The sequence below is a fragment of the Larus michahellis genome, chromosome 21 (assembly GCF_964199755.1).
Source record: "Larus michahellis chromosome 21, bLarMic1.1, whole genome shotgun sequence".
Lineage (NCBI taxonomy): Eukaryota > Metazoa > Chordata > Aves > Charadriiformes > Laridae > Larus > Larus michahellis.
In genome coordinates, this window is record NC_133916.1 from 1,325,576 (window position 1) to 1,392,833 (window position 67,258).

Sequence of the window (67,258 nt, forward strand, 5' to 3'; positions counted from 1 at the left end):
GCCTGCCGCTGGCAGGACCACTCCATGCTCCTATGGAAACTGCCTGATTGAGGCTATCAGCCATTTAGGTTTTTAAAACATACCTTTTATTTTCCTTACAATAATTTTACTGAGGCATATTTGGAGAGTTTTCTGCATTTGTCTAGGGTTCCTGCACATCTGACTAAGCTTCTGGATTCCGAGAAGTCCTGCACAACCGCATCTCATGAGAACTGGCTGTAAATCACACAAGCAGTGATCCCAAAACTCCTGGCATAGGTACCGTTCCTTCTGGGATGCAGAGCTGCTCTGCACGTGCAGAGGTTCCCATGCGTCCCCAGCCTGCGGCATTCCCTCTGCACGCCGGTGGGTCAGTGCTGTCCCTTCCTAGAAACATCGGCTGGCGTGTGCTTTCTGCAAGCTGCCTCCACTCTGGAGCGACCACAGGCAGAAGGGTGGCAGCCCTATTCCAGATCTGACTTCTCTTGAACATGGAATATATCCCCAGACAAAAAAACGCTTGGCTGGAAGAGGAGACTGTTGTCTGTGACTACGAGCCTCTTGCCATCCTTCCATCATCTCAGGCGCCCCGGATCCCTGACACGTGTGACTACAGCCCCACCTCTGCTTCCCTATGATCTAGTCCTTCGATTCAGCCCAGCTCTGGCCTTCCTCCTATTTCAGCAGTGAGTTTCTGAACAAAAATTCATTATTCCAGGTCTGCACCTGGGATGATCAACATGAGAAGCATGGCTCAGCAATGCATCTCCCAGATCCTGAGCAAAAACCATGTCTGTGCTCCGAGGGGCTGATATAGTCAAGTACCAGCTTCCTTCTTTTCAGTGTCTCTCTGATTTTCCTTTAACTGCTCTATTACAAATAACTGCTTTATTTATAAAATAAAATAACTTTCTGGAATGGTCTAGATTTGTTCTTGCTCACCTCTGCCAGCAGCCTGTTTGTCTGGAATTTAAAAAAAAATAATTCCTTGGTCCCTTTATGTTCACTGAAAAATAATTTCACACCACCAGCCGTGAGAGTCGCGGTCAATCCATGCAGGAATTGGAGAGCTTGTGAACTCCGCTCTCTTTGAACTTTTTCGTTGCCCTGACATTATCCTGTGAATACTACTGCTTTGGTTTGAAGCTCTTAACAGCGGTTTTGATGCCTTGATTGCTTTTGGTCGCTCCTTTAGGCACCTCTGCTCCCATTCCCCTGGCCCAGGACGCTGACTTGGTCCCCTGGTGTGACTGTTCCCAAATGCGCAGCCGTGCGAGGCCCTGGCACGTTTGAATGGCGCCCTTGTGTGCAGATCACGTTGTGTGAAGCCGAGCTTGAGTCTTTTTTTTGAAAATCAAACCGGAGGGGGTAAAATTCCCGGTCAGAGATTGCAGACTGGGCTGGCTTGGCAGTCTCAGCCTTTCCCACTCCACGTCCCACTACAACACTAGATGGCGTGGGGACCCACGGCACCGCCCGGCTCCGGCACAGCGGGGCTGCGGGCAGAGCAGGACCTGGAGTGACAGCTTCTGGTCTCCTGCGTCCCCTGGGTCTGCTGGGGACCCGCTGGGTCGGTGGGGAGGCTGCAGCAAGCAAAAGGGAAAGGAGAGCCAAAGCCGGCCCTGTGGTGTGCAGTCTGAAAGACACGTCTGGTGGGTTGGGAAGACATTGGGAGGTGAGATGTGACCAACTCCGGACTCTCTGCCCCCCCAGAAAGGCTAGGAGTGTCCCTCTGTCAGACAGCAAGGTATCCCGCCGTCCGTGCTGGGGAGGGGACAGGCCTGGACCACTCTCACTCTGCAGATAGGCTTCTGGACTTCACCAGCCTGGTCTCCTCCTCCAGCCCCCTCTGGGGCAAACAGCCTCAAAGGAAAGACCAGAGCCGGGGTTTGCAGCAGTGGACCCTGAATTTTGGGATGCGGGGGCCCTTTCTGAAGCTGACAGCCAGCTTTTAATACATCCACTGCACCTCCTCTGGAGGAAAGAAATAGGGGTACATGAACCTTGGAAACCTGGTGGCCCCTGCTGTCACTGGTGGGAAGCAACTGGAGGGGACAGGTCTGTCCAAGTCTGCTGGAGGCTGGCATCTGCAGCACCATCTCAAGCACCGTGTGTTAGGCACATCCTCTGAGTCACCTGGCAGAGGTTTCCCAACCTCCAGGGGAAAGGATGCTCATCCCCATGTGCTGTGGCGACATCAGCTCTGGGGTACGTCTCTCACTCTCTGCAAGGCCTCGGGGAACCCTGTGGAAGGTCTGTGGCCATCACGACCAGGTGCAGTGAGTGATGGCAAGGTGCTCGTGTCACCGTCCTCAGAGTGTGCCAATGTGCACTGTGGCAACTGGTAATGCCCCACTCAGTAATATGGCCGCTTAACTAAGACCCACACACTCCCTTCAGTGGGGCCCTGAACACACAGTTAATACGTTCCTAATGCTACCTGTTCCTAATGTCCCCAGCTGATCATAGAATCATAGAATCATAGGGTGGGAAGGGACCTCTGGAGATCATCTAGTCCAACCCCTCTGCCAGAGCAGGGTCACCCACAGCAGGTGGCACAGGAACGCGTCCAGGCGGGTTTGGGATGTCTCCAGAGACGGAGACTCCCCCACCTCTCTGGGCAGCCTGTGCCAGGGCTCTGCCACCCTCACAGCAAAGACGTTCCTCCTCATGTTTAGGTGGAACTTCCTATGGTCAAGTTTGTGCCCATTACCTCTTGTCCTGTCCCCGGGCACCACTGAGAAGAGCCTGGCCCCATCCTCCTGACACCCCCCCTTTCAGTATTTATCAGCGTTGATAAGATCCTCCCCTCAGTCATCTTTTTTTCCCGACTGAAGAGACCCAAATCCCTCAGCCTTTCTTCATCAGAGAGATGTACCAGTCCCCTCAGCATCTTGGTGGCCCTTTGCTGTCCCCTCTCTAGCAGTTCCCTGTCCCTCTTGAACTGAGGAGCCCAGAACTGGCCCCAGTGCTCCAGCTGTGGCCTCCCCAGGGCAGAGCCGAGGGGGAGGATGAAGCTCCCTCCACCTGCTGGCCACACTCTTCTTGATGGACCCCAGGATGCCATTGGCCTTTTGGCCACCAGGGCACATTGCTGGCTCATGGGCACCCTGTTGTCCACCAGGACTCCCAGGTCTCCCTCCACCGAGCTGCTCTCCAGCAGGTCTCCCCAAACCTGTCTTGGTGCAGGGGGTTATTCCTCCCCAGGTGCAGTACCCTACGCTTGCCCTTGTTGAATTTCATAAGGTTCCTCTTTGCCCAACTCTCCAGCCTGGCCAGGTCTCTCTGGATGGCGGCACAGCCTTCCGATGCGTCAGCCACCCCCCCCAGCTTTGTGTCATCAGTGAACTTGCTGAGAGTGCACTCCATCCCCTCATCCAGGTCATTGATGAATATATTGAACAGGACTGGACCCAGTACTGGCCCCTGGGGAACACCACTCCTCACTGACCTCCAACTAGACTCTGTGCCCCTAATCACTACGCTCTGAGCTCTGTCTTTCAACCAGTTACCTATCCACCTTACTGTCCATTCATCAAGCCCACTCTTCCTAAGCTTCCCTATGAGGATGCTGTGGGAGACTGTGTCGAACGCCTTGCTTAAGTCAAGGTAGACCACATCTACCGCCCTCCCCTCATCTATCCATCCAGTCACGCCATCATAGAAAGCTATCAGATTAGTCAGACATTATTTCCCCTTGGTGAATCCATGTTGAGTACTTCTGATAGCTTTCTTTTCCTCCATATGCCTTGAGATGACACCCAGAACGAGCTGTTCCATCATCTTTCCAGGGATGGAGGTGAGGTTGACCGGCCTGTAGTTCCCCGGCTCCTCCTTCTTGCCCTTTTTGAAGACTGGAGTGACATTGGCTTTCCTCCAGTCCTCAGGCACCTCGCCTGTTCTCCAGGACCTTTCAAAGATGATGGAACGCGGCCCAGCAATGACTTCCGCCAGCTCCCTCAGCACTCTCGGGTGCATCCCATCGGGGTCCATGGACTTGTGAATGTCTAATTGATCTAATTGATCCCTCACTCGATCCTCCTCAACCCAAGGGAAGTCTTCTTCTTTCCCCGTTACTTCCCCCAATGCCTAGGACTCCTGAGGGCTGGGCCGAGCAGTAAAGACCGAAGTAAAGAAAGATGATGAAGTGACCTTGCTGTGCTCTGAGCTGTTGGATGGGCCATGCCCAGCAAGACTGGGTCCTCCAGGTCACCTCTGCTCTGCCTGTCCGTGCTTGGTCAGGGGCTGGGTGGGCGATGCCCGCCTGGCACGGCAGCACGGCTCCTCTCCCACTTGCAAGAAAAAGGCATCCTGGTCCTCGGTGACAAAAGCCTTCCCTGCACACAGGACGCGAGCAGCACATTCTCCTAGTGATCCTCATCCCCTTCCTGTGTTCCAGGCCTTGGTTCAGGACCAGGAATTTTTTACCCAGAGTTCAGGGCAAAATTACTGTTGAATCTAATGCCAAAGTTTTCCAGGTCCAAAGGAAGCACCTCCCTGCTGCTGCCCTCCCAGCCCTCCTCCCTTCCTCCCAATTCCAGTAATGTGCTCCCAGCAGCCAGGGCAGCCTGGGCTCCTCAGCCGTCGTGCAGATGGGCTGCCTGCCCTCGGCCAGCGCTGGGGCTCCGGAGAGGAGAACAAGTGGGAAGGGTCCCATGAACCCCAGAGAGCAGCAGACAGCCTCGTCATGCCAGCGGCCTTTTTCCTTTAATGCTGACTTAGATTTTTTGAGTAGAAAAAGGCCAGCCCAGGCAAGAGAAATTAAATAGGAGCTTTTGCTCACTGCCTGGCTTGACAATCCTGTCCATGGCCACAGCAGTTAGGAAGAGCTGAGCAGCCTGGTCTAGTGGGAGGTGTCTCTGACCATGGCAGGGGCTTGGGACTAGATGATCTTTAAGGTCCCTTCCAACCCAAACCATTCTGTGACTCTATGATTCTGTGAACTTGGAGCACTGGAACATCCAGCTTCTCTCCATCCTCACCTACTACAGGGGCTGGAAGATCCTCATGGAGCACAGAGGCTCAGGGTGGGAAGCAGCTACAGACACCAGCAGAGCTGTTCCCTTTTCCTGGCTCCCCCTCCTGGAGCTCCCTGTGGAGCTGTTCCTGGAAGGGGCTGCCTTTTGCTGGCCTCCAAGTCCAGGTGATGGAGCACTGATGAACTGAATCTTCTTTCAATCTTCCAGGACACCAAAAATGCCTAAGAAAGGGAAAATCCTTTCTCTGCCTAGTGCCACCTGGTTCCCGTCCCTGTGTGGGGTTCGCTGGGGACTGGGGACGATGTCCCGCTCCCCTCCCTGCCCTCTTGTTGCAGCCAGCTTCCATGGTCCGAACGGGGGTGTTGGTGGGGGCCAGATCCAGGGGGACGATTGCCAGGGGGATGGAGAGTGGGAGTTTGTACCCCACCACGCTGAGAACCCGGCAGGGATGAACGCACAAGGGAACACCCAAAGGCAAACTGGGATTGCGGGGTCCTGACGGGGGGGCCTGAGCACACAGCGGCAACCCGTGTCTGACAGGCAGCTTGGTGCTGGGTCACGCTGCGGGGCTTGCACGTGGCCTGCCCTCAGCTTCTCACGGTGGAAACAGCGTTACCTGGAGCCATAGTGTGTTTTTCACAAGGTCCTGAGCCTTCCTGGGCTCCCGGGTTGCCGTGGCGTAGAAACACATGGGAAAAAATGGAAATAGCAGCTTTGTAGCCCAGCAGTCACACTTTCTGTAGGCTGCTCCCGGGATGTTTTGGCATGGAGGGCACTAACGCGTGGTGTGAGGTACGGCAGGGTCTGCGCGACATCAGGGAGGTGGAGGCAGCATCTGCTCCTGCAGGCACCGAGGTTGCCCACAGTGCACCGCTCCGAGCCCTCTCTTCGCAGCTCCGTGCCCTGCCATCCAGCTGTGCTGGAACTGTTTTCCCAATGCCCCTGTGGCAGCAGCCTTTCCCTTGCAGTTTCATGGTGTGCTTATCTCTTACCCCGCGTCCCCATGCCCCTGCACCCACTGTAGGGTTGTTGTTGTGGGTTCTGTTGCCATTCCGGGTGGGAGGCTCTTGCCAAAGGGACTCGCTGTTATTCCCCTGCTCTCTACGCCTTCTCTTGCAATTTTTATTTTAGAGGAAAACTTTGAGCATAACAAAATACTGACCAAAATATCTGATGGGTGTTATCGGTGGCACATACACTTGGCAACCCGCCTGCGGGTTTCAGGGAGCCGCCGCAGCTGGCCCCAAATGGTTCACACACACACCCCAACCCCCCCGGCCCCGTAGGAGTGAGATGTGATGGGGTGGGATCCCCAGGGAGTAGGATGCGGTGGGATGGGGTGGGATCCCCAGGGAGTGGGATGCTGTGGGATCCTCAGCAGTGGTGGGGCGCTGCTGGGGCCCGGGGGTGGGGGGCTCCCCGGTGGTGTGGGGTGGGTGGGGGTGGCAGTGGGACAGTGCCAGGCCCCAGGGCTCCCCAGTGGTGGAGTAGGTGAGGGGGGTGGTGGGGCAGTGCTGGGGGCTCCCCGCTGTCGGTAGGGCAGTGCCGGGTCCCGGGGCTCCGCAGTGGCAGTGGGGCAGTGGCAGTGGGGCAGTGCCAGGGCCCGCCGGTCCCCGGTGCCCTGGGGTGGCTGGGGGTGGCGGTGGGGCTGTGCCGGGGCTCCCCGGCGGCGGGCGGGCGGCGGGGCCTGCCCGGTGCCCTCCTCCGCCGGGAGCCCGGGGCGGCGGCCGCCGTGACATCAGTCCGGGCTCGCGCCTCTCGCCGCCGCCCCGCGACCCGCCTTCTCCCGCCGCCAACAAAAGCCCCCGGCGCCGCCGCCGGCCCCAGCCCCGCTCCCGGCACCGACCCGGCCCAGCCCAGCCCAGCCCAGCCGCAGGTAGGTGCGGGGCGGCGGGGAGCTCCCCCGCCCCGGCTTCCCCCGCCGGCCGCCCCGGGCCCTGCTGCGGAGCCGCCGCCGCTCCCGAGCCGGGGCGGGCAGGTCTCCAGCCCCCCGCGCTGCCGCATCCCCTCTGGCCCGCCATGCCCATCCCTCCCCCGCAAAGCCCAGCCCCTCCGTCGCCCCCCCGCCCCCGCCCCAGGCACCTCACCTGGGGTGGGATGCGGGGCTGGGGGCCGGAGCGGGGGCACAGACCCCGCCGTGCGCCCGTGGGGTGGGTGCGAGCGCGGTGGGGCCCACCGAGGCAGGGAACGGCGGGAGCATCCGTGCACATGTCGGCAGATGCGGAAGCCGAAGCTCTTGCATCAGATCGGGTGATCTTCCCTGGCCCGGCGGAGAGCGGGCATCGGCGCAGCGTGGTCACTTCCCACCGCGACGCCAAACTTTCTGCTGGCGTTAAGGCTCCGCTCAGCCTTCCTCTTCCCTTTTCCAAAGGGAAACCTCGGGGTTGTGGTCTCGGGCTGGGCTGTGAGTGGAGTCCTTGCGTCCCGTCCCCTCCCCAAAACGCGGGCTCTGCTGTCGCTTCGCTTTGGAGCCTGAACAAAGCTTACACCCGGGGAGACTGAGCCAGCTCCGTCCTCTCCGCTGGCGTGGACTGATGTCGCTTTACAGAGGGGATTTACATGGAAGCTGGCCGGGCACAGGCTCGAGCACAACTTCAGGTGCCGCTTTCCAAACCTCAGAGCCGGCAGCTGGGCCGCCACGTAGGAGGGGGTGTTAATTAGCACTTGGCAAAAATACCGGATGCTGCCAAGTCGCAGTATTAGATATAGGGAGGGATGGACGGGAGGAGAAGGTGCAAGTGCTAAAACAGTATTAGGTGCGAGATTGGCTTTGGATGCTGCATGTCCTGGCTCTTTTTAGCCCTGGGGAGGACTCGCTGCTTAACAAGTAGCTCAGTGGTTGCTGCTGCGGCTGCTGGCCTGCGCGGTGCCTTCCCTGCTCCCACGGGTTGGTGGGCACCCTCTGCCCAGCCTCGGGCTCGCAGCCGGCTGCTCCTCTCTCCTGGATCAGGGCCCCTCCGGCCAGGATGGCAGTGCCTGAACCCAGCCCCTGGAGCGGCTGAGCTCGGCACTCGGCTCCTGGGAGGCAGCACAGAACGAGAAGGACGCGACCGATTTGGCTTTGCCAAAGCTAAATAAAGTGAGCTTGGTCAGGTCATGGATTTTCATTCTGCAGGAGCCAGTAGTTTTTCTGAGCGTACCTGAAAATGCTTTTGGCTTTTGTTCTGGATAAGATTGGGATTTTCTTTGAGGAACCCAGTGGTGATAGGAAGCTTTCCAGTCGCCTTTGTAGCCAAAGCCTGGAGCAGTGTGGCCAGTGGGCAATGGTGTGTTGGTCCGTGGGCACGTGGTGGCCAGTGGGCACTTGGCCGATAGCCGTGTCTGGCAGGCGGCTCAGCGCGGTGCTGGCCTCACGCAGGCCCCTTCCCTGGCACGGCGAACCCAAAGGCTGCCGTAGCGGAGGCAGCAGAAGTGATGCCTGGCGGTGTGGCTTTGGGAACTGTTAAGTAGATGAGCCGTGGGTGAGGATCACTCTGGACCTTGGACCCTCCTGACTTCCTCCCCTCCTCTCATGGCGAAGCCCTCAGAGATGTCTGATCTGGTACAGCTGCGTCTCCTGGGTCATTCTGTGATTTCTCCGAGGTGATGCCTGGTGTTTTGCCGTTCCCCAGTGCTCACCAGCTTCTGGACCCCATTCTCCTCTTGCTCACCTGTTCGACATCCCGGTATCTCGAATGACCTTCATTTATCCTCTTTTACGCTGTTGGCAGCCCAGAGTCTCCTCACGCCACTGCTCCACCCTGCTGACTACATGGCAGCAGGACAGGGGGGACAGTTCTAACTTGCCTCTTGTAGGGTAATTTCCACTTGTGCCCAGGTGACCTGAAAGCTGCTCCGTGACAGATGCCGTTCCTCTGGGGCAGAGTCCCATGGCCCCGGTTGCGGTTATGGGTGCTGAACCCCTGATGCTCCATCCCGGCGATTCCCCACGGGGTGTTAGGTGTATCCCCATGAGCCGGTTCCTTTCTGCTCTGCCCACACACCTCTTCTGTCTAGGTGTCTCCTCCTCCGGATTTCTGCTCATCTCATGGCGGTGCCAGCTGCTTTAAACCGAGAGGCAATAATCAGACCCCAGGGCTCGGGGCTCCTACTGTGGTTTCCTCCCCTTTGCCTTGTCCCTTTGCCAGGCCATGTAATAATCCTGCGTGGCCAGCTGTGAACATCGTTCAGAGTGAGTTTTGTGCAGCCCTGACAGTACTTTACTGCCGTCCGTTGGCATTGCATTAACGCTCCCATTGCAAAGAAAAAAAAAAGAACCTTTTCCACGGGCCAGCGTGAGTCCTGCTCCTCAGCGATCTCCTCCGAGCACAGAGGGATTGCTCTGCCATTAATCACCGTAGGATTTTAGTAGAACGTCTGGCTGCATACGTGGGCTTTCCAGCTGTTGCAGAAGCTCAAGCGGTTGAGCTGACGCCCTGGTGGCTGCAGGTAAAGTCCATCAGAGGGTGCAGCGGGGAACCTGCGCTGCTCTGGGTGCCCCCGGAGGGGCGAAGCTGCGGTCGCTGGGCAGCGGGGGCTGCTTTGGCTCCGTCGGCCTCAAACCAGCTGCTCTCGGGCAGGTAAGAGGGTGGTTGTCAGCTTTGGCGTGAGGGCTCCAAGCACACGGATCTCTCAATCCACACTAAGAAGAGGGTGACTGTGTGTTCCTACTGCCCGACGGCTTGGCTTCACCTGCTCCCCGCTTCCCCTCACAGCCCAGGTTTAGATGACATCCCAAAGCACCACGACATCTGGTTCCATACTGGTTTGTGCCTGGTTTAGCGTAGCTTAGACTGCCCCCCAGACTGGTGCAACGTGAGCCCATCTGAAATGTGGGTGAGTCCGTGGCTTGCACTTGACCAGGTGAACTGTACGGCTGCGGAGTCAGACATCGGACACTGCGATGAGAGTTAATCTCCAAAAAGTGTCAGACTTGTGTGGTTCTGCACAAGCCTCACTGGTGCCTGTGCCGCCCAGCAACACGGCTGCTGCTCAAAGGGTGGCGTCTTGCGTTTTGAGGCCCCTCGCCTTCTCCAGAGCGGCTGATGGACCGGCGGCGGGGCTGAGCCACGCTTGGCACGCAGGGTGCTGGCTGTCGGGCCCTGGTTACCTTTGCTGCTCCACACGGGATGCGGAGCTGCAGGAGGGAGGAAAATAATCTTGTTTTTTGGCAGCCCTGGGTGCCTTTCTTGCCGGTGCTCAGTGAGGCCTTTGGCTGCACGACACTCCCCTCCTGTTCCTCATTCTGCATGGGTCTAATAGGGATTTGGAGAAGTGCAACTGCGGTCAGTAAATGTTGCAATTGGACAGAATATGGTGCTCATGGTGCAAAGTACTCTGAAAAAAATGTTGAAAGTGTTGCAAGCTCTCTGACAATGTCTTTAAGTAGGCATTAACTGGGGAAGTGGGACGATGGGTCCGGTTATTGTAAAGATTTTGCTTCTGAGGCGGCTAGTGCGTGTCCCAGGCTCCGTGAGCAGAGTGCCCCTGGTCTTTTTGTTCTTGCCGATGGTGACCTGTAGCATAAGCTGATTTTTGGTCTCTTGCGTGGCCTGCCTGGCTCTCAGCATCTGCCTGTGGATGTTGTGGACTAAGAGGGAATTCCCAGCAACTTAAACCTTACCTCAGGTTTTCTCTGCGCCCGGCTGTGAGCTATCACAAGCCCGTGTATCCCCAGGACAAACTCATTTTCATGGTCTCTGCCCACAGAAGATCCGTCCTGGCAGGTGCCAGGAGGCCTTGCTGGGATGTGGCTTTGCTGGGTCTGCATCTGTGCTGCTGGGTGCTTCACGGTGCGAGTCCCCTGCCAAAATCACAGTGACATTGTTTAAACTGCATGGAGGAGGCACCTGCAACTTTCCCATGGAGGATGGAGGAAAATAAGCAGCAAAAGGGGCTCAAACTCCTCTTGTGGCAAACACCAGAGGATCTTCACCCAGAAGCAGCTTATCTCGTCCCGTAGACTTACAGGCGGCTCGGAGGACGGTGTCCCCACTGCTGGTGTCTCGGTTTGGGCAGATGAACCCTGCTGTTCGGGACAAGCAGAGCCTCTTCCTTCGCTGCTGCTGCTGTAAAGGGGAAGAAAACGTGCCGTGGAGCAAACAGGGAGCAGCTGGCTCCAACCCATGCTGGGCAGTTCGTCCCTGAGCCTGCTCGCAGACGCCCTGGCTGTGGAGCAGGGAGCAATGGCAGGGGGCCTGTGTGAGGCTCCCCCCCAAAACCAGGGCTGGGGAGTCCCAGAGGTGGGCTCTGCAGGGTGTTGTGCTTGGAAAGGGAGGGGGGACCCAGAGAAACTGTAGCCAGCGTCGTGTTACTCCTGGCCAGGGGTCACTGGTGGGCACGGGGGCAAAAGGGGCCAGTGGGCTCCCACGCCGTGGGGGATCTCCGCTGGCTGGGCTGGCAGGAGGATGCCGCTGGATGTTTCTGCCCTCCAAGGAAACTCCTGACCCAGGTCGGGCCCTCCTCCCGGTGCAGGGGGGGAAAAACAGGCTCTGGAGAGAAACAGTTTGTGTCCTTTTAAGGCAATGCAAAGGCTGGGACTGGAAGGATGGGGCTGGAAGGGAGGGATTTGGCAGGGGCTGCGCGGCAGTGGGAAGCCCAGCCTGCAGGGCCTTCGGAAAAGAGACTTCCCGGCTGTTGTGATCACACCCCGACCACAGCTCCTTGGGTCCCTGCAGCCCTCGCTCTTGGCACCCTCGCAGCTCCGTCCGTCTGTCCCGCGCTGAGACCCCCCGTGCAGCCGGGAGCCAGTGCCTCTGCGCAGCCCCGCGGCCGTGACCCGCAGCGATAACCAGGCTGAGATCAATTTCCCTTTCCTGTTGCCTGACAAAACACTTTTATACAGGGAAGAGCTCGGCTTTCCCATACGCTGGAAGGTACAGAGACCTCCCCGTGACTGTTAGCAGAGGGATTGCAGCACTTCATCCGCCCTCACCTCTCCATTTGGCATTTATACAGCCCCCATCCTCTTGTGTTTAGCAGCCCCCCAACGGGAGCCAGGGCTCAAGCCAGTACTTGTCCAAGGCACAAGCTACTGATGCTATGGGGGAAACGGTGCCAGAGTTTGGTGGTATCAGGCTCCTGCTCTTTGGGCAGTCCTGACTATAGCCCTGCCCAGTGGTGGCAGAAACGGAAGAGGAGTTCAGGGAGGAGAAGCTGGAACTGTTTCCACTGGTGGCTCAGCCATTGGGTGGGCGACTGGAGACCCAGAGATGGGGCTCCAGCTGTCTGAGGTGACCCAGGGATCTGGAGCTGTGGCAGGGAGCGGGCTCAAAGGCTTTGCCCCCGTTGTGCCCGGGCAGACCCCACTCCCCCTCCTCACAGCCCCGTGGCCGAGCCCAGGGAGGGGATGAGGTCCTCACGTGCTGTGGGGTGGCACACAGTGCAGTGGGGACCTCGTCCCTCTGCTTTTGCTGTTCGGGAGTCGGGGAGCACACGGCTGTGCCTGCAATGGGGAGGGTGACTTCTGCTGCTTGTCCCCACATGGGAGCCGGATGGAGAATTACAGAATTGATGGAGAGAGGCCATGGAGACCCTCCGAGCTGCAGCTTGTGCCCATTGACCTTTCTTATGTCATTGGCGCCACCAAAAAGTGTTTTGTTTTGTTGTCCTTGTAGCAAGCCTAGGTTGCTGTTAGATCCTCCTTAGCCTCCGCTTGGCCACGCTCAACCAGCCTGCCTCCCTCAGAATCCCCTGGTAGGACTTTGTTGCTTAAACGTCTTGAGGTTTACGTTGGCCTGGTCTTCAAAAGTATCAAGGCCCCTCTGGGTTGGAGCTCTGCTACTTACGTTAGCCGCTCACAGTATTACGGGGATATCTGCAAATTTGCAGATCAAGGGACCTCTTGATCATGTCTCATTAGATACGTTTCAGGAAAAAGGAGAGAGAAAGAGAAGCATTCCTATCCTGCCAAGGAGCTGCATGGTAGCTTAGCTTGGTGCTCAGGTGTTTGCCCTGCACGTGAGCCTGTGTCCCCGGAGCTCCTGATTTCCCAGCCTCTGTGATGGTTCCTGCAGTCCTGGAGGAGACTGAGATGTCTGGGTACAGGGGGAACCTGTGAGCAGTTGTCCGGGCAAGGCACAAGCTACTGATGCTATGGGGGAAACGGTGCCAGAGTTTGGTGGTATCAGGCTCCTGCTCTTTGGGCAGTCCTGACTATACCCCTGCCCAGTGGTGGCAGAAACGGAAGAGGAGTTCAGGGAGGAGAAGCTGGAACTGTTTCCAGTGGGGTGACCCAGCACCAAGGACCAGTCACCCTGGCCGTTGTGGCCTTGCCCTGCCGAGGGGTAATAGCAGGGCTGTGATCTAACGAGGTGTTGTGGCTGTGGGTACCTCTGTAAGCACCGTCTCCCATCATTGTCCCGCTTCCTCCCTTTTCCTGGAGTTGTGAGGTCCCACGGCTCTGAGGTCAGGGGCGTTTCTGCTGCTCCTGGCTGGCAGGACCCGTGGTCCCTGGGGGGCAGCTGATACGGTTGGGTGCTGTAATGACGGGTCGCGTGGGCATCTGCTAATTCTGCTACTTGCCAGCCCTGCAAATCTGTGCTCACAGCAAACGGCCGTGGGTGGTCTCTCCTTGTGCAGATGTGGGACGGCTGCTGGAGCACCGCTGGCACTGCTGGCACTGCCCCATCCCTGCCTCCTGCCCGACCCCCCTCCCTGACGCTCTTCCTGCCTGTGCCTTTTCTGCAGGATGCCCAACTGGGGAGGAGGAAAGAAGTGTGGCGTCTGCCAGAAGGCGGTATACTTCGCCGAGGAGGTGCAGTGTGAAGGCAACAGCTTCCACAAGTCCTGCTTCTTGTGCAGTGAGTACCAGCCCTTCCCTCGCCCCTCCCGCCCCGCTTCCCGGCTCTCCGACGGCTGGGTGCCCCGTCACGTCCTGTTTATGACCCCTGTAAACGCTCGTTAGGATTCCTCTGCACACAGCCCTGCTGTGGGCGCCGTGTCGCAGGCTTTCTGCTTTTCTCCAGACTTGGAAGTTAGTTCTGCTGAAGGAACACAGATCGTCCCAGGACACCAGGGACCATCCAAGCTGTCAGGGCTGACCTCAGCAGCACCCACGCAAAGACTTAGCCTGACCCTACAGCAGGGAAAGGCTGGGCTGAGTCCTCTAGACTCTCTCCAGATGTTCGAGATTGGAGCATGAGACAGGGACTCTCCAAACAGTGGTGGCAGGAGGTGGTACGTCCCATGCAGTGCTCTGAGGTGATGCTAGCTTTAGTCTTCTAAGTGGCTTTGCCACACTAAAAAGGTGGTTGGGCCTTGGGAACTGGCATGGGATCTGCCCCTGTGTCCCAGGAGATGATGGGAAGAAGACGTGGTCCTGTCCTGGCCCTTCTGCTGACGGAAGGCCTGCTGTGAAGTGCTAAAGCACCGCCTCCAGCCTGCCTGCAAATCTGCTACTGCGGAGGGTCTCTGGTGTGTGTTTGGACCCAAGTGTCACCTCCAGGGCAGGGCAGTGGAACAGGATCTGTCTGTGGAGTCACTCAGTGCAGAGATCCCTCCCTCTGCCCGCTCTGCGGGATCCTACAAGTACTCCTGGGCTCATCCCGCGGGTCCGCAGACACCCTTCCCCTCCCTCGGGGGACACCGGGGCAGCAGGGACAGGCGAGTAGCGTTACGGTGCTGAGAGCAGCTCCTTAAACCCGCGGCATCCACATCCAGGGGGGCTGCGGGACCTTGGAATAGAAAGACGACCACTCTCCTCAGCCTCTGATTTACCAGATTTCCGTCCCCTGCCCCCGAAGACTCCCACGTAACAGAATAGCGATTGTCACGTGCTGACAGGAGCGTGCACATCGCCAGTGTCCGCTGATGGCTCTTCGAGACGTCGCACCCACCGCAGAGCAGCAGAAGCAGAAGTGCATCTTCAGAGCTGCCCTTGCAGCAGGGCCCCGCTGAGGTTTAGCGTTTTCTCAGCTGGTCCCCGTGCCCTGTTCCCAGTCTCGCTAGCCCCTTGCAGCAGGGAGCACAGACGTCATCTTTTCCATGCGGGCAGCAAGCAGAGCTGGGGTCTATAAAGAGGCACACAGCTAGAACTAATCTCTGCAGACCCATTCCAGCCGGGAAATACCAGTGTCCTCATGGGGCCGATCCCTGCCGTGCTGCTGTGGCCGCCTGGCACCAATACCGGATCCTTCTTGGCCAGCCTGCCTGGGCTGCACAGATGGATGCAGATGTGAGCGAGAGAGGCTGTTGTGCGTCTCTGCTCCCTGCGCAGGCTGAAGAGTGGCCAGTGTGGCCAGTAGGCCTCGTATGTGGGAATTTCCAGGCTGGAAACCTTGCTTTGGCTCTAGAGGACTGCGAAGGGGAGTTGTGGAGAGGCTTTTCCTGGCCAGGCAGGGGATGGCAGGCCGTGTCCTTACTGCGGCCACTCTCCGCAGCAGGAAATCATGTTTCTTCTGCAGCCTCAGATAAGGAGGGTGGGGAACGTTACCCTCATCTGCCCTCGAATGGCTTTTACCATCTGAGTCCATATCAATGGAGGACCTCAGTATGGGGACTAAGATCCCATTGCGCTGCCTCTGCCCGTCCGTGTGGCACCTGTGCACACAGCTGGATCGCTAGGGAAAGCTTCTGCCGAGCGATGCTGGCAGCCGGAGCGTGGGGGCAGGCCTCCAGGAGCCACGAAATCAGGCAAAAGGCATTGCTTCCAGAAGGGAATACACGGCCTAAGTGGGGAAGAAGGTCATCCCACATCTGCTCGTGGATGCAGGTCACCAGGGAGTGGTGTGGACCCGACTACAGCCAGGGCTCTTGTCCCTGTGCTTTGCAGGTGTACGTAATCACACTCCACGTGTACCCCAGCAGTTCTGCCCGTCCGGTTGCGGGCTCCCCAGCTGGGGCCGTGGCTCGCATGCCAGCCCGCAGGGCTGCCTGTATTCCCAGTCCCGTGGCACAGGCTGCGGGTGATGCTGAGCTGCACCGACCTCCTGCGTTCCCAGCCTGTTCCCCGCTGCTGCGTTTGGGCCTCATCAGGGAACTTGAAGCCATTATCTTTAAGGAAGAAAAACAAATACTTTGACCTGACCTGCCAAAAAAATAATCAAAAAGGAGCCAAACCTACCACAGTGCATTAGAACTGGAGATCGGCTCAGGGAGTGACTTGGTGATTGACTCAGTGGCGTCCATCCAAGTGAGTCAATAGTACATGGCAGAAATGTACTGTAATGAGCCCGTTTGGCCTCTGAAAGTAGCAGCAGCTCTTGTCTAATTGTTTTGTGGAGCAACTCCACCGCTCTTAGAAAAACAAAGGGTCCTTAACTCGATGAGTGCGGCGCGCTGGAATTTCTGCAATGCAGAAACCCGGGAGCTGGGGGCTGATTTCTAGGAAGCAGACCGGGAAGGAGTTTTTCTGCTGCCTCTCAGTGTCTGTGGCTTGTACAGATGAGGGACCGTGAAAGCTTAGGTTAGAGCTCTACATCTACATCCTCTACATCCAGCTCTGCATCCCCCCAGCACGGTGGGAGAGAGGGACAGATGCCCTTGAGCTCATTCACTCCCACCCCCAGGACAAAGCTCTTTAAATGTGCCAGTAAAAGTGCCCAAATTCCCCTCCTGGAGGGTCTGTGTGAATGCAGCGTTTCTCCTGATGAGCTCCAGGGTAATGCAGCGACAACCCCAACACCAGCCCATTAACTTGGCACTTATGGGACCAGTTAACCAGAGCTGGTCCTTCTCAACAGGGATGTGTGCTCCATCCCTGGCTCCTGCTGTGGTGGGACGCAGGAGCCCATAGCCAGGAGAGGACCCTGCCAGATCCTCCTTAGATGGCAGGAGACATTTCCCTTTCCACCTCCTTCTCCCAGCAGCAGCACACGGGGTTCTCCGCAGCCCCGGAGGAGAAGGACCATATTTAGTAATTGGGCCGAGGCAGGCGGCCTCTCGCCCCCGCTTTTAGTGCTGTGGTTCACACTGCTCCGAGAGGAGTGTGCTGCTGTGTTTGCATTCCTGCGATATTGGTAAAGACCAAGAAACTTTTCCGCTGGCGAAGAGGCCAGCAGGCTGCTGCGAGCCTCGACATTTAAGGCATGTGAGCGGGATGGGGGAAGGCTGTGTCGCAGCTGTAACAGGATCTGTTTCGGGGCCAGCTGCCAGCACTGTGGACTCTGCCCCAGGCGACTGGATCCTGCTTGGGGCAGGTAAACACCGGAGATGATTGTGAGCCCGTTTGGGTGCTGCTCGCCTCCCGCTCCAGCTTGCTGGGCGGCATGTTCCAAGGAGGGTTTGGAAGCCGACGTGGAGGCTGAGATCAGAGCTGGGACAGGAGTCAGGAAAACCTAAAAATCAGGCGAAGTCTGTGTGGCCTGAGCCCAGCACCAAGCTGAAGCTCTGGATGGGCTCAGGTGGGACCCCGAGCTTGGCTGCCGTCTCCTCCTGTCCCATGGTCCATCCCCTGTTGATCCCCAAGGCTGGAACACCCAGCTGAGCTAGTGTTCCTCACCTGGGACCACCCTACGTGCACACACCTGGACCGGGGGGGACATGTCAGCATGAACTCTTCCATGGTGGTCTCAGGGTCTGGAGAGGCAACTGTCCACAACAGCGTAATGTGCCAAAAACCTTACAGAGCGTCAACGGTGGTAACGGCTGCAGATGTGCTTTGAGTCCGTCTAAACACAGGGGAAATTATATTTGCTCACATTGCTTTCCCCCGAGTGCCTGTTGCTGCGGATCTGCAGGGGAGCGGGAGCGTGGCAGAGCTGGAGCGGGGCAGGGACGTCCGTCCTGATGCTTGTGACGGGAATTTCAACCCCCCGCCCCCCGGTTTAGGTGCACCTTCGGGATACCAGCACCAGGAGGGTTAACAGAGCTATTCCTTAGTATCAACCTTGTAGCTTTGGCGGTTGCTTCCTTTTAAAGCCTGACAATGTTCTTGTTGTGATCCTTATCTCTGGCTGTTTTGCATGCGCTCCCTTTAACCAGGATCTCGTCTAGGGTTTCCTCGCTCCTTGAAAGCTGAGCTGTTCTATCCCTTGTGAGGACTTGTTTTCTCCAGCTAATTAGCGAGCTCTGGATGAGCGGGCTAATGGCAGGGCCCTCCCCTCTTTTCTAGTGGTCTGTAAGAAGAACTTGGACAGCACCACTGTTGCTGTGCATGGAGAGGAGATCTACTGCAAGTCCTGCTACGGCAAGAAGTACGGCCCCAAGGGCTACGGCTACGGGCAGGGAGCAGGCACCCTGAGCACTGACAAGGGCGAGTCCCTGGGAATCAAATATGAAGAGTGAGTTGAAATCTTGTTTTCGAAACTGGGGTGGTTGCGGGCACCTTCTCCCCCACATCTTGTGATGTAGTTGGCTGTGTAGCCCGTGCTGAACTCCCAGCAGTATCTCATCTGGAGGGTGCCGCGGACTGCCCTGCCTTTCTGCTCCTCAGGGGAAACCCGCTCAACCCTATTTGCAGAGTGGGATGGGGCTTGACAGGACATGTCCCCATAGCCTGAGCGTGCTGCCCGTCCCCTCCGAGCACACAGCCGTGAGGCTGAAGTTTCCATGGGGCTCAACACGTTGTGCCTACAGCTCCGGGCCCTTCAACACTGGGTTGGGATTTATGATCCCATAGGCCTTCCCTCCCCCATCTCGCTTGTGCAGCCCTGATCACGAACTCCCTCCTGTCCACAGGGGCCAGCCCCACCGACCCACCAACCCTAACGCAGCCAGAATGGCCCAGAAGGTCGGGGGTTCCGATGGGTGCCCTCGCTGCGGGCAAGCGGTGTACGCAGCCGAGAAGGTGATTGGAGCTGGAAAGGTAAGAAGGGGGATGGAGTTGCTGTGTGGCAGGGACACCTTCAGAGAAGGTCTTGACCTGAGCCCCAGGCTGCTGCAGGCTGGGCTGCTACGCCTCCAGCCAGGGCTGGGCTTAGGGTCCAGTGGCCATGCTCACCTAGAAGCCTGGCACCAAATGGAGATCTTGGCATGTTTAGAAACCAGGTTCTCCAGGCTGCCTCGCACTTACAGACTTGTAGATGGGAGGGAAATGCATTTTATACTAAATATTTGGAGCACTGCTCAGCATACGTCACGGTGGATGTCCCTGCTGCTAGATGTGTTGGGAGGACAAGCAGTGATGTGGGCCATGGCCCCTGCCACCACTAACTCAGCAAGTGCAATGTCCAGCGAGCCTTCTGCACCCTCTGCCGCAGGCTGGGATACCGCAGCCCGAATTCGAGGCAGGGAGTGAATTCCAGTGGTCAGCGCTGCCCGTAGGCAGGGCAAGCAGTTGGAGGTGTGGGCATGGGCTCGGTGCCTCTCTTGGGCTGGTGGCCTGGGTCTGCTCAGGGCCAGGTGTAAAGGACACTCTGCAACAGCCCTGGTGCTTCCTATGTCAAGTTCATCACTTCACCAGGGTCCTTTGTGTCCCGAGCTGTGGCCTTGTCCTGCCCAGCTCTGGGAAGCCCTCTGTAGGGCATGGGGACACCTTCTGCTCTGTCAGCTTGGGGACCCGGCGTGAGGTCCCTGCCCTGAAGCAACCTTCCCCCTGGGGTCAGGCACACGTGCAGAGCTCGCTGAGGCAGCGGGTCAGGCTGCTTGTGCCGCAGGGGACGGGATGGCCATGCTGGGAAAGCCTCACCCCCTCCCTGGTGACGTCGGGTCACTCACTGGCCCCTGCCGGGCTCTGTCCTCCCTGGGGTTCCTCTGTTTGCCCTCTGTCCCCAAAGCAAGGAAAGGAGGCATCTGGTCAATGGAAAGGGCCTCCCAGCATCATGGTACCCTGGCTGGCAGTGAGGGATTTGTGATGGACACCTTGAGGGTCAGCCCAGGGTCAGAAGCCAAACTTACCCTTAAAATCATGATCTGGGCTTCCTGGTTTCTGGCCTCAGTGTTTACGGGGAACCAAAGCTGGCAAAACGATTACACTCAAGCAAACCCGGAGAGGATTCCAGAGCATGTATTTCATGTGCTAATGTTTGCTGGATGACTCCATCTGCTACCTCCTCCTCCGGCCCCCTAATTTCACATTTTCTTCCAAAAAAGGTTCCGTGTTTTCCAAAGTGTTTATTTAAATTCCTCCGTGAGCAGCTCTGGCTACTCTAGGTCTGCTCAAAGGCTGTGAGCTCATTTATCCCAGAGGACTGATGAAGCCGCAGGGGGGGTGGTATTTTTAAACACTGGCTGATTTCTGCATTCTTAGTGTCTGTTTGTTGCCTTCCTTGGAGCTGCCGTTGTGTAGGGGCAGGTGTCCCAACCCCGCTGCCACCCCAGCGAACGTACGGATAGGTAACGCGGGGGATTTATCCTGCTGCTCAGGAGAGGATGTTCTCCAAAGTTCGGGGTTGATTGCTCCGTACAAATTATTGTACAAATTATTGTACAAATGACTTCTGCGAGTGGGGGTGAAAGCTCTGTGGAACCAGACCACCATGGGGGCAGTGACCACACCTGATGGTTGCTCTCTGTATCTGCCCCCCGGGCTGGGAGCACGGCTCCTTCCAGAGTAAAGCTTCCATCCCGCTCACACCTCTTTGCCAACCGCTGTGGGTCAGAGCCTGTTTGTCAGCCAAAGCGTTGCTGCCCTGTCTGACCGGGCTCTGCTCCTGTCCCGCAGTCCTGGCACAAGTCCTGCTTCCGCTGCGCCAAGTGTGGCAAAAGCCTGGAGTCCACCACCCTGGCAGACAAAGACGGGGAGATCTACTGCAAAGGTGAGTGTCACCATCCCCGCTGGCTTGTCCTGGGCCCCGGAGGGTGGAGGCAGGGGGTGAAAACCCCAGTGCAGGGAACCAGGGTGGGACTGAGGTTTGGGGAGGTGGTGGCCCCAGTATGGGGACTGGCTGGCCGCGGAACCGGGGGATTTCCCGCTGTGCCTGGGGCCTCTCTGTTTGTCCAGGAAATATGGCAAACCCTGTCCTGTTTAGGCAGTGCCTGCTTCGAGAGGAGGACCTGCTGCTGGCCTTACCCATCTCTCCCTTCCCGTCCTCTGCAGGTTGCTACGCCAAGAACTTCGGTCCCAAGGGCTTTGGCTTTGGGCAAGGCGCCGGGGCGCTCATCCACTCGCAGTGAGGCGCCAGGAGCCGGGCTCTCCGCTCGCTCAGGGCTTGTCCATACCAGCCTCTGCTGCCCAACCCTTCCCGCACCCGCAGTGAGCATCCTCGCCATCATCAATAACCACCCGCTGCTTCCCAGCACGAGCCCCTTCCTCCCTGCCCTGACCAGCGCACCCCGAAGCTGTGGGAGTCCCAGCATGGTCCCCATCGGGTCCTGCTGGTGCGGGTGCCGGCGGGGAGACAGCTCACACCCACCCGCGGCGAGGCCCCTGTGCCCCAAACGTGCTGCTGCTCCGCGTTCGTTGCCCGTCCCGCCAGGATGCGTGCTCAGCCGCGCCGCACCGTGCCACCGAGCAAGAAATAAACATCAAAGCTGACCGACGCCTGGCCTTGATGGAGAGTTTATTCCCCGTCTGGGGCTGAGGAGGTGCGGTGGGTGACCAGAGCTGGAGGTCTGGAGGTAGGGAGGACGGAATTGTCTACCCTGTTGTCTACCTTGACTTCAGCAAGGCATTTGACACCATCTCCCACAGCATCCTCATAGGGAAGCTTAGGAAGTGTGGGTTAGATGAATGGACAGTGGGGTGGATGGAAAACTGGTTGAAAGACAGAGCTCAGAGGGTGGTGATTGGGGGTGTCAGGAGGACGGGGCCAGGCTCTTCTCAGTGGTGCCCCGGGACAGGACAAGGGGCAACGGGCACAAACTTGACCGTGGGAAGTTCCATCTCAACATGAGGAGGAACTTCTTTGCTGTGAGGGTGGCAGAGCCCTGGCACAGGCTGCCCAGAGAGGTGGGGGAGTCTCCGTCTCTGGAGACATCCCAAACCTGCCTGGACGCGTTCCTGTGCCACCTGCTCTGGGTGACCCTGCTCTGGCAGGGGGTGGGACTGGGTGATCTCCAGAGGTCCCTTCCAACCCCAGCCAATCCGTGGTTCTGTGATTCTGTAATCGTTCGCAATCACGGCTTGCAATTAAAGTGGCCCAGCTGCGGCCAGCGGAGCTGTGCGGGCCGGGCTCTGCCCCTGCTCCTGCGCTCCATAACCAGTTCAAAAGCAGCGGTTGATGCAGGGAGGCCAGGACGGACCTTCCCGGGTGCGTCGGCAGCACACCACGCCTGCACGCCCCACCGAAACCCCTATCAGTGCTTTTAGGTGGCGCCTCTCCAAACAGGCGTGCCCAGCAGCGCTGAATAATTAACAGCTTTTCACCTACTCCCTGGATTTTTAGCAGCACTCTGGATCATTAAGCCGTCAGTTTGGCAGCTTCCCAGATATAATTCGTTTTCATCTAAACTCTTTACTTTCCTCCTGCGATTCTCTCGTTTGACCGGCGTGACGTACCCACAGGATCAGCCTTGCTGCAGCTTAAGAGTTATGAATTCCACAGGGAATTTAGTTTGGGTTGTGTTTTTTTTTTTGTTTTATTTTTTTAAAGTTATAAACATTGTGGTTGAGTAAATGAGATGGGTAGTGTTTTGAGAAGCAGAAATCCTTTTGTGGGGCAGGACTCGGGCTCCTTTATTAACTTAAGCACTTTCTCCCATTCGTCACATCCTTGGTTTTTACACAATGTTTTTGAAGCTGAGATGGGGAGTAAGCTCTTTAAACATCTCCAAAAATCCCGCCCCCTCCCCCTAGTTTTCCCAGTCTGGGATCCAAATTCTGTCTGGTCCCGTTGCTCTGGGCTGCATGGCTGGGGTTTGGCGAGGCGCTGGCGGATGGCACGTGGCGTGCGGAGCAGCCAGCCCCGGTGCGGGGACGCAGTGGTGGGTCGGGAGCTGTAGCACAGCGGGCTCACACCGCCCTCAGTGCCGAGACCGAAACCCAGCTGCCTCGTCTGGCAGAGGCCCTGCTCCCCGGGGAGGCGTCAGGGGTTAGGGAGCTGCCTGCTTTCTCCGGGAGCCTGCAGTGGATGCTGCGCTGCTGCGGCACTTCAACCGGACGTGCCACAGGCGGGGATGGCGCCTAGGCTAGAACAAGTCTGTCTTTAGTCTCTTCTTGCTGTAGTTGTAGAGGTTGTGTCAGAGAGACAGGAGGTACTGACATAGCGCAAGTGGGATGGACCCCATGGAGGCCATTTGCTCCTGGAGACCTGGCCAAAGCCAGGAGGAAACGCTGGGTTTGGGTTTCTTGGGGTCACAGAAAGACATGGGGTGGAAGGGCCCTGTAGAGGTCTTGAGTCCAACCTCCTGCTTCAAGCAGGCCTAGCTCCAAAGGTCAGGTTGATCAGAGCCTCTGGTGGCCAGTCAGGTTTGGAAACCCTCCAAGGATGGAGGTCCCACCACTATGGGCCTTATCACAGCGTTGCACTGTACACCCAGAGAAGGTTATTTTCCTTATGTGCACCAGAGTTTCCCTTGTGGCCCCCGTGCCTTGCCACGCACTGCTGTGTCTCATGTCTCCACAACCCTTCTCTAGGTAGTTGAAAACTGAAGTTCGGTCTCCCTGAGCCCTCTCTTCTCCAGGCTGGTGGGTCTCTGCTGACCTTTCGCCCCCAAAGGTCCCAGGTGACCTCACGGGCAGTGTCTTGGGACAGGGACCTTGCCCCAAGGGTTTGCGGTTGGTGCTGCACGCCTGCTGAAGTTGCACTGTTCGTCTGAGAGTAGCGTAGGGCGTGACAGAGACCAATATCATAGAATCATAGAATCATAGAATCATAGAATCATAGAATTGTTGAGGTTGGAAGGGACCTTTAAGATCATCGAGTCCAACCTTTAGCCTACCCTGACAAGAGCCACTTCTAAACCATGTCCCTCAGTGCCCCATCTACCCTTTTTTTAAACACCTCCAGAGATGGTGAATCCACCACCTCCCTGGGCAGCCTATTCCAATGTTTAATAACCCTTTCAGTGAAAAAATGTCTCCTAATATCTAATCTAAACCTCCCCTGACGTAACTTGAACCCGTTTCCCCTCATCCTATCACTTGTCACCAGGGAGAAGAGGTCAGCCCCCATCTCTCTACAACCTCCTTTCAGGTAGCTGTAGAGGGTGATAAGGTCTCCCCTCAGCCTCCTCTTCTCCAGGCTAAACAACCCCAGCTCCCTCAGTCGTTCTTCATAAGGTTTGTCCTCCAGGCCCCTCACCAGCTTTGTAGCCCTTCTCTGGACACGCTCCAACACCTCAATGTCCCTCCTGTAGCGAGGGGCCCAAAACTGAACGCAGTACTCGAGGTGGGGCCTCACCAGTGCCAACATCCTCGGCATGGGGAGACCAGGATGGGCATTGCTGGGGCTGCACATCCAGAGAGGACATGAGGTGGGCTGGAGGAAGTGGTGGGGCAAGGCCCAGGAGGAGCGGCGTGGGATTAGAGGTGCTTTTTGGGCATCCCCTGACCAACCTGCAGTGGCACCGCTGTGACCATCTGCTACCCTCTGCTGGTTACTGCTCCCCGTGCATGGGCATGGCCCACACCAGTCAGCTGGACGTGTCCGGACATCTGCGCCCAAGTGTTGCCCAACTCCCAGCAGAGGCAGCGGAGCCGCGTTTCACCCAGCAGCACCCATCCCTCCCTGCTGCTGGCATGGGGGGCTGCCAGCCCTTGGGAAAGGGGCTGTGGGACCCAAACCTGCCTCTGAAGAGACGAGCCAGAGGGTCGGCTCGTGGCCGAGCACCCTGTGCCCTGGAGGCTGGTGGTGACGGTACCACTCCAAGGGGTCAGACGGGAGCCCTTCAAGCCCCACGGCTGGTGGTGCCGGGGCATCCTGCGGCAGGGAATGCCACGTGCCACCGCCCCATCCCGGCTGCGAGGGCTTTGTGGGAATGTCACCCTGCCCAGCCGAACCCCGCACCCCCGTTACCGGCCTGTAAGGGCTCTGTGCGGACGGGCCGTGCACGGGGAGCGCGGGATCCCTGCTGGCCGGCAGCCTGCGAGTCCTGCTGGGTTTGCTGCAGGGCAGGAACTGCGGCGGCGGCCTCCCAGGCAGCCCAGCAGGACGAGCCGCCTGCCCTGCGGGTCTGGGAACGGACAGCCGGGGAGAGAGGAGCGGAGAAGGGCTCGGTCAAAGCTCCTTCACATCCACGGCTGTGGGAAAATGTGGGAAAATGACCATCCCTTGGTGGCGGGAGCCCGGAGAGGCAGTGAGCAGTGGAATGGGGCCTGGGGTGCTGGGGGGGTTGGCAGCCCTTGGCTCTGCCCAGGGTGGTAATGAAGGAGCTGGGGCTGGCTGGCGAACCAAAAGTGCCTGCGGACATTCCAGCTCGCCAGAGCAGAGCCGGGAGCGACAGTGCCCAAATTACTCACCCCCAAGTTTCCAGGGCTCAGCATCCCCGGAGCTGAGCGTTACCTGTGTGTGGGAAAACAGCCTGGGATGCTCCTTCGGGGAGGGAACCCACACATCTGCTCTGCTCCTCCCCAGAGTGCTGGGGTGCTCGGGGTGACCTCCGGGGCTGCGCTGGCCCCCCCCGGCCTTTGGCTGTGGGGGTGTGGAGGGCCCCAGGGCTGCCAAGGCCGCCTGACGTCACCAAACCGGGTCTCCTGGGACAGCCGGGATCTCCGCCAGCGTGGCAAGGTTGGCCCCGGGGAGCACGAACCAGTTCCTGGCTCCGGCAGCCGTTGCCCTGCCCTCTTAATGAGGGATAATTAGGTGCATCTCATCAGTGCTGCAGACTTGCCCCCCGGCCACGCCGGCTGCAGGCAATGTCCCCAGCAGGGACAGGGGACATGGAGGGGCTGGGGCGAGGGGGGCTGCAGGCAGGGGACGCCGCGGAGGTGTTGGGGTCTGCGGGGACACAAGTGGGGCCATTTGGGAGGTGAGTGCCGGGACAGCGGCTGCGAGCCAACGAGCCATGGGCCAACCTACGGGCTGCCAGCCCCAGACAGTGACCCCGGCACATCCCCGGGGGGATTTTCTCCCCTTCCAGACCTCACCTGGGCAAAGGGACCAGCACCCTCAGCATCTCCGGGGGCACATCCAGCAGGCTGTGACCATCACCGCCTTTGGCAGCCCACAGCCAGCACAAAGGTCCCAGATGTCCCCGCCGGCACGGCACGGCACGGCACGGTGAACCCCGCTGTGCCAGGCGCTGGCAGAGGAACAGACGAAGCTGCGGTGGCCGGGAACGAGACGGGCTGGAAAGGAGCCGGGTGTTTCGCTGCAGGGGAGGGTGGGCTCTGGCGGGACCGGGCTGTGCCGGGCTGCCCTGCCCCCGCTCTGGGGGTGCGTCCCCCCCTGCACGAGTCACACCAGGCTGGGGGACGCTTGTCCTCGCTGTGGGACAGGCTGTGGGCTTCCAATCCCTGTGTCCCAGGGGATTTGGGAGATGGGAGCTGTGTGTGCTGAGGGCTGGGCCAGCACCCTTGGGTGCAGGGTCGGGTGAGTGGTGGGCGTCAGGGGCAGTCGCCATTGCAGGGGACATCTCGGAGAGGTGGCACCAAACACCTCCTGTCTACATGTGTCTCCCCAGCCCCGGGCCCCCACCCAGGGGTTCCCCACAGCCCCTGCCCGGCTGGTGCTGCACCCACAGCCCCCTGCCCCTGGTGGCACCGCACCCCGAAACCCTCTGCCCTGGCTGCAGCTGCACCCGTCTGCCCTCCTGGCTGGCGCTGCACCCCACGGCCCCCCCACCCCAGCCAGCACTGCACCCTACAGCCCCTGCCTGGCTCGCATTGCACACAGAGCCCCCCACGCCCGCCGACACTGCACCCCACAGCCCCAGCTGCAAGTGAGACTGTGCCCCATAACCCTCTGCCTGGCTGGCACTGCACTCCACAGCCCCCTGTCCCCCCCCGGCACTGCACCCTATGGCCCTGTGCCAGCTGGCACTGCACCCCCGCCAAACAGCTGGCACTGCACCCTCAGCAGCTGCTACTACACCCCCCCAACAGCTGCCACTGCACCCCCAGCAGCTGGCACTGCACCCCCAGCAGCTGGCACTGCCCCCCACGCCCGGGCTGCCATGCAGAAGGCTCCAAGCCCTGCCCCGGCACCGCCGCCGTGCAGACCTGTGCCCCCACCCTGCCTCTTCCCGGGGGCAGCGCCTGCCCGCGGGCACCCCGAAAACGCCTCCTGGGCGAAGCGGGGCTGCACCGGGCCTGGCCGGGCTTCGCCTGGGCGTGAAGGGTGCCTGCACGGCAGGAGGGGCCAGGCGAGGCGGGGAGGAATGCGAGTGGGAGAGCGGCCGGGCATGTAGCGACAGCTCCTGGGGCGCGCGGCGTCGGGGATCCCACACGCTGCACAGGGCAGGGAGCAGAGCCCCGGCAACAGGGCTGGCGGCCGGCATGGGGCACCCCCTCGCTCACCCCCTCTGAGAGCCAGCCAGCCGAGGGCGGCGAGTCCCCCCGGGGGCAGCACGGCTGCCGTGGGGGTCCTGGCCCCGGGGAGCTCGGCTCCGACGTGGAGGGGCTGGAAATCCCCCGGCGGGTGATGCCCGGCGGCACCGACACGAGGTGCTGAGGGTCCCGGGGGGCCGAGGAGCCGCTATGACCCCCGAGAAGGTGCTGAGAGAGGGGGTGCTGGAGAAGCGGAGCGGGGGGCTGCTGCAGCTGTGGAAGAAGAAGCGGTGCCTGTTGACGGAGAAGGGGCTGCAGCTCTTTGAGCCCAAGGGCTCGCGGCGCAAGGAGCTGAGCTTCGCCCGTATGAAGGCGGTGGAGTGCGTGGAGTGGAAGGAGCGGCACATCTACTTCACGGTGGTGATGGACGACAGCCACGAGATCGACTTCCGCTGCGCCCAGGAGGACCCGGGCTGGAACGCCGAGATCACCATGGGCCTCGTCCGCTTCAAGAACCAGCAGGCGATCCAGGTCGTCCGCGCCCGGCACAGCTGCCGAGCAGGTACCAACCCCCCGCCGTGCCGTGGGTCGGGGGCAGGACCCCGCGGGGGATGAGCCACTGGGCCCCATCTCCAAGTGGTTCGGCTTCTCCATGGGAATGACAGAGGGGGTCCCGTGGGTGGGGGTGGGTCTGCAGGGCGGTGGTCCCATGTCCCCCCGCACTGGCTGGGCTCTGCCTTTCGCGTGCCCCGCTGGGTTTCGCTCCCCGCATCCCTGCAGAGGGACTTTCTAACACCCTCCCTCTGTCTGGGCTGGCCCCAAGGGATATGGGGCTCTTTGCCCTCTTGCACGTGGGATGTCGGTGAGGACCGGGGCTGGCTCCGCTCCCCAGCTCCCCTCGGGGCTCGATCCTGCCCCACGTCCCAGCGCTGGCCGGGTGGGTAACAAGCACCTTCTCTCCGCAGTGGTGCAGTTTGACGCAGCCCCGGTGGGACAGCCCGCGGACGCGCAGCATCTGAAGAGCAGGATGGAGATGGCCCTCGGCTCGGGGGGCGGTGGGGAGGACGGGATCCCAGCGGGCAAGTGAGGCCACTGCTGTCTGCGGCTCGGGGATGGGGACGGTGGCCCCGGGGAGGCCAGTGCGGGCGCTGGCTCCCCCCATCCTGGGGCAGAACAGAGGCACTGCAGGAGCCGGGCTGGCACGGCTGCAGTGGGCAAGCCACATCCCCTTGACACCATGGGGCAAAAGACACAGTCAGGGCCACCACCTGGGGCTCTGGACATGGCAGGAGGTGACATCCCTGCCTGGGGACCCACCGTCCTTCAGCTGACATGGCCAGGACATTGGTGGACTGGTGGGGACCCCCGGGCCTCTCCTGCGGGACAGGGGATGGGATGGATGAGGTTGAGCCCGAAGGAAGCCATGCGACAGTGAGCTCTGCCCGAATGCCAGTGACACTGGGACGGATGGATATGGCCGGGGACGCGTCTCCCCCCGAGCCCCCACCTTGGGAAGGGGCTGGCGAGCTGCTGCTACAGCAGGGACCCCTCTGGGCACCGTACCCGCATGGTGCAGTGACATGAACGTGCTGCGGGACACTGTCCTGCCCTTGGCTCTCCTTGGGCTAATGGGGGATGCTGGGGAAGGCAATGGGGACCCTGACTCCCTGTACCAAAAGTGTCCCCAAACAGGACCTTCTGCTGCTTACCCTGGTGTTGCTTTGATTTGTGGGGCCCCGCAGGGTATGGGAGAGCACAGATCCTGCACAGAGCTTTGCTGCTCGATGGCATCCCCCTAAATCTGCCCCTAAATCCCATAGTCGGGCTCGAAAGCCCCCCACTGCCACCCCAGGCCTCTCCGGTCACCCATGTCCCCAGGGATTCCCACGGTGGTTTGTGGGCCGGCGACCCGGGATGAGCGCTGCCCGGCTTTGCAGGCGGGGACGGCGGGGAAGTGATGGCTCTGCCCCGACAGGCAGCGCCGACGCCAGCGCCCGGAGCCACCCTGCTCCGCAAGCCGGAGCCTGAGCCCCAGCCCCGCGGCCGCAGGCGCTGCAGATCCTCCCGGAGATTGCCCGGCTGCGTGGGAATCGGGGAGCGCGGCGCCCCAGCCCCCCAGGCTGCAGCAGCCGGTCCCAGCCTGGGGCCCGCGGAGTCCCGTCCCTGTGCCAGGGCGGCTCCGGGTGGCTTTGGGGAGGGATAATGGCATGGCCGGAGCCCGCTCACCATGCGGGACTAGGCTCGTACTGGCTCGTTCCGAGCAGCCTGGGAGTAAGCATTTTTGGTGTTTTTCCACCCGAGGAAGCCTGCTTGGCCATCCCTGCTCCTCAGAGCTTCATTTGCCAAGAATGAGTAGAGGCAAGTGGGGGGTCCAAGCTGGGGGGGGTGCAGATGAAGCCAGATCCAAACCCTGCACAGACGGCGCTCGGCAACGTTCCTGTGCTTCTGCAGGGACAGAGGGACTGAAACGTGGTGGGGCTCCAGGGATGGTGGAACCTGGTCCCCTGCCCACAGGGAGATGCTCTAGGCATGGAGCCCTGCGTGGACCAGCCCCCCCAAAGCGGGTTCCTGCACACATTTTGGGAGGGAATGGGGTTGTCAGCAGTTGGAGGAAGATGCTGGTGCTCACACAGCGCTTCCGTGGCAAGGATCTCTGTCCTGGGGTTTTTCATAAATCCCCAGCTCCCCGAGTCGGAGGATTCGGTGAGTCTCATTCAAAGCCCTGCATCATCCCAAGCCTGTGCCATGGTGGGGCAGCCCTCAGGGGTGGGGAGCACCCAGCGTGAGGGGTTTTCCAAAGTATTCTGAATTTTGAGCCAGTTTTGGGTGATCTGACTCCTCGTTTTCTGCGTTTCTGCTCTCTCACTCACTGCAAATAGGCATTTTCTGTTTTCCAAGTCCCGGCAAGGAACTGGGGAAGGAAACGGTCAGGATGGGTGTGTGTAAGTGCCAGCCCTGGACGTGTCCACGGTGCACTGCCAGATGAGGCAGCAGAGAGGCCGTGGTACCCGTGAGCTGGGGAGAAATTTAGGCAGTGAATAGAGGGAGAGGGACAGAAAGAGCAAGGACAATCACTATGTCGGTGTTTCAGGTCTGGGCATGGGGAAAGCCAAGGTTTTCTGTCCCTGTTCTGAGCTCCTCGTCACTCTGCAGACCAACGTGCGGCTGGAGCCCCTGCCTGTACCGCGTGTCCCCCCAGGTTTGGGAGTTTCTCCTGCCGCAGACACCCGAATCTGCCAGATCCGGCCTCGGCGGGCGGATTCACAGCCCGACCCTGGGAGCAGGCGGGAGCCGAGGCAGCGGCGTGCGGGTGGGAGGTAGGATGGCTGCACTCCACCGCCCGCGAGGGCTGAATTGTTCATGCAGAGGAAAAGGTCACCCAGAGACTGAAAAGCAAATAAACAGCTGGGAGACTCGGCCAGACAGCGGAGCGGGGACGGGGACGGAGGCTGGCGCATCCCCTGTCACCAGTAACGTGGGGCCAGCACATTGGTGGCCCCGACGGGGCTCGGTGGTGGAGGATGAAGTTGGGGTGAAGATGGGGTGATTTTACCCGAGGGAGAGCAGGGGAGTTTGCGGGGGGAGAAGGGCCGCAGGGTCTCTGCGGGAGCCCGAGCAGTGGGAAAGTATTTTCAGTCGAGTATTTGCTCGGCATTAGAATGGCAAGGGAGCTCGCAGGGCACTGCCAGCCAGCCCGAAACGCAGGGAGAGGACACGGGGGAAGCATTTCTAACATCCCTGGAGGTGAGGAAACTGAGGCACGATGGGGGGTTGGTAGGCGTATGGCCTCACATCCCCCCCCAGCACCCCGGCTCCAGCTGCGGGAAGGGACTGGCTGCTGGGGACCCCCACGCCGGGGACAGCAGGTGGAGCCGGGGCTGAGCGCTGAGCCCCAACACGGAGCGAGGAGCCCCAGAGCCGCCCCAGTTCAAAAGGCAGGAGCCTGAAAATCCGGCTCTGCTGCTCCCAGCCCCGAGGTGTCCCCGCTCCATCGACCCTCCCCGCGCCGCTCGGGGGATGCTGGGGCTCCTCTGGGCGGGCTGGGGGCTGCCCAGTGCCTGCACCCCGCAGCCAGGGGCTCTGCCAGCACCCCTGGGCGCCGGGGCTGGCACCCTGCGGTGGGGTGCAGGGGAGGTGACAGGGGGAGCTCCAGGCCCCTTTTTTCCACCCAACGAAATCCCAGCCCTGGCTTTGGGCTCCGTTTGGGGCCAGCTGGACCCGGCGAAGGCAGTGGGGGGGTCATGCTGGCGAGACGGGGGTCTGCAGCATGATGGTGCCAATGGTTTTTGGCAGGTGAGACGGTATGTACCTCCTCCACCGCCCTGTGCCCCGCGGGGAGGCTGGCAGTGCCTCGCATCTCCTGCAAATGCCGGTGTAGTTTGTGGGTGGTTTTTCCTCAGATAAAAATGAAAAGAAAAAGTAACAAATCCCAGTTGCAGCAAGCGGTATTGGTTTTTTTTGTAGCTTTGGGTCAAGTGTCAGGCTTCCTTCAGATGCTCCTGTAGCCCATCCTGAATTATAATTCCTAAATCACTGGAACTGGAATCCAGGACCTGCCCCGAGCAGCTCCAGGCTGGAGAGCTGCCCCGTGCCCTGCTGCCTCCATGTGCCCACGCGCCGGGGGAGCCAGTGGCCAGGACATCCACGCCAGCTCTGCGGTGGGTTTGGACTTCTCCAAGAAAGTCCTGTTGCCTTTGAGTGTAGGAAGAAATGCTGGCAGCTGGAACATGGAACTTGGGTGTGCTGCGGGGGGGGACAGGCAGGCATGGATTGCAGGGATTGTACATGTGTTGATTCCCCATCCCCGGTGTCCTGATGTTGTGTCTTGGCGAGGGTGTCCGGGGGAGGTGGAGGCGGCAGCGGCGGGTGATGGATGCGGTTGTGAGCATCACCCACCAGTAGAGCTGCTGGAGGTAAGGGGCTCACCACCCCACGAAGAAACAAAAATAGCGGCCAGGCGTTGCGGGAGCTGCAGAGGGCAGCAACGGAGCTGAGTACACGCCAGCGCCCGCCCGTCACCCCCTGTCCCCCAGCAGCAGCCACCAGGCTGCCCCGGTGGCAGGGAGGCTCAGCCCAGCCTTGCAGCAGAAGGGGATGCTGAGATGCGTCGGGTCTCTCAAAGATAGACGGGAGGGCTTGGAAATACCCCAAAAACTCCTAAAAAATGTGCCAGGTGCCCGCCTGGGACAGAAATTTAGCATTATTGGGAATAGTATTTTTTTTTCTCTGTGAAATATTTTGCCTTAGGCTGAAAATCAGGCTGTTTTCTAGGGTATTTATACTGACATTGCCGTTGAGCCGTGTCAGCCCGTTAACAGGGACAGAACAGCGAACATCCTCCTCTTGTATATAAGAGTCGACAAGATCGATAGTGCGAAGGTTTCATGTGTCACTTGGCAAAACCACAGAAAGCTTTAAGTCTTCAGTGGGTGGCTCAGCTCCATTTTAATAATGTCTTTCCACTATCCCAAAGTAGATAATTCCTCCTCCTTTAATAAAGACTGGCAGGAGGCAGGGAGCATGTGCTGTTCCTGAAGAACCCGGTGGCTTTGAGAGACCCCTCCTCAGCTTTGGCACCTTCTGCAAACCTTTCAAGTCTCCCCAGAGCATTCAAGCTGAGAACAACAACTTGCCCCACAATATTTCTAGAAGTTGGGGGTATTTCTGCCATTCTGTGGGTATTTCTCCCATGCTGTGTCCAGCTCCGGAGCCCTCAGCACAAGAAGGACATGGACCTGTTGGAGCAGGGCCAGAGGAGGCCACGAGGATGATCCGAGGGCTGGAGCCCCTCTGCTGTGGGGACAGGCTGAGAGAGCTGGGGGGGTTCAGCCTGGAGAAGAGAAGGCTCCAGGGAGACCTTCCAGCCCCTTCCAGTCCCTAAAGGGGCTCCAGGAAAGCCGGGGAGGGGCTGTTTGCAAGGCCATGTAGCGATAGGACAAGGGGCAATGGTTTAAACTAGAGCTGGGCAGGTTTAGATGAGACATTAGGAAGAAGTTCTTTACACTGAGGGTGGTGAGACACTGGCCCAGGTTGCCCAGAGAGGGGGTGGAGGCCCCATCCCTGGAGACATTCAAGGCCAGGCTGGATGAGGCTCTGAGCAACCTGATCTAGTTGAAGATGTCCCTGCTACTGCAGGGGGGTTGGACTAGATGGCCTTTAGAGGTCCCTTCCAACCCAACGCATTCTATGATCGTATGATTCTGTGAAAATTGTCCTGACTTCGGATCCAGCCCCACAGCTGCCTCCACACAGATTTACTGCCTGCAGCCGTGCAAAGTGGGAAGAGCGAGTCTCATGCCCATGGATGAGGAGACTGAACACAGGCACCGTCCCCAGATGTTGTCCAGCCAGGTAGGTGGCTGGAGAAGACAGGGCTCTCCAGCTGCAGCAGCTGTGCTTGCCCTGGGAGACCAGGACATGGAGCAGCAGATCCCAAATGGATGAATACCCTCTGCCCCACTGGGCGGTGGGAGACAAGGGGGTCCTGGTGGGGTTGATGCAATGGGGTGAAGATCGCGGAGCAGAGATCTGAGCTGGGAGAGGTCTCCCAGCCCCATAGCAGATGTCTGGGGTCTGGCCTGGAGCCTCGCTGGTTCCCAGGTCGGGCTGTGATGACCATCCAAATTCTGGTCCACTTTCCATCTCCGCGGCTGTCCCCACTGCCAGCTCTGCTTCGATGCCTCAGGGCATCAGCGAGGTTTGGTGAGACTCACAGAAGCAGAGGCTGAGGAAATCCTTTACAAGGCTAAAAAAAGCCCTGGTTGTTGGTGACCCTCCCCGGGAGGCTGTTACCCTCTGCTGTCACAAATCAAAGGAGCAGTTGGGAGTAGCTGGATCCCTTCGGGCGGTTCATGAGGAGTGAGAGCTGCTGGACAATCTGCAGGAGAAACACCCAGACAGGGACTGTTTCATCAGGACACGTCACACGGACCCTCACGACTTCATTGCAACTTGGCACTGCAGTCCTGCGACCTTGCTGTCACCTTGCTTGTAGGAGGTGACCTCAATGTCCCTGTATCTCTGAGCCGTTCCACAGAGGGAAAAACCTTGTCCCACCCCGTGGAGAGTCTGTGGGACATCCTCTGTCCCAGCCCAGTGAGAAACCTGAGGCAGCTGGTGGGCTCCTGCCATCAATCCTGGCCTTTGGGGCTGGCTCCGAGCATGGCAGCTAAGGGCTGGGACGGATGTGTTTGGACGTGAGGTCCCAAAGGACAACAGAGGCTCAGCTGTTGTTTCTAAGTCTGTCCTGGATGCCCTGGGAAGCCCGTTGTCTTTGTGAATGCCATCAGGGTTGACGAAATGAGGACGGTGCTTGGAAGAGAGCAAGGGCAGGATGGGTGGGATGGCTCCAGGGCCTCGAGGAGGGAAAGGGATCCCTGCAGCACTGCTGCAAGTCTGCTTCTGCAGGGACATGGGCTTCGTGTGGGGCAACCAAACTGCTCGCAGGGGTCAGATACCTTTGAATTTGGAGGCCCAAAATCTCAAGGAGCCAGGGACCATTAAGGCCCCAGTGCAGTTCTCCGGAAGCCAAATGGCAGCCAGATGGCAGCCCTGCCACGCTTGTGGGGCAGATGCCCAAAGATGTGGAAGCACTGACACCCTCCAGGGCCTCAACATGTCCAGAAGGAGGGAGAAACTGCCCACTCATAAGAGACTGAACACAAGTGACCTGTAGGACCACCGGGACGTGTAGGGACAAGCGGGCTGTCCCTGGGTGGGACTGGCCCCCCCATAAAGCTCTCTGGGAATTTTCTGTTGGCATCCATGCCCTCAGTGGCAGCCCATGGGGGGAACCCTCACTTGAATCAGTGGCTCCCAGGAGCGGGGGGATATTATTTTGCTTTGAATTTGGCCTCAGCACTGTTCTCCCCCATGGATTTCCAGTCTGTCCTCTTCCTACCCGCCCACAGCTCAAAGGAGCACCCACAGCCTCAGGTGGCACCTGATAGAACAACCCCCCCATGTTGAGGCAGATCATTGCAGTTCGTGACCCAGGGATGGAGACCCTACACATCCTCATCAAGTCAGCTGGAGAGGAGGGATGGGGAGATCATGGGCTCCAGCCAGCCCTTCTCCTGCTGGACCCCCACAGCAGCGCCGGGGCTTTGAAATCGATGCTGGAGCCCTGAATCGAGGGGTCCCGCTACCCCATCCCTCACTTGCCCCTTCCTCCTCCTCACTCCAGGTCCCAGCAGAGGACGAAACCTGAGACTGGAGCCAATGGCATCCGAAGCAGCCCCAGTGCCGGGCAGCGGGAGCTGGTCGGGTCCCCGGGGCACGGCTGCGGGGAATGCAGCGCCTTTGTCACGGGCTAATTTTGGCTCCTCTGTGCTCCGAAAACAATCCCAAGGCAGCCAGGAGGAAAGATGCTGGAGGCACGGCCCCGCGGGGGCTTTTGCCTTATAAAGGTCTATCGGGGCTGGTATAAAGTCTCCTCCCCGGCGGCTGGGAGCAGATCCGCTGGAGCTGGGGAAGGGGAAACATCCTTGGAGAGGCCCCGGAGGAGGGTGGGCACCGGGGGGGTTTGTCCTGCGCTCGCTGGGACTTGACTAGTGCAGGTCAAACAGGGATGGCCATCGCCACCGTCACCGTCACTGACCTCTCACCAGCCTGGGGGTGGTGCGTCTCCCCCCATGGCACAGTTGCCCCCTTGGTGTCCAGGCGGGGGGAAGGAGCCGGGGGAAGCAGCTGTGCATCCCCTGCTCCGCAGGACCTGGGGGGGGCTGTCGCTGCTGCCCACCATGGGGGCTACCCTCTGCGTGCAGCTGCGTGTCCCTCCACGACCATAATAGCCTCAGGATTAAAATGCCGGGCATTGTCCCTGCTGGGCTGCACGCTGGGAATTGTTTGCTCCTAAACTTGCCCCTAAAAATATCCCAGGGAACAGGTGCCGCCTGCCCCTGAGGTCCCCTGCCTCCCTCCGCGGGACACTGGGCAAGGGGCTTTGTGGGGTGCAGGGGGGCGAGACTGCAGCTTTTTTGCTGCTTCTCAGGAATTTCATGGGGAAAACACGAGGGCTTAGAGAGGCTGAAATTTACTGGGGCATCCCGGAGCATCCCGACCCGCTGTGCTGTGAGTCCGGCTGGTCCTGCTCCCCAGAGAGGGACTGCCCCGTCCTTGGTCCCAACCAATCACCTGGCCCGATGGTGTAACCCCACCTTTGCTGTTTCACCCCATCACTCCTCGGCGATGTGCCCTGTCCTGGCCCAGGGTGGCTTTGCCCTCCTGGAGCTCTGACAGCTCCCGGGAGGCCCATCGGGAGGGGATCGTTCCCGTGGGAGCATCACACTCTGCTTGTGGCATTGCAAGGTGTGTGTGCACCGTCGTGTGTGCACCGTCGTGTGTGCACCGTCGTGTGTGCACCATCGTGCATGGGGCTCGGCATCACATCAGCTCTCCAGACTGCTCACGTCCCCCACCTCCCCTTCAGAGACTTTCTAGAAAAAAAAGAGAAAAGAAACACAAGAAAAAAAAAAAAAAGAAAAAAAAAAGAAAGAAAAAAAAAGGAAAAAAAAAGAAAGAAAAAAAGAAAGAAAAAAAAGAAAGAAAATATTTTCTGGATATATATATTCATATCTATATATATGGATATATATTTCAGGATTTTTTCTGGACAGAAAAGCACTGCATTGTTTCTGCTCATGGGCTTTTCCAGCATCTCTGGGGCTGGTTTATGTTGGAGAGGAGCGAGACAGACGTGCCATGAGGAATACACCCCGGCCGCACCAGCATCGCCATCGCACCACGGCCAGCCTGGCCCGGCCCGTCTGCGTGCTCACACACAACACGTGTGTGCGCGCGGTGTCGGGCAGTGAGCGCTGGCCGACGCCGGGGCGATTCACACGCAAACAGCGTGGGAATTCACCCCGTGACGTGGGGGTCAGGGGGGCACTACACCGGGGGTGCCCTATGCTGGGGGTGCACTGCGGCGCCCCGGCGATGCGCGTGTGTCACCCCGCGTTGGAGACGGCGCCCCAGGTGTGTGCGGCACGTCACGGGGCTCGCGGCAAACGTGCGCTCACGAGAGGGGATTTGTGCTATTTTTACTGACCACTTGCGGGCAGGCTGCGATTTAATACTCCCCCTCCGCTGCCGGCCCCCGTCAGTGCGCGGGTCTCCAGAGGCCAGGCATCACCTCCCTCCTGCACGGCCCCGAGGTAAGGCGCCCACGGGGGTCCCCCCACCCCTGTCCCCCCACCCGGGACTCCTTGGGTGGTGACACGGGAGTGAGTGTGATGCCGCTGGTCCCTGCACGGGGCGGCGTGGCAGAGAAGAGCCCCCAGCATGTGAATTTGTCCAAATTTCTCCCCCCGTCTGAGGGTGCTCAGACATTTTCTCTGCTCTTGGAGAGGGGATTGGTGAGACCGCGATGGGGAGAAATACCACCCAAGTACCGAGCCAGGCTTTGGACCTGAGATTTGCTTGGTTTTCCAGAAAACTGGCAAATGGGACAGTTTTGGGGAGCATTTGCCCCTGTGTCCCAGCCTGGCTGCTCTCGGACACTTGTGTGACAGGGAGGGGAGGTTCAGCGTGTGTGGGGCACGGCCTTGGCTCGGCGCGTGTTGGTGGTATGTGTCCGGTCCCCTGGGATGGAGGAGGATGTCAGGATTGACTGGGAGTTATTTCTTTTAAGGATTTCCATGATTTAATGGTTTAATAGGCATTTTAAGCTTTTCACGGCTGGGGGCACGCATACGGTGCAGAATGAGCTTGTCCAGATCCTCTCATCCCCACCAGAGAGCAAAGTCTCTTGTGGATGCTCCAGATCAGGCTGGAGCCCAAAAGTGCCTGCGTGAGGTGGCTGGGGACACCTTCCCGGCACAGCTGAGTCCCCGCTCTCCTCTGGGGAGCAAATTTAGAAATATCTGACCCTAAAAATTGATTGACCTTGGTAGAGGTCGCCAGCCCGAGGTGTGGTGCGGGTCCCACCTTCTAGGGCTTTGCTCCGCCGGGGAACGCTGGAGACGCCGAGAGGCTTTGCCCAGCCCTTTCTTACCACCTGAAAGACAAGGGCTTTTCTGCCTCCCCTGAAATAAACTGGGGGGCAGCAGCTGGGACCCGACCCGCTCAATCCACCAGTGTCAGGCAAGACGAGCCGCCTTCCCTGCATGTCCTCTGGGACGTTTGTTGTACCCCAAAAACCTCCCAAAAGGCATGAAACCAGCATCTCTGGCTGCATCTGACTGATGTGGCTTTTGGGAGGAAAAAAAATTCTGTCCTTGGGATTTTTCCTGGTAAATCCAGGGATCTGGCAGGTTCTGGGGGCGGGTAAATCCTGCTGGGATTTTATGGCATTTCCCCCACAAACTCCTTTCCTTCAGGCCATGGCTCTGGCCAGGCAGTGGGGGGAACGGGGAGGGGACGGGGGCAAGCGGACGGAGCCGGAAGGTGCACTGACTTGCTCGGCGCGAGCTCCACGTACGCCTGGGAGCAGCTGTTTGAGACTAGAATCGTTCCTTTTTCCTTCCCTCAGCAGGAATCTCTGGGGTTGATAACAGTTTCCAAATTTAGGGGGATGCAAAGGCAAAGAAATCCCAGCTTTGCCATTTCAGTTCAAAGGGAAAGGGCAAAAACCGCCACTGGAAAAGGCTGTTTCTTTCTGAAATATGGCATCAGTTTTGTAACTCCCGGTTGGAAAGAGAAAAAAAAAATAAATCGATTGGCATTTTGCCACGCATTTTTCTATCGCTCGGGCTTAGGCAGTGCCTTGGCTTCTTGGCAAGAGCGGGAAGCGAGGCAGCGCGTTGCGAGGCAGCTGCCAGGGCAGGGGGTTACCAGGCGAATTTAAAATATAAAACCACGAGTATTTCACCGGGGACACGGATGCTAAACAAATCTGCTCGGCCGCTTGGCCACCACTGGTTGCCCCTCACTCCGTCACTCCTGAGGCGGATTTTGGCTCCACCAAAATCCTTGAGGAGGAAAAAAACCTCCCGTTGGACGGGACTCCCCAAGTCAACGCCGTGGGGCACCCCAAGGCACCCCATTTCTGGTGTTATTTGCAGCCACGCTCCGCTCCGTCCCCTCGCCCCGCGCTGGGGTGGGGGACGCAGCCGGCGGGGGAGCAGCTTGGTGCCTGGGAAAACCCCGCGGAGCCGGAGGCCGCGTTCTGCGGGGATGGCTGGAGACAGGTTGGAGCTCGCCCGAAGCGGGGTTCCCTCGGAGCAGGGCGGTTTGTCGCGGTGAAACACCGTGGGATGGCAAAGCTGCCGAGTTGCTTCCCTCCGCCGACAGCACGGGGCAGCACCGGACCTCGGGAGCATCCCGACGCCACTGCTTTCTGGGTTCGGGTGGATTTGGGATTTGCTCCGTTGTTTCACCTTCTTTCCCTTTTTCTTTTTCTTTTTTTTTTTTTGCAGGCAAACAGCACACCGCCACAATGCCAGAGCCGTAAGTAGCACGAGTTCCCCTCGGATTTCACTAAATCCTCGCCTGGCTGGCTGAGCTTGTCCATTTTTGGGGGGGTTCATGCTCGAGACCTCTGTGCCATTCCCCTTGCAAAAACTATCTTTCAATAAAATTTGTTAGTGATTTCGATGTCCCAATTCCAACCTTGGAGCTTTCCTAGATCACGAAGTAGCGATCCAAGGTGGGCAGCACCACTCGCTTTGCCGCGAGGCTCTTCGTAGCACATCACACAAATATAACACGTTCCCCAGCGTGAACAGAAGGGAGAAACCTCCCCGCGAGGCTTTCATCAAGCGAAAATGTGGAGATGCCCCAGCCCTGCAAACCCGAACAGGCTCCAGCCATCCTGCGTGCCAGCCCCCGGCCCCGCGGGGAACGCGCGAACGAGAGTGTTGTGGCCCAAAATGCAGGGACCGAGCCAGGGCTGGCACTATGGGCAGCACGTGCCGTGTTTGAGTGGCATTTTGGCTTTCTGAGCAGTGCGTTTCTGCGTTTCCAGAGAGCGCGGTCGTCTCAGACCCGGCTCACTCGCAGGTGGCAACTGTTAGATAGAGAAATAAGGAAACCAACTGTAATTGCATGAGATGCTTTTCTTGACTGCCACCTCTTTTTGACTGCTGTTCACTGACGCCCCGTTCTCTTCTCCTCTTCCTTATTGCTCCTTCCTGAATGCACGAACTGCAGGGAGGTAAGTGTCGTGCCTTTCGGGAGCGAACTCAACGCTACCCTGCATTTGCTGTGAGTTTGTTTTCAAAGGTGGTTTTTTTTTTTTTCCCCTTCTCTTTCCCCTAGAGAAAATCCAAGATCACAGCCTCACGCAAACTCTTGTTGAAGGTGAGTCCTGAGGGCTGGAAACTCCCTGGGGTTTGTCTCGCTGGGGGAAAGGAGCCGGGGTTGAAGTGCGTGGTCGGAGGGACAGCGATGAGGAACGGCAGAAGTATGGGTCTTGGGGAGCAGCTCCCGTTCCCACCTCTTGTCTTCTCAAAAATCCTCACTCATGTGGGCTTTGTGGTCCAGGCACCAAACAAACCTCCCCTCACCTCCACTTAATTAAGGTGGGGAGAGACTCCGACGCCTTCAGCTCTAAAGCCACAGACCTGGTGTTGGTGCACCAGCAGCCCTGCAGCCCAAGCTTGGGACATCCCCGGGCTGTGGCTTGGGAAAATCATTTACTGCCACAGCAGAGCGAACAGATGCAAAGAAATTGCCGGCATCAGCATCCATCGGGACCACTGTGACCACAGCCCTCTGGTTCCTCTGGCTGCGCTGCTCCTCCTGCCCTCAGGGTCACCACACAAAAGGTGTAGGGGTTTATTGATGTGCAGCACGGTGATTTTGGGAGGACAGCCACAGCAGGGAGGGGGTTTGGGATGCCACCAGGACTGTCCCATCCTACAGACATTGCACGAGGAGGCTCAGGGGGAGCAGAGGAGCCTTTCTGTTCTCACTTCTGCCATTTACTTGTGCTCGTAGAGTTTGATGCTGGCAAAAGCAAAGGAGGAGTGGGATCAGGAGATCGTGGACAAGCAGGCAGAGAAGGAAAGATACCTATCCGAGCGGATCACACCACTGCACACCAGTGGGCTTTCCTTGAGCCAGCTCCAGGTATTTCTCAGGTCCGAGGGTGGAGTGAGCTAATTGAGCATGGAGGGGCATCGCTCACCGCTCTCCTGCTGTGCTTGGCCCCCAGGACCTGTGCAGGGAGCTGCACGAGAAGGTTGAAATTGTGGATGAAGAGAGATATGACATTGAAGCAAAATGCAACCATAACACTCGGGAGGTAGGAGGCAGGACGGGCTGTTTGTTTCTATGTAAGATGGTAGCTTGGGCCTCAATGGGGGTCTGTCATGGACTGGGCTGCGCTTGGATGTGGGACATGCACCAGGGTTACCTAAGGGTTGGTATTTGCTCTGCACAGCATCTCTCAGCAAAAGGTTCATCCCTGCCTCAGGGAACTCAACCTGTCCACTGGGTCCACAGGGAACATCCTCGCTCTCCTGGCCACCCCTCATGAGTCTGAGAGCTCCTTCTCATGGTAATTCTGCCATCTGAGCATGCTGGGACAAGGCACTGACAACAGCTCGGTGCTCAGGTGGACAGTCCCTTGGTGAAGGTGGTCCTCATGGCCGCAGGAGAGATGCAGACCCCTCTAGGGCTCAGTTTTGGCAGAGATTCCTGCTTCACACAGGAACTTTTTGCGCAAGGCAGCCATGCGATGACCTCCCACTCCTCCTCCTTTCCTCAACCTGCAGATTAAAGATCTGAAAATCAAAGTGCTTGATCTCCGAGGAAAGTTCAAGCGACCCCCTCTGCGGCGAGTCCGTGTGTCCGCCGATGCCATGTTGAGGGCTCTGCTGGGCTCCAAGCACAAGGTGTCCATGGATCTGAGAGCCAACCTGAAGTCTGTCAAGAAGGAGGACACGGAGAAGGTGGGTGACTCTTCTAGAGGCCAGAGATGGAGACACCTCCTGGGGATGCCCTTGCCCTTCTCCAAGGTCCCCTGTGAGGCCTGTGTGGGTTGTGCTGATCCCTTGTAAGCCTCAGAAATAGCATGGGGCAGTCCTTGTGAGGCACTGCCCATTGCAGGATGTTGTAGGACCACGTGGGAGCAGTTTCACTGGCCCAGGTAACTGGTGGATGATAACAAGTGAGATTTAGGGCTGCATCCGCGAGGGTCTTCCCTCCCAGAGCACGTGGGTGTCTTTCCGCTGGGGCCCCCTTGGCATGTCTGTTGAGCTGCACATGCAAAGAGTTTGGTCTTTGGTCTTCTAGGGAACCAGGAGAGCTCCTATTCAGTATAATCATGCGCAGAAAACACCCAGGAAACTCCCAGACCCAGATTAGATAAGACAGAGCAAGCCCAGCAAGCATGCTTGGCCTGAGATAAATGGCCCAGCTCACGTCGGCTTTGCAGAGATGCGAGAGGAGAAAGTCTCAATACCAGAGATGGAGAGCGATGCCCAAACCTGCCTGGGGTGCGCAGACACCCCAACGGCAAGAGTTGTGCCGCTTTGCTGAGGCCTCTCCCCAAAGGGGGTTTAACCCTTTGGTCCCAGCTCAGCAGACTAGACGAGAATCTCAACTTTCAATTATTTTTCCTTTTTTTCCCCTCCCCTGTTGATAGTATAGCACGTTTTCAGTCCTTTGGATAGAAAACTGTGTTTACAGTCCTCAACGCCAGGTGGTGAGCAGATCTGAGTTTATTTTAGATGTCGTGAGATGATTTTGGGGCACGGCTTGTAATCTATGAATGTTTGTGGGTTGGCAGAGCAGACACCTGGGCATGCTCCCAGAGCTGCCGTCATCTCCCTGCTCTGTTCTGGAAGCGGCTGCCAGGCTCTCACTGTCACACCAGCGATCCCAGTCTCCGCCAAAAGCTCAGAGAAGGTGGAGATGGGTTTTATGTGGGCTGGGAGGTCTGCGCAGAAAGTGTTTTTCCTTACATTTGCCCCGGTGTGCTGGTGTAAATCCAGAGTAAGTCCCATACGCTGGTTTCTTCCCCCTAAAGAAATTTTATGGGATTTTTGTGCCTTCCAGTGCATTCATGTAACTTAGCCAGGCTTTCAGGGGGTACCCACATGATTCCAGACCTCCCTGAGGAGACCAGACTGCTGTTTGCCATCTTCCCGGTCACCTCCACGTGCAGGGACACACGGCAGAGCTGGCTCCGAGGGGAGAAGGTGTTTGCAGCGGGGCACCTGCCTTTCCTGTGCTGCTTTCTCACGGGGCCGAGGGCTCTGTGCGATGGGGTGGGTGCTTGGAGCTGCTGGCCGCCCTGTCACAGGGCCATCGCAACCCCGCTCCTGTCCCTCCTGGCAGGAGCGCCCTGTGGAAGTGGGCGACTGGCGCAAGAACGTGGAGGCCATGTCAGGGATGGAGGGGAGAAAGAAGATGTTCGACGCCGCCAAGTCCCCCACCGGCCAGTGAGAGGTAGGGGACTGGTCCTCCTTCCCCGTGCTCCCTGCAGCATCCCTGATCCATGCTTGTGGCCAGGCAAATGCAGAAACTGTCCCCGCTCACTACAGAAAAAGGCATTACGTGCCCCATCTCCCACCCACGCTCGGGACGGGTGCCTGTCCTGCACGTCCCCACCACGGAGGCCCTGCCAGCAGCTGTCCTCCTCTCCCAGCTTCTCCTTCCCAGCTCTCCAGGGTCTGCTGCCTGCCCCACACCCATCCTGCACACCGTGGCACCACCAGCCGCCCGAAAACTCCTCTTCCACCCCACTGCTCTGCTCTGTTTCTCTCCCACAGGAGCATCGGGAAGAAGACCCTCCCCAGCCCTGCTGCCTGCCTCCCTTTCCCTTGCTGCCCCTCCGTGCCCTTTGCGCCCTCACCCTGAATTCACCACTGAGCTGAAACACGTGGACAACTGTGTGGGAAGGAGATATGAGCTTCTTTCTTTCAGTACTGCCATCAGCCCTGCTCCCGCATGGCCCCGGCACAGCGGCTCCCGGTATCACCAGCACAGGCCATGCTGTCTCCGAGGGGCCACTGGCCACCCCTCCCCTCCCCTCCCACCGCTGCAGAGAGGCCCCGGAGATGGCTGCTGGTCCTCCCACTGCCCCATCCTCTGGCGGATGTTGCCTGAGATGTACCCGCGCGACTGCACCTGTATTAAAGGATGGTCTCCCGGGCACAGCGCCGCGTTGGCTTGTCACTGTAGGACCACTGGCCAGGGGCACATGCTGGTCCACAGCCTGGTGGGGAAGATACCCTGGTCCTTTCCTGCCACCCTGCAACGTCCCTGTGCCGGTGCTCAGGCCAGCAGCACGCCCTGGCGTCACACTTGCTTTGGGCTCGTCTCCCCCAGGCTGCTCCCTGGTGCTCCACCACCTCTGCTGAGACCCCCGGCCCCTCACCGGGCTCCAGCCCCCCAGGCAGCAAGGCTTGGGTCTCAGTGTGGAGATGGTTGTCTGCTGGCTACCCCGACCCCTCTTTCTCCTCTGGTTTTGGAAAAGCCTCCGGAGCTTGTTCGCCCAGGCACCAGCTCCCCACTGGCAGCCCCGTCACAGGCACCGGAGCTGGGGGAATTGGGGCAGCCCCATTTCAAGCCTAAATTGGAGCGATGTGTCAGGAGAGCATGAGATGAATCCATCTTTTGGGCAAACAGCTCACGCTTCCCCACTAGTCCTACCATTTTCTATTTCACAGCCCCCCAGGCTGCAGCTGATTGAGTGCCAGCAGCTGGGGATGTGCCAGCTCATTCCCAGAGCAGGGCTGGTGGGGAGAATCGGTGAGAATTCGCACTGAATCGGGTCTTCTGCCTGGTTGCCCTGCAGGAGATGCTGAGGCTCAGCCCCCACGGGGTGCTCTTGGTGGCTGTAGCAGTGCCTTGTCCATGTCCTCAAGGCATCCAGAGGCATCGCAGCACCCATGGTTTCTAACCTGTGCCAACATAGTGGGTGTTTTGCAGCACACCCCAGCCCCTGTGTGGTGAGCTTGTAAAGTACGGAAAATGCTGTAAACTCGGAGCAAAGTGCAGGTTGCCCAGCAGGCAGCAGGGCTGTAAGGAAACAGCATCAAAAAGTGCATGGTCTCCACCAGAGCTCGGTCTTCCCAGAAAAACATTTATTTCTTTAGGGACAGAAGAAGGTGGCCCCCCGCAATTGGCTCTTGCAGGACTTTCTGCAGCAGACTCGGGAGCTCAGTGGCCAGCAGGGCCAGCGAGGGAGAGACACCGCAGGGAGGTGGGTTTGGGTTTGGGCTCTGAACCGGGAGGACAGCTGGATTGCTCCAGGCGTCACATCCCCTCCTTTGGCCAATTCAGGGATACTGAGCCGAACCGCTGGCTTTTGTCCCTGGGCAAAGAGGGTTAGGGCAGATGGCGACTGATGGGAACACTTGTTTCCAGCATGGGCGTTAGCACCTGGGCTGCCACAACACCCAGCTGCTCCTTTGCAGAGAATTTAAGACTCAATATGAAAGCTCTTCCCCAAATTAGGGTTAGATCAGAGGTGGCTGCCAGCTGGAAAACACACATCTGCTCCCTTAGCAAGCACAAATGCTCCGTCTTTGTCTTTCCACCTGACCCTCCATCCCCATTGGCATCCCACTAACTGGGGGCAGGACCACCCCCTGCATGACTGGAGCAGTTGCATGGCGCACAGAGCCTTTTCCACCCATTATTTTCCTTTCTGAGCTTAATTCGGCAAAGCAGCCACAGCCCAGCACTGCGCCAGGACTCGCAGACCCCTTGTCCTCGCCCTGCGCACCTCGGGACGGGCTCCTGGCGGGCACAGCCCTGGGAAGCAAATCCCCGTCTTGGCCAACCCAAGCGACTCTGCTCTCGGAGGCGATCGGAGAGCATGCATGGGGACATCCCACTGCTGAAGGCAAAGGGTTTCGGCTACGATCTCGCCCCTCCGAGCTTGCTGCCCCAGCGGGAGCCCTGCCGAGGCAGCGTCCTGGGATCTTGCCGCGCACGCTATCCCCAGAGGGAACTCACACACTCGGCAGCGATCCTGGCAGAGGAAGAAAGGTGTGTAGGGAGAGGCAATAACTGTTACCTGACCAACTGGTATAGCTGGAAAATGCAAGAGAGGTTTCGCAGAAACAAAGCCTTCTTCAGACCTGGAACAGACGCAGAAAATGGCAAGCCAAGTCCGAGTCGAGAACAGTTGCTCTGAGCTTAGTGCAATTATGCTAATTTGGTAATTTAAAAAAAAAAAAAAAAGAAGGGGTGGTGTTTGTGGGGCAGAGAGGGATGGTAGTGAGATGAAAGGCAATATGGTGATGGGTGCTGTGGGACCAGGGTCCGTCCAGTGCTTGGCAGCCAGCCTGTGCCCGTGCCCATCTTGCCGTCACATCCTGCGCGCCAAGGGACCCGAAACTGCTGCGGAGCAAAACCTCAGGGCTCGCCAGCACGTCTCTGCAGCCGCAGAGAACCAGCCAGGGTGTACACATACACTCATCGTAGGCTGTAGGTGACTTTGCATGGCTGCCTTGTGTTTGAGATGAGTGGGGGGAAGAAAAACCCAACCCCAAAAGTCTTTGCTCTGCCAGTTCCCCCGCTTTTTCAAAGTACAATGTTCCCCAGTAACCATGTCTTGCTTTCATCCTTCTCCAGTGGAAAGACACCTCAATTGGTGATGGGAAAACAAAGTTTTATGGATTCCAGCTTTATTAGAAACATGGAAACCCCCCATTTCTTTACGGGGACTGAATCCCGAGGGGAAGTGCAGCTGTCTGCTCTGACCATGAGGCTCTCCTGGTTGGGTCGGGGGACTGGGGTCCAAGTCTTCTCCTCCACCCCCACTGCATCCGTGCCTCTGGGCCAGCTGGGAGCCCAGGTCTGCCCTTGGCCAAAGGGGCAGGTTGAGCCTTTCGTTCCACCTTTGCTGGCTTCCCTTGCACCAGGCCAGCTCTGCAGTCCCACTGCTGCTTCCCTCCTAGGTGACAATAACCTCAATTTCTTCTCTCTGAATTAGAAGGGAACCATAAGATAGTCCCTTTTTACTGAAAAATCTGCCCAAATGGGAGACTTGTAAGGCTCCTCTTAGGGAGAGAAGCTGGCGCTGGACTAGCCACTAATGAAATTGTATTTATTTCTAGAAGAGTGAGTCCTGTCTCCTTGAACTGAACAGAGCCCTGTCCCTGCCGTCCTCCAGGTTGCTCCGTCGCAGCCAAGAGCCCCCAAAGCAAAGCAAAGCAAAGCAAAGCAAAGTGCTGGAAGCTTGAAATTGCAGAAATTACCAATTAATAGGACAACAGAAAAAAATATGAATCAGGTCAATGATTTTCTACAGGAGAGGTTTTGCTGGCAAAACTGCAGTGAGGGAGATGCAAAGGGCTTGGCCTGACGTGGCCCTTCAAAAATATCCCTTCTAGCTGGTAGTAAGATGGTCCCTTCCTTTCCTAGGATGCTCTGCGACCTCCTTGCTATCAGTCATGCCTAGAGACATCTGAACAGTGCCCGAATATTTCCCCGAACGTATTTGCAGCTCAGCTGGTAGCTGGAGCTCCAAAGGGAGGAAGGGGAGGAGGACTAGCGGCGATGGGCAACCCTGGGGTGTGAAGGGGTAAAGTTTATCCCGTGGCCTCTGCAGACCCCTGCAGCACCCTGTCCGGTGTGGGGCTAACACCGGGCTGCAGTTCCTGGGGGTAAAGGTTAAATATTTATCCCCCACACATCCCCCATGGTGCTGCCAGGGCAGGATCAAACCCGCGGCTGCAGCTGTGCAGGAGGCGATCCAGGGTTATAGCGTTACCACCCGTCAACACGGGAGTCATCACTGCGGGTGCTGTGTGCCTCCTGCAGCACAAAACAGGGAGCAATGAGCTTCTTTGCTCCCCGTTTTCCCCTTCTGCAGCCCTCCAGGCTCAGGTCCTGCAGCCCCAGGGAGAAACTGGGCTACGTTGGGGTACGGGAGTTGGGGTGAGCGGGGTATGTCCATCTTCCCTTGCTGCGGCCTGTGCGGTCTCACTCACTGCTCATATTAGAGGGGATTTATCATTAATTGCAACTAATTTCATGTGCTATGAGGGATGCAATCTGCCACACAGCTGCTGGCAGTGAGTCACACTTATTCTAGCCATGACCTGAAAAGTTTCCACTGACACCACTCTTGGGCATGTTCATCGTTAGACCTGGGGCATCACAGGAGATGGCATCTACTGAGGCCAACCTGCCAAGGAGAGTGGGAACCTGAAGGACTCTATAGCATCCATGGGGCACCATGATGGCGCTTCTGAACCAAGATTTGTCTAAACTATTTGTTTTTTTTTTAAAAAGTTAAATTACAAATGAGAAAAAGCCCTCTGCTAGCAAGGTGCAAGGCAGCTGGGACAATGGCTATTCCTTTCCTACAGAAAACAGAAAAGTCTGTGGTTGGGTTTTGTTTGGTTTCTGAGCAAACACACACCAGTCTCAGACACTTTCTGGCTTTCTTCACACAACACAGGTAACTCTGTACTAGCAGGTTCTGGTGCGTCGCTCACGTCTCCCCAAAAGCTGAAGGAACCGTAGCTGGGGAAGGACATCCCTGGACCATCCCAGCGCCTGCAGAGCACCAGCACAGGGGGGCAGGGAGACCTCCGTGCGTGGCGGGGAGTGGAGCTTTTCAAAGCATTTGCTGGTGGGGCCTCTGGGAGCTGTTGCACTGCTGCAGCGATGGGGTGGCAGCTGATCAAGGGTGAAAACCCCTTTTCCTGGCCATCGAGGCCCAGGCCCCAGCCCAGCGGGGAAGCCTGGCCAGAAGATGCTGCTGACTCCGCTCCACCACCGGCAGCGCAGCAGGGATGAGCCCATGGAGCCAAGGGAGGAGCTGAGCCGCGGCCGATGCTGGGGGACTGGCACGGGCAAAAAGGGTGGAGGTGGAGGGTTCACCGCTGGGCCCCGGGGTGAGGCTGAGGAATGTCCTAATTACAGCACAGTTGTGGAAACTGGAAGCTCTCCACTGCCCTGTAGCCAAAGAAACAGGCTCTGCGTAGGGATGAGACACAGGACACTGTTCCCAAGGGAAAAAAAAAAACCCTGCTGATACTGGTCTAGCTCCTTAGTGGGTATAAATGGGTATCTTCTGCGGATCTGCATCAGATGAAGACCTGGCCTCCCTGAGCTCCTCGGGCAGATGCAGGTCTGCCGGCAGAGCCCTCCTGCGAAGCGGCTGGAAAAGCCACCCTGGGCAAAGCGGGTGCCGAGGGAGAAGTGCGGTTTTACCCCAGCACCTTGCCTGCACGCGGCAGAGTCCTGTGGCACGACTCCCTCGGCCAAGAGCATTCCTCTCCTGGTGTAGATGCGGGAGAGCAGATAGGACGGCCTGGTGCGTAAAGCAGATCTGGATGAATGTCAGACTGGTTCCCCTGAGCATCCCTTCCCCGCACGGACTCATGCCCCTGCCTAATTTCATCACCTTCAGCTTTGCGGACCTGCAGTGTGGTCTGGGCTTTGGTGATGACCTTGGCGTGGCCAAAATAGCTTTTGTAAAGGGAAGCCCAGTCTGGCAAAGTGACTGGCGTTCACTGGAGGCATCAACAAGCTTGTGCATAAGGGTACAACTTGGTAGATAAGAGTTTTCCTGGATTTCCAGAAGGAAGGACCTGTAGATCAGCCACGGTTAAGAGGGAAAGTCCAAGCAGAGGTAAATAATCCATTAGCAGATAGGAAATTATGGTGAGATAACAAACTCTGCTGATAATTCTTGCGCATTTGGCATAGCAGAGATGATGATGCAGACATTCAGGACAATCTTGCAGGACTTTGTAGTTTGGGGATAAAATGGCAGGGGATGTTTGGGGGAGTATAAAGTGACACATAGAGGGAAAAAGCCAACGTGACTTCATATATAAGATGATGGGCTCTGGGTTGGCTGCTCTCTACTTGGGATTATGGTGAACATGAAACAACATGAGGAACATCAGGGAAAACATGAGCTAAATGCTCCGTGGCAGCAAAAATCTCAAACCATGAGAGATCAATGCTTTGTGCTGCCAAAGAGCTTGGCGGGACCTCATCCAAATTCAGAGAGAGGAGGCGGCTTTTCCAGCAGTGGGGAACAGACCTGGGGAACTCCTTGCTGAAGGATGTTTTTTATGCTAACAGCTTTCCTGGGTTTGAGGGAAACTGAGCAAATCCATGGTGGAGAAACCCACTGAGGGGTCTTGAATAAAGAGGAAACAACGTTCATCTCGAAAGGTCTCTGAGCTGAAAATAAAGACTGGGGGAGTGCGAGGGGCGAGTGTCACCGAGGCTCGTCCTCTGCCTAATCCCCAGCCCTTAAATGCCTGTCTAGAATTTCTTCATCTCAATAATAAGAGGAATCACAAACTGTGAGGTTTTATATTCCTTTGCCGTGTGGATGCTAGCTGGGGGTGTTCTTTCACTACGTTCAGTCTAATCCTTTTAAAAATCCTGTTAAGTCCTATGCTTCAGTGATATCCTTTGGCAATGGGTTTTGCAAGTAAAGTGCTCGCTGTGCATTAGTCAGAAAGGTTTATTGCTTTATAGTAGCTTGCTGATGCTGAACTGCTATATTTAGTTTGTCAGCAATTAGCAGGACACTTGCAAGGTTATTTAAGTAAATTTTTCTTCCTGATGCCACAACTAGCTGAATTTTCTGTTTGTATGAAAACACTTGAAAGACAACCAATTACTGCAAGAAGAAAGAAAAACAGGGAACAAGCCCTGCTCGGAGCGGATGGCTCATTTGACAGGGCTATCTTTTAGAAATGGGATTTTAATCGGGAACCTTTGATTAAAATTGTTCCATTGGTTGCTCAGGTCCCGGGCACACCCCTGTGGGCTGGAGGCATGTGTGGCAAGCCCAGCCTTAGAACCAGTCCCTCGGGCTGGTTGAGGGAAGGATCTTACGGATCTTACCAGGATCAAAGACAGAATTTGTACTCAAGGGGTCTTGGATGAGTTTTTCCACAGGCGTCCGCTGCGATGTCTGCCTGGCTGCCCCGGTGGTGGGAGCACTGGGTGAGTTCTCACCTGGCCCCAGGTGGGAACCAGGCTTGGACCCATCTCTGCTGTGTGGGGTGCCCCCGTCACCCCCATGGGAGACCCCCCTGTTGCCTTCACAGTGGCCCTTTGAGGGAGTGTTGCCCCGTGTGAGCGTGGGGGGACGGTGGTCTTGGGACCAGCCCGGGGGGAACAATAGGTTTAATGGACTGGGTCCAGGCATGGGATGAGCACACACAGCCCCTTCAGGGCTTCACTGAGCTTCAGCGTGCAAAAAATTGCCGCCCCACCCAGGCTTCAGCCACGTCCTCCAAGAGTGCGTGAGTGCTCTCTACCGCAGCAAAGCTTGTAATGATGGCGAGGCCATGACGGCTCAATCCAGGACATCCAGAAAAGGCTGAAAGGAGCGGGGCACCCTCCCATGCTCTTTGGAGAGGGCTGGACTGCACCCAGACGGAGGTGTTTTAATGACTGTTTTGGATCCCTGGGAGCCAGCCTCCTCCCACTCAGCCCAAGTTAATTCGCCTCCTCCACGGGTGCTGGAGGAGTTGTTGACTGGTGGAGAGCGGCTGGTAAAACAGGTTCTCCGCAGGGAGTTGTCTCCGAAACCCTGGGAGACCTGGATGGCTGGAGCCCCAAGCGCGGGTCTCCGCTGGAGCCCTGGCACAGCGGGCGGCGAGGAGTGATTTGCTTTTGCGTGGCACTCCTGGGCAGGGCGTCTTTTGCACGGCGCCGCTAGTAGACAAATTACAGCCTTGCCTCTGTCAAGGTAGATAAGAAACCATGTGATGCAGTGCGGTGGTAAACGGGTTGCGGGCAGGGTAAAGGTGCACAGGGAAATAACCTTGCAGGGAGTTCCTCCCTCCTTGGGAAGCTGAGACTCCGGGCAGCGCAGATCCCCGCGGGACCGGCAGCGCCTCGGCCTTGATGCCTGCGCGAGTTTTGGGGGCTCTCTGAAACTCCCGGAAAGCAGGAATGTCTTCAGGCAGAAGGAACTGGTCCGATCTCTCCAGGTAGGTGCTGTGGTTTAATGCTTAACCCTTTCCGCCGGCGGGAGGGAGGGGGTGAGGGAGCCCCGGCCGAGGGGCGCTGGGGAGGATGGGGAAGGGGCAGACACCGTGGGGGTTGCTGCTTGCGGAGATGGTGCCAACCCCGGTGAGTGCTCGGCGCTGCTGGAATTTCTCGTGGGTGGGCAAGATCAGAGGAAGGTTTGTTTCTGCTGCCTGGGGAAGCTGAGCGCTGCATAGGAAAACAGCTCTGGAAACCCATCCTTGCCCCACGTTGGGTATATTTTTGGTCTGGTTTGCCTTTCTGTGGGGTAGGGTCTGGCTGGCTTGTCCCAGAGCCAGCTGTGGGTTTTTTTCACTGGCCTCATGTCCGTACAGCCCCTGGGTGCCTGTCCCGGCCCCGCAGTGTGGAGGCTGCAGCCTCAGCCCATCGGGCGCTGAGCAAGCCCTGATTCATCGGCAGTTGCGGAACGATCCCTGCAGCCCCACGGCATTGGCCGCTCCACTCGGTCCTTCCTAAAAAGTGATTTTGTCTCCGATGGGAGCCGGGGCAGGTGAGGGTCCTGGGCACCGCAGGCAAGTCAGGGGCTGACCCAAAGCCTGGGCGATGTGGGGATGGCTCCAACCTCCCGCAGAGCCTGGGGCAAGGGCCGCCGACATCGTCTGCGCGGGCTGGGGGACGGAGACTCAGACGCAGCCACACTATCCCACAAAACGGAGCAGAAATCCCAGTTTGAGTGGTTGTGACGGCTCCTGGACTTAACCGCAAACCCCAGTGCTTAGGGCAAGACACCCACCACGGCCAGCCCAGGAACGGGAGCGAAGAGAGACCCCGCTGCTCGGAGGCTGTCGGCTCACACCCTGCCTCCGTCAGGGAGGGGACGGATCCAGAGGGCATCCCAGCCCCATCCAGATCCTCCTCCTCCGAGCCACGGACCTGCCCGAGCGCGAGCCCAGCGGGGTCCTGCACCCAGGCTGTTTCACAACCCGGGAAGGCAGTTTCTCCTCTCTCGTTAGATGAGACAGCATTCAGTGAAACAGCATAAACGTCAGATATATCAGCAGTAATGATTAACAGGGCAGGAGAGGACAAGGCAGAGGGAGACTCGCCGATCTTTTCTTATTCATCTCTTTGAGGTTAGAAAAGGCAAGACGGTGAAAAATAAATCCCTCTGAAAAGAGGAGGGAAAGATTGGCAAAGCAAATCCATAGCCTAATGGGTGGATTGCTTAATTACAAACAATGAGAAGCTGCATGTTGATGATGCCAGGTTATGTGCCGCCTCTGCAGGAGCCGAGCAAATTCAAGGCAGGAAAATCTCATTTTCATTTGGAAGGAGCCTGTGCATGCAAAAACAAAGCAGTAACTGGCTCTCACGTGGCTTTAAACCAGCGTTAGTGCTCTGTGCTGTCACTGCTTGAGGGACAGGAGCCATCAGCAGAGGCACCTGCGTGGAACGTCCCCACGCACGTGCTCACTTTGCCGGGTGGGAATGTGACTGCTGCGCCGGGAAATCACGCTGTGCCGTGCAAATAAAGCCGTGCTGCCTTCCCAGTGCGGCGGAGCTGTGTGCAAACACGTACAGGGTCAGGCCCGTGGGGGTGAGCATGGCTGCAAGGAGCTGAAAGGGGAGGTGTCCCCCAGTGGGGTGAGAGCCAGATGGGGACACTCATGGGCTCCCTGTGACAGCTCCCAGCCTTCTCCATCCCGTCTCACCTGATGCCACTGCATGGATGACCACCTGGACCCCCCAGCAGTGGGTCAGATTGCTGTTGAGTTTCACTGTGAGGGGGGTGAGCCCCTGGCCCAGGTTGCCCAGAGAAGCTGTGGCTGCCCCATCCCTGGAGGGGTTCAAGGCCAGGTTGGACGGGGCTTGGAGCAACCTGGGCTGGTGGGAGGTGTCCCTGCCCAGGGCAGGGGGTGCCACTGGATGATCTTTAAGGTCTCTTCCCACCCAAACCATTCTATGACTCTGTGATTCTGTTGGGGCATGAAGGCCGCCTGGGGCCATGGGGATGGACGCAGCAGGAGGGAAGGGCAGCACTTCCCCTGTCATTGTCCCGTCCCCAGGGCTCTTGGCTGGCACCCGTCCCCCCTTCATGCCCCGTTCTGCTCCGCTGACCCTTTCGCGATCCCCCGCCTCCCTCGACCAGGAAAAACAGAAGCCGCAAATACTTGCGGGGGGTAATGTGGTTTAATTTATGACCCAGCTTTCATTACACAGTAACTCATAAACCACACTGCGAGTCACCGTGTCCGCAACGAATTTAGCGATATCACAGGCCCGGACCTGCTCTGACTTTCACGTTCTTAAAAGTCAAATTCAAAGTAAACCCTGGGTCTGGAGGAAAGCAGAGTGCCAGCTGCGGAGCTGGGATGCTGCGATGGGACGGATCCCGGGCAGGGAGGGCTCAGCCCCGTTGGACTGTTGGGGGTGCTGGGAGCTCCGCTGGCACCCCAGCGTGTGTTTAGAGCTCATTGAGGACGAGTGCTGTAGGTAAATGAACACTGTTGTGAAAAGGTCAATCCAGCCAATAAAAATATTTTCCAACAGAGTTCATGCACCGCCAGAGAGGGTGGGCAGGTTTTGCACGGAGAAAGGAAGGGAAAACTGGTGTTTTCCAAACAACTTTCTATTCAGGGTGGCATTTTATCCCAAAAAAATTATACATTTGGCTTGCGCAAAATAAAATCTTTAAAGATGGCTTTTTAAAGATGATTACAAACCTTGTCTTTTTGCTACAACCTGTGAGTATACACAATTCCCAGTCCCAGAGACATGCAGGGAGTAAGAGGAGCCTCTGCCAGCCCTGTTTCCAGGCTGAGCTTGTCAGCAGTCACCTTCCGCCTCTGATGCTTTAGCATCTGAGGCTTTTTGCTCAATAAAAATTAAAATGCCATCACCACAGCTCGCGCTGGGGCTAAAATCTTCTGCTGCTAGTGGTTACCCTTCCAGTTTATGTGGTTGAGATCTATGTGGTGGCTCTAGGGTCTTGGTCTTGCTGAGTTACAGGTTAAATATCCTTGCCCAGAAAGGTTTTCTTAATGTAGGGATTCCTTTTAAATGAGTGCTCCCTCCAACAGAAGAAATTAGGAGTTGTAAAGTCAAGTGCCTGTGTTGGGAAATGCCTGCATCAGCTGGGTGGAGCGAGAGACTTTGCGACACCTGGCTTGCGTTGGCGTCCCTCTCCTCTGCCGTGCAGCAGCTGGGGAAGGCCACCTCCGCCAGCCCCTCAACCCTCGTCTGAGGGTGTCTCAGTCTCCTTTCTTGTCTGGCATCAGGGCTGCAAGCTCACCATGTCCTGATGTTTTATCCCAAACAGCCTGGCCAGGCAGAGGACCCTTGAGGATGAGGAAGAGCAGGAAAGAGAACGCCGGCGAAGGCACCGGAGCCTGCTATCCTCCACATCGACGGATGAAGAACCTCCTAGTCCTGTGAAAGACATCAGTCCAGCTTCCAGCAGGTGTGTGGGGTCCTGCTAGCATCAGTCCTAGTTACGGTGATGATGGCTCGCAGCTTGCTGCCTTGTTTTCTCAACCGTGAGCCAAAGTTGCTGCAGTTGGTGGGAGTCTCTTCTGGAAGAAGGTGGGAAGAGCAGGGGTCCAACAGGCCTTGGGGCAGAAGGATGGGCTTCGCAGGAGGAGGACAAGAAGAGGGGTATTTCTCTGGTGGGCTCAGCCATGGGCCTCAACATGTCCCATGGGACAGGGAGCTGGTGTGCCAGGGTGAGGGCTGGTGCTGAGGCTGAGCTCAGGTGGGTGCTGGTGGGATCTCGAGCAGCTAAGCCCAGACAGGCACCCATCTCTGCAGGGCAGGTGAGCTGAGCACGCAGAGCCTGGCTGGCTGTCCTCCTCCTTCTCCTCTGAACCTTGCAGTGATGTTGTATGACCTTTGCTGAAGTGGGGAGGTCACCCGAGGGCTTTCCAGTGGTGCTCCCAAAGTCCCTTGCTGTAGGGAGCTGGGATTTGGACGTGCCCTGAGATCCGGCTGCTCTTACACAACCTGACCCACCTCTAAGTTGATCCTGGAAATGTCCAACGTTTAGGTGGTTTTTGTCCACAGCGAGACTCATGCTCTAGAGGTGTTTCTTGCCACTTCAGACAGGATGAAATTAGGACGCTTGGGTTGGGTATGGGTTGAACAGGGGCTGGACATGACTAATGTGAACAAGGTAGACAGGTCAAGTTCCCCCTTCCCGGGTCATGTGGTGACTATAATTCAGGAGGAGGGCAAATATTATCCCATCTCCTTCCCAAGCGCTGGAGACTGTGTAGATACAGTCTGCACAGCCCTGGACAAATGTCCTATCTGCCCCTTCCCAAATCTGGTGCCTGTGTTTGCCTGTGTGAAGGAGGGGAAATGATGGTTTCGCAGAATGTGTTGGGCCTGTGGTCGGACCCTGCCATAGCAGACTGATTTGCAACCAATACTTTAAACTTAAAGACAGTGGTAGTTTTTCCTAGTCCGGCGAAGAGTCACAGACAAACGCCTCATCCGGCAGCAGACCCATCACGCTGCTCTGAGCACTCAGCTCCTCGGCACAGGACTTGGTGGATGCTGATGTCCTGGGATGAGGCTGCAGAAAGGCTTAATCTCTGTCACAAAAAGGAAAAAAAGACTTTTAATCCAAATTTGTCCTCTGAGAGCCTATCTGGGGTGAAAGGGATGAGTGTGACTGCAAGACCCCGTCTACATAGATGACTCCAGGATGTTGGTAGGATATTTATGCCCCACACAGAGCCTTTCACTTGGGTTAAACTCACCTGCAGCATAAAATCCAGCCCTCTGGCCTCGGGGTGCTGAGGTTTGCCCCCCATTTTGTCTCTGTCTCTAGACCTCAATCCCTGGTGAAGCTGATGTCTCCAGAGGACGGAGAAGAGCGTAAGCTCTCAGAGGTGTTGAAGACACAAGAAGGGAGACGGACAAGGTCCCCGATGGCCGTCTCTGCAAAGCTAAGGCAGGAGAAGGAGCAGCAGGAGCCAGGGGTGGGAGCGATCCGCACGGAGGCAGGAACGCAGCCACGCACGGGGCAGGACCAGGCTGGAGCCAGTCAGGATGCAGCCAAGGGCAGAGGGGACCCATCAGGAGACCAGCGCCCAGAGCCGGCCTCAGAGAGGAAGGTGGTGGTGAGGGGACGGCTCCAGGACAAAGAGGGACAAGGTGTGGGGATGCCTCAGGAGGAGCAGAGGAAGGAGGTGGGGGGGTCGCAGCAGCGGGCATCACCTGAGCTGGGGGGCTGCCGCCTCCGCGAAGTGAGGATCCTGACCAGACAGGGAAGCTGCAGCACGGAGGAGAAGACAGCCTCGGTGGTGACCTTGTCTCTGGACCAGCAGGTGAGCAGGAATGGACAAGGCATCAACCCTTGCGGGGCGAGGTCCTGGGTGAGGGAGAGAGAGGGAGAGCTCAAAAGTACCAGGAGGGAAATGGGACCTGTGGGCTTTTGGGGAAGGTTTGTCTGAGAGCTGCAAACCATGAGGTTGCGGACAGGGTCCCACCACCTCCTTTCCCTCCCTTACATGTACTAGTCTGATCAACTTCTCTGGCAAGCCCCTACTGATTGCCATCACGGTTTCACTGAAGAGGTGGTTGGGGCTTTGCATATCCACATGAGACAGCCAAGGTTTGGAGGATTTGAATCTCAGACTCCTGCCTCCAAACCGGTTCCCACACTGGCTGCTCTGCTCCCTGCGCCTCAGCCTTCTCTGCAGACTCTGCAGGGATGCATCAGACGTCTGCTTTTTCCTCAGCAACCATCCAGGAATCCCTCAAAGGAGGTAATGCAGCTGTCTGCCACCCAAGAGGAACCTGCAGAAAAGTCAGATACTTCTCCAACTCAGGTCACCTACAGCAGCTCCATCAGACGAGCCAGCCCAAGAACTGTCTCCTTTCGGGTAAGAGTTAAAGCAAGTGGCAGAAAGACCCCCATTTAGGCAGTGGAGGATGGGGGGAAGGAAGCGTTGCTCTGGTCTCTGGGTGATGTTGGCAGAGCCTGCTCACAAAAGTGTGTTCAAAATCCACCCTTGATCTGGGCATTGCAGTTCTGCTTCACTCTTTCCTCCATTTTCCTTCACCATGTCTGACTGAAGGCCTGTGATGATGAACATGCCCATGTTCATACGCTTTGTGCTCTCATGGAAACTTGTGGGAAGTGATGAGAAAACAGGGAGCTCGTTGTCCTCAGATTTTCCAAAGAGTCACAGGAATGGCCACCCATCCTCTGGCGGAGCACTTCCTCTCCTCTCTGAGGGCACAGGATAAAAATAAAATCCATCCTCCTTCTAGTCCCTTGTTACATCCCTGAGAATATCTTCAATTCTAGCCCCCCCAAAAAGATCTCTGGAATAAAGTGCTTGGAGAGACTGGGAAAACCAAGAGCTGTTGAGATCCTCCCTGCTGTGAACCAGGGCTGACTGGTCAGGCTCAATTAACTTTCATGGTGCTTTATTGGGAATAAAACTGTTAGCGCTACAAGCGTCTTTAGTCTGGAGAGCTTTGAGATATGAGGTATGAGATAAGCACTGGTGTGGGCGAAAATGGAGCTCGTTTGAAAATAGGGGAAGTAGTCTGAGAGAGTTTCTCCCACGTTTATCCTTGATAACCAAAGAGGACTCCAGTATCTCTTCTCGTTGTGTCTTCCAGATGATCTCAAGAAAAGAGAAAGAAGAAAGCCAAAGCCCTCTCACAAGGAGGTCAGCACCTCTCTTCATGTTACTTTGGTCTTGCTGGGCAGGAATTGTCATCCTTTGTTTTCTAAGGGAGGAGGAGGAGGAGGTGATGGGACCTGGTACTGGTTAGAGAATGCCCTGGCACAGGTCTGCTGAACATTGGTCCCTGGGGGCCTGGCTGACCAGGCAGCGATGCTTAGCAGAGGACAGGACAATGTCCAACGTACAGCTTGCATCTGTACGAGATGCCCCCAGCTAGCCCCTGCTGTCTCTTCATTGCTGTAGTGTCTCATCGGTGCTTATGTCTGCACAGGAGAGGTGAAGTGTTGAGCGGTGCAGCACCACAACAGGGTCCCACCCTTGGAGATATCAAAACCCACTATACAGGTCCACGGGCAACCTGATCTGGCTTTTGTGGCCAGATCAAGTGATCCTTCACATCTGCATGGCAAGGTTTGGACAGGTGTCTTAAAAACTCTTGAGGAACCAAAGGCTCAGGTCTGAATGCAGGGAGTTGATAGGATGCCCTGTCCCACCTCCATGTGCAGGGCAGGGAAGGGGGCTTTACAGGCACCTGGGCTTGCACCTACGGATACTATAGGTGCATACTGATACCGGTGAAGATGCAGTTCAGACCTGGCAGTGGTGAAGACAGGGTGAAGCTCAGAGCTATTTTTCAATGTACTGTGTGGCCCTTGTAAGGTGGCGAGACCCAGAGATCTCGGTCACCAGCAGGGAATGAGCCGCCTTGGTTCACTTGGCAGACAGATGCAGGAGGAGTGCCTGGGTCAGACAGGGACTCCTCTTGCCAAGTGGAGTCCCCAGGAACCATGGGCTGAGTCCCAGGAGATCCTGAGGGGTCTGTGTTCAACTGTCTCCCTTCTTCACCAGCGCGAGTCTGAGGATCCCAGGTAGCAGCACCACCATTGGGGAGAAGCTGGAAAAGTACAACTCAGCTGTGCAGGTACTGAAAACCTTTGGCGTAGCTGGGCTGGTGTGGTGTGGGAGGGATGTGTGGGGAGAGGTGTGGCCCAGAGCTCAATGGGGAAGGGAGAGAAAGACTGAGCTGCACCGAACAACCAGCGCTAATGGGGTTGAAGAAGACGGTCCCAGGGATTGGCGTCAGGGTTTTAGGAGCAGGGAGGGGTTATCTGCTGGAGAGGGTCATGGGGATGCTGCACAGTCCTGCCAGGGGGAGCAGTGGGGCAAGCCCATGAGCTGGTAATGGGCAGGGAGGGAGCAGATGCCAAAGGGCTCAGGACGTGAGCCAGAAGCAGGACTTTGCTTTTCACCGCTGTGGGTGTAGCACGGCCCCTGCTGACGCTCTTCTCTCCTCCCAGCGCTCGGAGGTGGTGAAATCATCCCTGACTATTCAGAAGAACCTCTTGCTGTCCTCGGAGGGGGTGGCCAGCAAGCGCAACTTCTTCGAGGCAAGCGTTCCCAGCAAGGCTGAGCCGCTGGCTGTCAGGAAGGTAAGGGCAGGGCCTGGCCCAAGCGAGGACCTTCCAGAGGGGTCCTGTGCTGGGGCAGGTACCAGCTTTCTGGACATCCCCTTTGGATACCAACGCCCAGCCCGGCAGGCTGCTGCCTCAGTGCAGTTTGGTGGGATTTTGGTGTTTGTTGAGCAGGCCAGGCAGGGCTGGGCTTGGGCACCGGCTGCCACCGAAACTGTGCTCTGGCGGCGTGTGGGTTCGTGCCGATGCACTGGTATTTGAGGAGCTGGGATGGAGCCAAGGTGTGGGCTGGTCTCTGCCTGTTGCAGGTTTTCTCAGTCTCCCTGTGCCATGGGGACTATCCTGGGTTACGTTTGTGCAGTGGGAGAGCTGGTGCTGTAACCCTGGTGTCCTTCTCTGTGCCACAGGACAACTTGAAGATCCCAGGATCAGTGACATCCCGCATTAATCTATGGATCAGCCGAACTCAGGAGCCCGCCAAGGAGGAAAAAAGCAAGGTACCGGCTTGTGCCGACACTCTGGGCTAGAGCCCTGAGACCAGGCAGACTGGTGGCATGTGTCCCTGCATCTGGGGTGGTGGGGCTTGAAGGGCTGATGAACCCTTGGCTGAACAAATCAAAGGGTTCAAGAGGAGCTTAGCCAGGGTTGGGGGTTTGGGTGCTGCAGGGCCACCACAACAAGATGTTGGGGCTGTGCCCTGATCCTGAGCCCAAAGTGCCCGAGGCAGCTGCTCCCAGCCCTTGGTGGGGTGAGGAGGGAGCAGGCACCAGCTGGGTGCGTGTCCCAGGAGACGAGCAGGTGGACCTGACCTTGCCACCAGTGAGAGAGAGCACCCCAGCCTGATCCCAGCTCTACCGGTGTCTGGAGGACTAGCTCTGACCTGGATGCTAGTGGGAGATGAGCTGTATGCTCGGTGCTTTGGCATCGGGCTCTGGAGAGCATGGAGAGCTGTGTGTGCGTTGAGAGGTCCTGCTGCATGTGGGGCCTGGAGTGATCTGCATCCCTCTGTGTATCCCAGCCCCCAAAAGCAGGGTGTCTTGTAGCTGTGGGGCAAAGTGCCCAGCTAGGGGGACTCAGAGGTCAGCGCTTTCCACCACCGCTGCTCCGGGGACATGGATGTGAGGGAGAGGGACAGGAAACCCCTTGGCCTCAGGGCAGTTGACTGTACTTGGAAAGGAGAGGTTCAGCAAGTCCTGGGGAGGTATCCCTGTTTGCAGCAATAAGGTGTTTTGCCACTGCCGGTAGCATCCGCCTGGGTACAGGACCCGGGGGGGGCAGCTCCAGCCCAGCCCGGTCAGACAAGCCCAGGCACCCCCCGCGCTGAGCTGCAGAGATTAGCACTGCCCAAACGTGTCTGTGGGGAGGCTGTGCTGGCTCTGTGGCTCCCAGGAAAGGGTTTGCTACTGGGGTCACTCTTGGGTAATGCTGGTGACTCCTTTATCTTTTTCCTTTAATAACGCCTGCTGCCCTCCATTTCTGTGGGCTGGAGCTGCACTTGGTTTTGAGGGTCTACCAGGTGCAGGTTCTCAAAGCTGGCTGGTTTCACCTGGGCCATGTGTGCTTCAAGGTTTGGTTAAAGTCAGACCAAGGCAATACTGCACAAGATGCACAGGGAAAACCTTCTTGTGCCACTTACGACTCTCCTGTTTGCAGGACATCAGGAAAATAAACAGCCTGCCAAACCGTGACACTTGGGTAAAGCAGCCTGGAGACACCCCTGGAGACACCAAGGTAGACATGGAGCTGCTCTGGAAACTGGAGCGTCCTCTGAGCCAGGGGCAGAGCCGGGACCTGCCTGCTGGTGCATCACCCACAGGGCAGGCAGGGGACAACCAGGCCATGGTGGGGAGAGGGGTTGGGTGGCACATCCAGGACCCCATGATTAGGGGGGTCAGCTTGACGGGACAACTGGAGGCAGCTGTAAGGGTGAGAAGGGGTCTGGGAGAGGAAGGGAAGTGCCATGTGATGGGGTTTAGGGGATGCCTGCCTGCCCTGTCCCCTGTTCGGTCCCGGTTAAAGTAACTGCCTTTTGCGGGGTTTGCGGCCTCAGGCCCCGCCTCACTGTTTCTCACTTTCTTTTCCAGTTGTAATAATATCAGTTGCACTAATATCAGATGATCTGGGAAAAACCGTTTTGCTGTGAAGATCAAAGCCCAGCCCTTCCCAACCGTCCAGCAGCCCACTGCCACGAGAGTCCCCCGCGCCGTGTGTGGGTCCCAGGTCGCCTCTGCTTGTGGGACGGGAAGGAAGAAGGCTGGAAGACTATCCCTGCACCCCCAGTCCTCACTCACTGCCTCTCCAGGAGTGCCCAGGCCTGGAGGCTCCTTGCAAATGCTGAGGGCAGACTCTTGCTTCGTTTCTCCACAAGATTTTGGTGTTTTGCTCCCAATCTCTGCCTTGTGCCCCATAACTGCGCTTGCAAAGCGGATCAGCCTGTACGTCTCTCTTGCAGCTGGATGATGTTAGTGGGGCAAGAAGCTGACCGGCCAAGGGAGTTTCAGCTGCATGTCCATGGACCATGTCCATCCCTGCTGCCTGGCTGGTGTGGGGTGAGGTGGGGCAGGCAGATGTCACCCCCCTCCCAGGCTGTCACTGCTGGAGGGACCCAACCAAAGGCAAATGGTGTTTGCAAAGTCACACGTGCATCTGTGTACCTTGGAGAAGTCTCATGGAAGAAGGGTGGCCCTGGTGCTTCCCTCCAGCACGCGGCTGAGACAGAGACAGAGACTTGGCCTTCTCCACCCTGCCCTTACCATTCCCGGCCACCTACAAGCAGTGACCCCTTTCACGTAATGATACAGGAAGGGTGGGCTGGCCACGGCCCTGTTTTTGGGGTCGTATGGAGCTGAGCGCCCTGTGCTGGGCCCCTGCTGCAAACCCCATTTCCCTCTCGCCTTTCCTCCTGAGCCCTTTGCCCGTGGCTCTGCAGCCCCCTGGTCCTGCGCTCCCCGGGCTGCTGAGCCCACCCAGCAGGGAAATGGGGTGCTCTCTCGAGACCAGTTTTAGGGTTCCATGGGCAGCCCATAAAATGATGCTCAAATCCTTGTGCCAGGGGCCATTCAATGGGCTAGGGCTGTGCCTTGAGCAACCACTGCGGTGTCCAGATTCGGTGTGTGACTCTGCTGCTGCCCTGATCTGTTCTTGCTTGTTGGGCTTTGGAAAGGACTTGGTTTTCTCTGTGCCTTTTTTTTTTTTTTTCTAATAAAAGTTGCTCTTTCTAAGACATTCCCGGTCACCTGCTCCTGGGCTGGGACTGGGAATGGTTCACTTCCCTTCTGCCGGCAGGGGGATAAAAGGCAAAAATGCAAGAGAAATGTGTCCGGGGTGGTGGGGACGGTAAACGCAGCCTAAGACTCTTCACAGAATCCCAGAATGGTGGGGGTTGGAAGGGACCTCTGGGGATCACCCAGTCCCACCCCCTGCCAGAGCAGGGTCACCCAGAGCAGGTGGCACAGGAACGCGTCCAGGCAGGTTTGGGATGTCTCCAGAGACGGAGACTCCACCACCTTTCTGGACAGGAAAGAAGTTCCTCCTCATGTTGAGATGGAACTTCCCGTGTTCCAGTTTGTGCCCGTTGCCCTTTGTCCTGTCCCCGGGCACCACTGAGAAGGGCCTGGCCCCATCCTCTTGCCCCCGGCCCATTGGCTATTGCTGAGATCCCCTCTCAGCCTGCTCTTCTCCAGTGAACAGCCCCAGGGCTCTCAGCTTCTCTCTCTCTCCCCTTCCATTACAGCATCCTGGGGTGGGTCCAGCGGCTGGGAGAGCCCGGCTCGGGGGCTGCGATGGAGGGTCCCATCCTCTGCTCATGGCAGCACTGCCTTATCAGCGTCCCCGGCCCTAGAAAGTGACAGCTGGCTGGCTTGTGTCAGCCCCTCGGGCACTCACGTATCTCAGTCCGGAGGGTTTAAAATAGCAAATCTCTGAGGCCACACAATAGCTTGGGCTTATATGGGCTCCTGGGGGGAAGGGGGAGCGGCGGAGGGGGCCAGGGCCGCGGCTGCCGAAATAGCAGCTCACAAGTGTTGCATTCCTCCATGGGCGCCGGGCACATTCCTCCCGGCACTGCCCGCCCCGGGGTGGGCGCTGGAGCCCCCTTAAAGCCTCCTGCCCCCAAAGAGCATTTCCCAGACGCCCGCCGGCTTCCCCTCAGCTCCCTGGACCTCACCAGCGCCCCGTGGCAGAGGTAAGGCTGGGGCGGTGAGGTGCCCACTCGTGGCATAGGATGCTCAGTGGAAGGGCAGTTGTTAAGACCCAAAAGGGATTTGGCTTGGGGTTTAATGGCCCTCCCCAGCTGCTTGCACTGGGATGTCTTTCTGCCAGTAAGGCATTCCCATGGATAAAGCACCAGGACCCTCTCCAGGGGGTTGTGTTTGTAAGTTGTCCAACGCCTTTTGAAAGACCCCGATGGGTGCCAAGGCGGCTGAGAAGGATTTTGGCTGTCCTCGTGCTGGGGGATCTCACAGATCCCTATTCCTTGTGTCTCTGGAGAGGACAGGAGGGATGCGATGCCCGTGGGGGAGCCAGGCCAGCCTGGCCCTGGCTTGCTGCAGCCCGTGGGGTGGGTTAGAGGTGGGATGCTCCTGTGCGTGGTCTGACCCAGCCAAGTGGGAAGGGAGCAGCGACCTGATCCACGCTGGAGCAAACGCTGGGAAGCGAGAGTTCCATGTCTGGGTAGCCTGGAGGAAAGGAGAGACTGCGAACCATGGAGGATTAACTCAGCCCCCGAGGTGTGACCAGCCAGCCCTGAGCTGGGAGAAGGGGATTTTAAGGAGCGGGAGGGATATCTGGAGTATTTAATCCACAGCAAATGATGGGAGATTTTATTTCAGTCAATAATATGTGCAATGTTTCCTATTTAACTCTATAATGTGTCTGCTGGGTTCTCATAATTCTTTCAAACCAAGATTTCAAAGCTTTAATGGAAAGGTTTGTCTGTTTCCGTGCAGAGGATGGAAAAATATTTCCTAGAGCCACTTTCTGGTGTAATGTTAGTTTTTCTTGTGTACTCACTTAACAGTCCTGGTTTTGTTGCTGTTCCTCAGCAAATGCTCTGGGGGATCTTGTGATGTATGAGAGAGGAGGTGGAAGGAAACGTAGAAACAAGCTTTCACAAATGCATGTTTGCACTGCCATGGCCAGGAGGGAGACTCCGCTCTTGTGTCGTGAGAGGACCACACGAAGTCTTGGGTGCTCAGAGACCACGTAAATGATTTGGCCAAACTCTGGGGGTAGCAGGACCATGCCCAGACTGGGGGAAGAGTAGGGCCGGGAATTGATGTTCGATGGGGAGCGGAGACTGAGGGGATGATGCTGGAGGGGGGTGCTTAGGCCCAAGCCCCAGATGCATCAGAGGGAAGGGAACGATGACAGTGGAAGCAGGTGGTGAACCCGAGGCAGACGGGGCTGAGTTCTGACTTCACTTGTCTCCAAAAAGCACCTTCTGAGTCATTGCTCAGAAGTGAGATTTGACAACCCTCCGGGAGATGCGGGTATGCGGAGGCACCCCTCCTGTAATGCATCCTTCCCGTGCTTGTGGATTCCAGTCCCGGGTTCAGCATCTTGAATAAGCAATCCTGAAGCCTGTCCTACCCATCCCGGGTAATAAATGCCCAACAGATGTAGCCAGGACCAGTTGTTCCCAGACGGCCGGCAGGAGAAGTGAAGCGGCGCTGCTCTGGGAACAGGTGGTTTCGCACATGGAAGTTATTTCTAGAGCTGCCTTGAGTTCTTCTGCTGCATCTCAGCTTTGCTGGGGTCTGGCACGAATGCGAGTGGTGGACAGGCCTGTGCAGGGGCTTGGGCTGATGCTCGGGGCTGCCCCGGGATGCCCAGGGCCAGGGCTGATCATGGGGCTGGTCTGTGCAGACCTGGTAGCGGAGCATTGGGTGGAAGCTAGATGAGGTGGGACGATGAGTAAAGTCCTCGGGGCCACGGCTGGGAGGGAGACGGGAGTGCCAAGAAGGTGAGCTGTTTCTGCAGTTATTAGCCCTGTTGCTAAGTCAGGCTGTGAATTATTCATTTTAGCTAACCTCAGACCCAAGGGCAGGACCAAGAGAGAAATGCTCCTGCTGAGCCCGGGTTGCCCCTCTCCTGGAGGGCTGGGGTGGGAGGTCTCACTGAGATGTCATGCCGTGGCTTATGCAGGGCTGTAAATTTGAGATAACAGGACATCCCTGCAAGTTTCTATATCCCAACCAAGCTAAGAATAGTCAGGAAACAGCACAAGCTGAACGCTGGGCTATTTTCCCGTGCCCTGAGCAAGCACAGCACCCCGAGATGGCTGCGGCGAGGGGAGCTGCGTGTCCTGGACATGGCTCCTGACAGCAGTTATCAGTGTTGCATGAGGCTCTGTCTAATCTCCTGTCTCCTATTTGGGACGAGCTGTGATCCTGGGATCGGAGGGGAGGGGGGAGCCTTATCTCTGCCCAGATAACGCTGTCACAGCCTGGCTGGGGACAGCTCGAAGCTCCAAGTGCTTTGTAGAGAGGCAGCATCTCTGTGCCTGCGTCTCGGGCGCTGGAGGACAGGCTGTGCTTGTCCTTATCTCAGCTCCTAACCCGCGCTTTTTCCAATCTGCCTTGAATTCTGCTAGATAACCAGCATGTCGGACTCTGAAGAGGTCGTTGAAGAATATGAGCAGTAAGTGGTGTGGTTTTAAATACCCTTACTTTCTCCTTATTCCTGCCTTCCCGCAGGGTCGCAGCATCGCTTAGGGGTGCTGTCTGGGGGGCACCGGCTCTCGTCCTTACCCCAACACCAAGGGTTGAAAGGGCCTTGAGGTTCCCCCACCCTGTTCCCATCTGCACCACCACCGTGGTTGTGCCGAGACCCCCAGCAGCGCCGAGTCCTGCGTTAGGAGCTGTATCAGCACATACATGGCAAGGGAGAGTCCTCCAGCCCGAATCAGTGAGATAAAGCTGGGAAAAGCTGGTGCCATCAGTCTCGTGCTGGGGGGTCCTACAGCCGTGTCCAGACCATCACTCCCCAAGGCCCAGATTTGAGGGCAACTTTTGCCAGCAAGGGCTGCTGGACCACGAGGCGCAGCCTGGAGAGAGGAGGCTCGATATCTGAGCTGTGTGGTTGTAGGGATCAGTCCAAACGCAGCCCCTACTTCTCCTGCACCAGCAGAAAATGTATATCTGAATCCTTCTCTTATGTTTAAATGCTACAACAGACTCGCGTGTCTTGGCAGTCAGT

At 57.8% G+C, this 67,258-nt stretch overlaps 5 protein-coding genes across 8 annotated transcripts in view; all 5 read left to right on the forward strand.

Annotated features, from left to right (window-relative positions):
- The first annotated feature begins 6,667 nt into the window (after positions 1-6,667).
- Positions 6,668-21,296, forward strand: CSRP1 (cysteine and glycine rich protein 1). Its single transcript, XM_074564405.1, has 6 exons — positions 6,668-6,834; positions 13,626-13,738; positions 17,989-18,157; positions 18,555-18,681; positions 20,479-20,572; positions 20,854-21,296. Exons 2-6 carry the CDS (start codon positions 13,627-13,629, stop codon positions 20,928-20,930), a joined length of 579 nt encoding a protein of 192 aa, XP_074420506.1. The 5' UTR covers positions 6,668-6,834; position 13,626; the 3' UTR covers positions 20,931-21,296.
- Positions 21,297-26,275: 4,979 nt separating this feature from the next.
- PHLDA3 (pleckstrin homology like domain family A member 3) lies at positions 26,276-28,712 on the forward strand. Its single transcript, XM_074564348.1, has 2 exons — positions 26,276-27,685; positions 28,089-28,712. The coding sequence occupies exons 1-2, from the start codon at positions 27,334-27,336 to the stop codon at positions 28,208-28,210; spliced, it is 474 nt and encodes a 157-aa protein (XP_074420449.1). The 5' UTR covers positions 26,276-27,333; the 3' UTR covers positions 28,211-28,712.
- Positions 28,713-40,128: 11,416 nt separating this feature from the next.
- Positions 40,129-44,170, forward strand: TNNI1 (troponin I1, slow skeletal type). The gene is made up of 7 exons (XM_074564190.1): positions 40,129-40,219; positions 40,324-40,365; positions 41,005-41,136; positions 41,222-41,311; positions 41,784-41,960; positions 43,351-43,461; positions 43,785-44,170. The coding sequence occupies exons 3-6, from the start codon at positions 41,011-41,013 to the stop codon at positions 43,456-43,458; spliced, it is 501 nt and encodes a 166-aa protein (XP_074420291.1). The 5' UTR covers positions 40,129-40,219; positions 40,324-40,365; positions 41,005-41,010; the 3' UTR covers positions 43,459-43,461; positions 43,785-44,170.
- A 7,680-nt stretch (positions 44,171-51,850) lies between these two features.
- Positions 51,851-63,341, forward strand: LAD1 (ladinin 1). The gene is made up of 10 exons (XM_074564442.1): positions 51,851-51,947; positions 55,265-55,405; positions 56,777-57,275; positions 57,690-57,833; positions 58,582-58,631; positions 59,499-59,571; positions 59,948-60,079; positions 60,469-60,558; positions 61,715-61,792; positions 62,146-63,341. The coding sequence occupies exons 1-10, from the start codon at positions 51,910-51,912 to the stop codon at positions 62,149-62,151; spliced, it is 1,251 nt and encodes a 416-aa protein (XP_074420543.1). The 5' UTR covers positions 51,851-51,909; the 3' UTR covers positions 62,152-63,341.
- A 694-nt stretch (positions 63,342-64,035) lies between these two features.
- Positions 64,036-67,258, forward strand: part of TNNT2 (troponin T2, cardiac type) — a 12,477-nt gene continuing 9,254 nt past the window's right edge. Inside the window, exons 1-2 of one of the 4 annotated variants that reach the window (XM_074564676.1) lie at positions 64,036-64,244; positions 66,654-66,700. In XM_074564676.1, the coding sequence (XP_074420777.1) occupies positions 66,694-66,700 (7 nt within the window). In that variant the 5' untranslated portion in view covers positions 64,036-64,244; positions 66,654-66,693. Of the gene's footprint in view, positions 64,245-66,653; positions 66,710-67,258 lie in introns of those variants that run through there. The other 3 variants (XM_074564678.1, XM_074564680.1, XM_074564677.1) reach the window with 3 other exon arrangements.

Bases quoted from the DNA above. Each gene is read 5' to 3' on its own strand.
- CSRP1 (XM_074564405.1), top strand. From the start codon at position 13,627: ATGCCCAACTGGGGAGGAGGAAAGAAGTGTGGCGTCTGCCAGAAGGCG. The intron at 18,158-18,554 runs GTGAGTTGAAAT...TCCTGTCCACAG, and splicing joins CTGGGAATCAAATATGAAGA to GGGCCAGCCCCACCGACCCA. The intron at 20,573-20,853 runs GTGAGTGTCACC...CGTCCTCTGCAG, and splicing joins CGGGGAGATCTACTGCAAAG to GTTGCTACGCCAAGAACTTC.
- PHLDA3 (XM_074564348.1), top strand. From the start codon at position 27,334: ATGACCCCCGAGAAGGTGCTGAGAGAGGGGGTGCTGGAGAAGCGGAGC. The intron at 27,686-28,088 runs GTACCAACCCCC...TTCTCTCCGCAG, and splicing joins CCGGCACAGCTGCCGAGCAG to TGGTGCAGTTTGACGCAGCC.
- TNNI1 (XM_074564190.1), top strand. From the start codon at position 41,011: ATGCTGGCAAAAGCAAAGGAGGAGTGGGATCAGGAGATCGTGGACAAG. The intron at 41,137-41,221 runs GTATTTCTCAGG...CTTGGCCCCCAG, and splicing joins TTTCCTTGAGCCAGCTCCAG to GACCTGTGCAGGGAGCTGCA. The intron at 41,312-41,783 runs GTAGGAGGCAGG...CTCAACCTGCAG, and splicing joins GCAACCATAACACTCGGGAG to ATTAAAGATCTGAAAATCAA.
- LAD1 (XM_074564442.1), top strand. From the start codon at position 51,910: ATGTCTTCAGGCAGAAGGAACTGGTCCGATCTCTCCAG. The intron at 58,632-59,498 runs GTCAGCACCTCT...CTTCTTCACCAG, and splicing joins CAAAGCCCTCTCACAAGGAG to CGCGAGTCTGAGGATCCCAG. The intron at 60,080-60,468 runs GTAAGGGCAGGG...TCTGTGCCACAG, and splicing joins AGCCGCTGGCTGTCAGGAAG to GACAACTTGAAGATCCCAGG.